General features: G+C 56.5%; 2 protein-coding genes across 2 annotated transcripts; one reads left to right on the top strand and one right to left on the bottom strand.

The window, feature by feature from the left end:
- Window positions 1-14,642: 14,642 nt before the first annotated feature.
- LOC135271289 (GTP-binding protein 4-like) lies at window positions 14,643-59,754 on the top strand. The gene is made up of 7 exons (XM_064368311.1): window positions 14,643-14,695; window positions 30,346-30,516; window positions 33,221-33,324; window positions 33,406-34,662; window positions 40,612-40,827; window positions 41,125-41,213; window positions 59,439-59,754. Exons 2-4 carry the CDS (start codon window positions 30,373-30,375, stop codon window positions 33,584-33,586), a joined length of 429 nt encoding a protein of 142 aa, XP_064224381.1. The 5' UTR covers window positions 14,643-14,695; window positions 30,346-30,372; the 3' UTR covers window positions 33,587-34,662; window positions 40,612-40,827; window positions 41,125-41,213; window positions 59,439-59,754.
- Window positions 20,372-28,917, bottom strand: LOC105705255 (NUT family member 2G-like). Its single transcript, XM_064368310.1, has 7 exons — window positions 28,902-28,917; window positions 25,793-26,489; window positions 23,782-23,910; window positions 22,663-22,802; window positions 21,885-22,174; window positions 21,375-21,491; window positions 20,372-20,410 (listed from the first exon to the last, which is right to left on the bottom strand). The coding sequence occupies exons 1-7, from the start codon at window positions 28,915-28,917 to the stop codon at window positions 20,372-20,374; spliced, it is 1,428 nt and encodes a 475-aa protein (XP_064224380.1).
- Window positions 59,755-68,911: the final 9,157 nt, after the last annotated feature.

Raw genomic sequence — 68,911 nt, 5'->3', positions numbered from 1 at the left:
CGGGGTTCGTGCAGAGGCCAGCGAGGAGGCAGCACGAGGAGTCTGTTCTCCCAGGAGACCTCCCATGGGCTGAGTCACTCAGCCGTGCTCAACCCAGAAAGGTGACGGAGCACTATGGCAACACGACAGGATTTCCTAGACTAAACTCTTGAACCCAAAGAAAAAATCATACACACTGCTAGCTGCAAACTCTGACAAATGCTAGGGCACTTTAGGAAAAGACATGTGACTGAAATCTGTCCCCTGCAACAGTCCAATTAAAGTCAAGTGGGGGCTTTTTGTCTGGGTTTGTGTTGCTACAGCAAAAATGAAAATCCTTGACAATATAATTACAACTGTAAATCTTCCTAAAATAAACTTGGAAACATTCAAGGAGTAACGATATAGGCAGATGAGTTAATTATATCTAATAATCTCATTCCCAATCTATGTGCTGTCCTGGCAGGAGTTATTGTTAGAAGGAAGCTGCAGTCTGTCTGTTATTCAGGCTGTTTTTAATCTTTAGATTCATGAATTTGGTTTTTCAAAAAGGAGTTTGTGGGGGACAGTTTTTATGTAGCCCCTAACAGTCCCAAAACCTAACAGGATTTTACTGGGGATACATTTTCACTTCTACTTTTGCAGCGCTTGGAAGGAGTCACCAGTAAAAACCTTTTTAAGGGGCCTGCTTCCCAGAGTGAGGAAGTAAAAGACTCGCCTGTGAGCCACAGGCTGCCTTCCTGTGATACAGACCCAAAGGTCACTAGGCTATAAACTCTAGCTCATTTACCATAAAATAAATAATATTTAGACGATAGATCTAAGCCTAACAGTTCTGACTTTGGTTTAAATATTTTCTTTAATAAAAGTAATGATATAAATTTGGGGGTCAAAAGTAAACACTTTGCTCAACTCTTCCAGAAGCCCCCACTCCCTGGCCTCAATCACTGCAACCCCACCCCACTCCTACCACACATGGCAGCTTCCTTCAGTCACATCCCAGATAAAGAGCTCCACCCTCAAGCCCTGGTTCCCCTGATTATCTCTGTGTCCCTTCCCCTCCACTCTACACACACACACACAGAGATACACACACACACACACAAACTCACACTCACCCCCTTCCTAGGCCTGGTAACCAGGCATCCTATCCTTTCAGACTCTGCAGCTGCACCACAGGGCTGCCCCCAAGTCTCTCCTGTTCAGCCACACGGGCTTACACTGCATCCCTCAGGGGACACCATTTACAAGGACCAGGCTGAGGCAGGCATGTCCCAGCGGGATCCATCTTGGCCACTGTTGCAGCAACCTGCCCTGCTCAAGACTTAGGATACTAGACCTCTTTCCTTCCCATTCTTCATGGTTGTCAAAATGCAAAAGCTTATCCATAATTGGGATTACTGGTAAAGAAGAGAGACACAGAGGTATGCCAATAAGAGTTTTATCTCTTATTGAGAGACAGGCTCTAAAACTTCTAAAGCGGCTGGTGAATCCTTAGATGAAACAAGGTTACACATGGGTGACGCCTGCTGCCTCCTTACCTAATACAGCACTTGGTTGAAGGAAAGGGCTGTGGAGTCGCCACGGTGGCCAGCTCCATCTTGTACCATCTAGGATCTCACAGGGCACAGAAGAGCACTGGGAACTAACTTCAGGGTGGTTGGAATTTTTCCCATAGGCCAATAGGGCACCATTAGTGGATTTCAAGTCACAGATCAAAGGTTTGAAAAGCTCGCATGGAGAGAATGGAGGAGAAACATCCCAAGGGCTGTACACAAGGAAAACGGGCTGGACTGAGTCTGGTATAGAGAAAACGGGGCCTGGGAGAGGCACATTCTAGAAACTTTAAGGAATAAAAATCACAGAACTTGGGTTGCAGAGGACACAGGGATGGTGGGGTTTCTGGAGCACTGTCCTGGGTGGGTGGTGGTGCCACCAACTGAGATAGAACCAATGGGTGGAGCTGGAGGAAGGGTGAGCTCTGCTTCAGATACACTGTCTGAGGCCTCCAGGCCACCCTCGAGGAGGTCTCCATTAGACAACTGGGTCAATAGGAGCTGCAGCTCCGCAGGGATTCTTGGGCCAGAAATATAGATTTTGGAGACATTCATGTAAACAACTGTCATTGAAGATTTAGATGTAGATGAGATTCCCCAGGATTTCTCGCAGAACAAGGAGAGGAGGAAGATCTCATCCAAGCCCAGGAGACATCAGCATCTGAGACTCAGATGAGGGCCTGGGAATGGAGGAGGGAAGCCACCGAGGTGACTGCTTTCTGCGGCATCTCACAAAGGACAAAATCAGGTGAAAGGTGCTGTTTACAAATTAAACCACTACACTGAATCATGCTTCTAGGCCAAAAGAAAAATCCATTGGAAACTTAAGTTAACACAGAGAAATATACTTTTAAAAAGTAACCAGTCTTAAAATAAATTTCCAATCTGCCTGCAGAACTTGGAGAAGTAGTGGAGGGTAAAGGAGAGAAGGAAGCAAAGCACAGGAGGCGGGTCGAAGCCTGCAGGGGGAAGGGACAGGAGAGGGAGGGTGCTCTGCATGGACAGCCTGCCCCCCAGACTCCTGACTACCCCCAGCTCAAATGCTGGCCCCAGGGAAGCAGACTGGATGACAATCGCTCACTTTCAGCACCACTGTTTCCTAAAATGTGAAAGCTGGAAAGAATAGCTCCTGCCGCCTCTTTTCACTGTGCAGGTGACCTCTGTTAAATCCCTTAACTCCCCAACCTCAGTTTGTGCATCTGTAAAATGAGCGGCAACAAGGAGCTTCCAGGGCTACCGTGAGGGACACAGCGTGGTAACCACTAGGACGCTGTCCAGCACACTAACAAGGAGCTTCCAGGGCTACCGTGAGGGACACAGCATGGTAACCACTAGGACACTGTCCAGCACACTAACAAGGAGCTTCCAGGGCTACCATGAGGGACACAGCGCGGTAACCACTAGGACACTGTCCAGCACACTAACAAGGAGCTTCCAGGGCTACCGTGAGGGACACAGCACAGTAACCACTAGGACACTGTCCAGCGCACTAACAAGGAGCTTCCAGGGCTACCGGGAGGGACACAGAGCAGTAACCACTAGGACACTGTCCAGCACACTTCAGGTGCCAGGTAAGATCCAGCTCTTAGTGGTCATGTCATTTGGGTCTAGTGTATTGTTCTAACAGCCCTTCTCCTTTTCCTAAGTATAAAAGCTCCTCAGGCATAGGCTCCTCTTCATTTCCCTAGCCCACACCTCATAATTATTAAATATGATGGCAGTCATCAATTACCATTGACACAGCAGGGGGCTCTGCTGGGAATATAATTCTTTATGAGAATTTTGAAAGAGTAAACTAAATGTTGCTCACATAGTTCCTGCTTACCAAAGCCTTTCCGGGACTGCAGCAGCATACAGACTGCTTGTGCTGGACTCCCTTCAGTGAGCCCTGCTGATAAACACAGCACAGAGCAAATAAATAGAAACTAATGAATAACCCCAACAGCCATCACCAAAACTCACTTGCTTTCTTTTCCATGTGCTCTCAGATGTTTCCCCGTAGATTTCCCCTCCCCAATAACCTCTATATGGTAATGCGAACAGGGGTGTGTGCTGGGAGCCTCCCTGGTGCTCACCTGTGAGGGGCCCCCAGCGCCTAACATACAAAGCAGAAAGCTGCTGCACTCACCCAGTGCCCCTGAGGGCAGCTCCTGCTCTCTCCCAGCCACCTGCTGGGCCTCCTCTGAGACCTTCTGAACCCAGCCGGACACAAAGGACTGGGCAAGTGCAGGCTCCCTAGCAAGGCGGGGGGAGGTGGGAGAGGCAGGGGCTCAGCCCAGCAGGACGATGACCCTGACTCACTCCACCAGGTCTCAAGGCCACAGTGAGCCTTGCCTGTTCCTTCCTGAGCCACCCTCCAGGACACAAACGTGTTCATCCGCTTCTGGATTCCATAAGCCAAAATTCTCATCTTCTAAATTTCCACATCCTATTTATAATAAAGACACATCACTTAGGATAGCATGACTGAGTTTCTCAGTCTCTTAATAACCAAAATGCATAACGTGAACCATCAACAGGAACTCCCTCTGGGCCAGGCCATGATGGAACCTCAAAGAGGAAAACACTGTGATTTTATAAACTTTATACGCTGAGGCTCTTAACAACATGCTCTGAAGTCTGTGAAAACAAATAAAGCTAAACATTGTTTGAACCACTTTCCCCCGTAAAATACGTAAAGCTTTGAGAGAAATGTGACTCTGATCTGAGTCACACATGGTTACAATTTATGTTTCTCAGATTATAGATTAACTCACTTTCTTCTTTTTCTTGTTCTGTACAATGACTAAAGAGAATTAAACGATGTCAGGGTCAAAAGCCTCCTGCCCTTTGAATTGATGACCCTTGTTGCAGATTAACTCCCCCTTCATTGCCCTGCTTCCTTTAGACCAGATGACAGAAGATCCAGGACTATTACAACCTCTGTTAAGAAAACATTAAATGTCCTCTTTCCAAAAAGAAATACTATCTATAGACAATCAAATTGCTATAACATACACACCAACCTCGTATGAACAACGTTGCAATCCTGCTAAAAACTCCACTGTCTTGGCCCACATAAACGAAGCCTTCACTTCCTACTTCAGAAAACTGACTCCATTTCTTTAGAGTTGGTGTTTCCAGGTGGTCTACCTCACACTTTCCACTTCAATAAGTGCTCTTTAAATCAGATTCTGACCCCTTTCATTATTTTAGGTTGGCAAGTCAATCTGCTGAGGTTTGAATCCTAGGTCCAACTAGTGAAAATCTTGGGAAAGCCCCAGTCTACTACAAAATGGACAGGAGGGCAGCACGGAGCCTGGGGCAGGGGTGAGAGGGCTGCACAGATGAAACATCATGTGCTCAAAACAATGCCTGCCACAAAGCAAGCACCTGCTAAGTGCTGGTTATCACACTGCCACCATCATCTGGAAAAATAAAATAAAGTTGGAAAGTTTAAAACAATACTCAAACATAAGATGTTTCAAGAGAAAAAGGATTTTAAAAACCCCATATGACAGCAAGAGGCCTCCTATGTCTGTTAACATCTCCATCGCTGGCTTGACTTTCCATCTGAAAATAATGACTCTTCAGGACCCATCTAACGACATACCACCCAAAATGAGTGTTGCATTAGGAAATACGAGAACACTGTGGGAATGCGAAAAGGAAGGGCTCAAGAAACGCTGCCTGGCCCTGACAGAACAAAGCACAGACATAAGAAGGACATGCTGGATGCTGACTGTTTGCATTTTGTGAGAAGCTGCTGCAACCTACACGCGACCACAGGGCAGGACCGAACTCGGAGAGCAGAAGAATGGAAGGTGGAGTGAACGCAAGGGTGTGCAGAGCCTCTGACTTACACACGCCCGGGGACTCCAACAGGAGGACGCCTAACCATGCCAGATAATGAACCACCTCCAAGTCTGCACTACACGAACTGGGCTTCCTATCAATGAGGGCCAAAGACATTCTAATCGATGTGCAGTTTAATAAGGACTCTGTGGGGCACTGTAAGTAGAGACAGACAAGAAAATCCTTCAATAGACAGTGGAATGGCAATGCATGGGGTTGGAAGGACAGAAAATGAGGTATTTGTCAAAAAGTACAAAGTTCCAGTTATGCACATCAGTAAGTGCTAGAGAGCTGCTGTGCCACAGAGGGCCTGCAGTTAACACTGCTCTTAAAAATCTGTGTACTTAAAAATCTAAGGGGTAGATCTTATCACACACAATAATAATAATAATTAGAGAGCAGGAGGAAGCTCTTAGAGGTTTATGGCATAAACTGTGGAGGTGGTTTCATGGGTGCAAACTCATCAAGTTGTATACATTAATTATGTGCAGCTTGTTATATGTCAAAAAAATTACACACAAAAGAAAGTTGAATTTTAAGAAAAAAAAAATCTTTCATATTTTTAACATGTTCTTTACACTTCCCCCAGACAACTACATTAAAACTCATACAAATAATATGTTTCCTGCCTGCTAACTTGTTCAGGTGTGCACACCTGCAGGGGTGACAGATGATGCTTTAATCAGAGAGAGGACCCTGCCACTCCAGAAATGCCCTGCTAATGTCAATTCCAACCATCTCTGCTCAGCCTCCAGAGAGCCCAGGCATCCCTGTCCAGGGGCTACTGTGCTGTGTCAGGTGCTGTGAAGTCTCTTCACCTCCCAGATCCACCCACCCATCCATCCCACCCCAGGCTCCTTGTAGACAATGACCCAAAAGACAGAGTAAAAACTTCAGACTCCAGCCTCAAACACAGCATGGCTACAGGGTGAACACCGAACCCTGGTATCATTAGTAAAACTGACTGACAAAGAGCTCTTTGAGTGTTCTGAGACCTGTTCAGCAATAATAATGCAGAGTTGCTAAAAACCAAAAGAGAAACAAAGGAAAGGTCAGTGTTCAGTTAGAGACAAGATGGCCTCCCTGAAAAGTTTAATACCACCCCGTGTTTCCTTCTGAAGACATAATTGCATTAATTTTATTTGTGCTCAAGCTTTGCAAACAACTTAGCTATATATAAGTCAGTAAGTGTCCAGGGGACAAAAAGGGTTTCTTTTTTAGTCTGGTCCCTCATCCTCTGGACTGATGGCTTCAACGGGATCCTGAGCCATCCGTCAAAAGAAGAACCATACATACAAGTGAATTCTGATAAACAGAGTGGGAGCTAAACAAAGTACTGGTTCTAGTGGTGACAATCATCACTAAATAAATCTACCTCCACTCTCAGCAGCTTCTCTGAATACATCACTAGGTCATACTGACACTCAGAAAGGGACCAGAGACTCCTAATCAGGACGCCTACCCTTCCCATCTTATGGAAGAATGTGAGCACTGCCCATTAGCAAGCATCTGAGAGCAGCTGCTGCCCCCAGAGCTGACGGTGCCATTGGACTGACCAACAGGCCCCTACACTGTGAGAACTTCCATGCCTGGCTCAGCTGACCAGGGCCCAGATGTTGTGATTTTGAAATCCAGCTCCTTTTCTGCCAGGAAGCGATAAAAACATCAATTGCGTTGAGTAACCTGTGATCTCAATTTGTTCGAGGCTCTCATTATGAGACAAAGCCTTTTCCCTATCTGCAATTTATCTTCTCTTGCAATTCAGAAAGTCAGAGGTGAATCTCAGCTTCCACTGGGGTCACCAGCTATTAATAAAACCACCACATATTTTTCCTGTGTCGTTCTACCAAGAACTGAAAGCATGAAACAGACATACAACCTACGTTAATGACTCCATCCCAACCCAGGGCACGTGCAGAGGAACCAGCAAGTTCTCACTCACTCCATCGCCTATGTCAGTCCCACAGAATAACCTCAGAACATGGCAATGAGGTACAAAACCCTTTATGGGCCAGGTACAGTGGCTCACACCTGTAATCTCAGAACTTTGGGGGTCCGAGGCAGACGGATTACAAGGTCAGGAGTTCAAGACAAGCCTGGCCAAAACGGTGAAACCCTGTCTCTACTAAAAATACAAAAATTAGCCAGGTGTGGTGATGGGCGCCTGTAGTCCCAGCTACTCAGGAGGCTGAGGCAGGAGAATTGCCTGAACCCGGGAGGAGGGGGTTGCGATGAGCCGAGATCGCGCCATCGCACTCAAGCCCGGGTAAAAAGAGCGAAGCTCCGTGTGAAAAAAAGAAAAAAAAAAAAATTAGCTGGCCGTGGTGGTGTATGCCTGTAGTTCCAGCTACTCAGGAGGCCAAGGCAGGAGAATCGCTTCAACCTGAGAGGCGGGGGTTGCAATGAGCTCAGATGGCACCACTACACTCCAGCCCGGGAGACAGAGTAAGACTCTGTCTAAAAGAAAAAAAAAAAAAAAAGGCCGGGCGTGGTGGCTCAAGCCTGTAATCCCAGCACCTTGGGAGGCCGAGGCGGGTGGATCACGATGTCAAGAGGTAGAGACCATCCTGATCAACGTGGTGAAACCTCCTCTCTACAAAAAATTCAAAAAATTATCTGGGCACCGTGGCGCGTGTCTGTAATCCCACCTACTCAGGAGGCTGAGGCAGAAGAATTGCCTGAACACGGGAGGCGGAGGTTGCGGTGGGCGGAGATCGCGCCATTGCACTCCAGCCTCGGTAACAATAGCAAAACTCCGTCTCAAAAAAAAAAAAAATTAGCTGACCGTGGTGGTGCATGCCTGTGGTTCCAGCTACTCGGGAGGCCAAGGCAGGAGAATCGTTTGAAACTGGGATGCGGGGGTTGCAATGACCTGAGATCGCACCACTGCACTCCAGCCTGAAAAAAAAAAAAAAAAAAAAAAAACAAGAGCGGAGTTTCGCTCTTGTTACCCAGGCTGGAGTGCAATGGCGCGATCTCGGCTCACCGCAACCTCCGCATCCTGGATTCATGCAATTCTCCTGCCTCAGCCTCCTGAGTAGCTGGGATTACAGGCAAGAGCCACCGTGCCCAGCTAATTTTTTGTATTAGTAGAGACGGGGTTTCACCATGTTGACCAGAATGGTCTCGATCTCTTGAACTCGTGATCCACCCGCCTTAGCCTCCAAAAGTGCTGGGATTTCAGGCGTGAACCACTACACCCGGAAGACTTTTTTTTTTTTTTTTGAAACGGTGTTTCACTCTTGTTACCCAAGCTGGAGTGCAATGGCGCGATCTCGGCTCACCGCAACCTCCGCCTACCGGGTTCAGGCAATTCTCCTGCCCCAGCCTCCTGAGTTGCTGGGATTAGAGGTGTGCGCCACCGTGCCCAGCAAATTTTTTGTATTTTTAGTAGAGACAGGGTTTCACCGTGTTGACCAGGATGGTCTCGATATCTTGACCTCGTGATCCACCCGCCTCGGCCTCCCAATGTGCTGGGATTACAGGTGTGAGCCACCATGCCCGGGCTTTCTTTTTTTTTTTTTTTTTGAGTCAGAGTCTTACTCTGTCTCCCAGGCTGGAGTGCAGTGCTGCGATCTCAGCTTATTGCAACCCACACCTACCAGGTTCAAGCGATTCTCCTGCCTTGGCAACCTGAGTAGCTGGAACCACCGGCATACACCACCATGGCCAGCTAATTTTTTTTTTTCTTTGAGACAGGGTTTTGCTCTCATTACCCAGGGTGGAGTACAATGGCGCGATCTCGGCTCACCGCAACCTCCACCTCCCGGGTTCAGGCAATTCTCCTCCCTCAGCCTCCAGAGTAGCTGGGAATACAGGCGGGTGCCACCGTGCCTAGCTAATGTTTTGTATTTATAGTAGAGACGGGGTTTCATCATGTTGACCAGGATGGTCTCGATCTCTTGACCTCGTGATCCACCCGCCTTGACCTCCCAAAGTGCTGGGATTACAGGCGTGAGCCACCACGCCCGACCTTTTTATTTTTTTTCTTTGAGACAGAGTCCTATTCTGTCTCCCAGGCTGGAGTGCAGTGGTGCCATCTCAGATCATTGCAACCCCCGCCTCCCAGGTTCAAGCGATTTTCCTGCCTTGGCCTCCTGAGTAGCTGGAACCACAGGCAGGCACCACTGCGGCCAGCTTTTTTTTTTTTTTTTGGAGACGGAGTCTTACACTGTCTCCCAGGCTGGAGTGCAGTGATGCGATCTAAGCTGAATGCAACCCCCGCCTCCCAGGTTCAAGCGATTCTCCTGCCTTAGCCACCTGAGTAGCTGGAACCACAGGCATGAACCACCATGGCCAGCTAAGTTTTTTTTTTCTGAGACGGAGTTTCGCTCTTGTTACCCAGGCTGGAGTGCAATGGCGTGATCTCGGCTCACCGCAAACTCCGCCTCCCGGGTTCAGGCAATTCTCCTGCCTCAGCCTCCTGAGTAGCTAGGATTACAGGCACGCGTCACCGTGCCCAGCTAATTTTTTGTATTTTTACTAGAGACAGGGTGTCACCATCTTGACCAGGATGGTGTCGGTCTCTTGACCTCCTGATCCACCCGCCTCGGCATCCCAATGTGCTGGGATTACAGGTGTGAGCCACCACGCCCGACCTTTTTTTTTTTTCTTTGAGACAGAGTCTTACTCTGTCTCCCAGGCTGGAGTGCAGTGGTGCTGTCTCAGCTCATTGCAATCCCTGCCTCCCAGGTTGAAGCGATTCTCCTGCCTTGGCCTCCTGAGTAGCTGGAACCACAGGCATGCACCACCATGGCCAGCTAATTTTTTTTTTTTTGAGATGGAGTTTTGCTCTTGTTACCCAGGCTGTAGTGCAATGGCGCGATCTTGGCTCACTGCAACCTCCGCCTCCCGGGTTCAGGCAATTCTCCTGCCTCAGCCTCCTGAGTAGCTGGGATTACAGGCCCGCGACACCATGCCCAGCTAATTTTTTGTATTTTTACTAGAGACAGGGTGTCACCATGTTGACCAGGATGGTGTCGATCTCTTGACCTCGTGATCCACCCGCCTCGGCCTCCCAAAGTGCTGGGTTTACAGGCGTGAATCACCACGCCCAGCCTTTTTCTTAAAAAAAAAAAATTAGCTGGCCATGGTGGTGCATGCCTGTGTTTCCAGATATTCGGGAGGCCAAGGCAGGAGAATCGCTTGAACCTGGGAGACGGGGGTTGCAATGAACTGAGATCGCACCACTGTACTCCAGCCTGGGAGACAGAGTAAGACTCTGTCTCAAAAAAAAAAAAAAAAAAGGCCGGGCGTGGTGGCTCACACCTGTAATCCCAGCACTTTGGGAGGCCCAGGCGCGTGGATCACGAGGTCAAGAGATCGAGACCATCCTGGTCAACGTGGTGAAACCACGTCTCTACTAAAAATATAAAAAATTATCTGGGCACGGTGGCGCATGCCTGTAATCCCAGCTACTCAGGAGGCTGGGGCAGGAGAATTGCCTGAACCTGGGAGGCGGAGGTTCTGGTGAGCCGAGATTTCGTTATTGCACTCCAGCCTTGGTAACAAGAGCGAAAGTCCGTCTCAAAAAAAAAAAAAAAAATGAGCTGGCTGTGGTGGTGCATGCCTGTGGTTCCAACTACTCGGGAGGCCAAGGCAGGAGAACTGTTTCAAACTGGGAGGCAGAGGTTGCAATGAGCTGAGATCGCACCACAGCACTCCAGCCTGAAAGAAAAAAAAAAAAAAAACAAGAGCGGAGTTTCGCTCTTGTTACCCAGGCTGGAGTGCAATGGCACTATATTGGCTCACCGCAAACTCTGCCTCCTGGGTTCAGGCAATTCTCCTGCCTCAGCCTCCTGAGTAGCTGGGATTACAGGCCCGCGCCACCGTGCCCAGCTAATTTTTTGTATTTTTAATAGAGACAGGGTGTCACCATGCTGAGCAGGATGGTCTCGATCCCTTGACCTCGTGATCCACCCGCCTCGGCCTCCGAAAGTGCTGGGATTACAGGCGTCAGCCACCTCCCCCGGCCTGTGTTGTTTTTGTTTTTTTTTTTGAGACAGAGACTTATTCTGTCTCCCAGGCTGGAGTGCAGTGGTGCGATATCAGCTCATTGCAACCACCACCTCCCAGGTTCAAGCGATTCTCCTGCCTTGGCCTCTTGAGTAGCTGGAACCACAGGCATGCACCACCATGGCCAGCTAATTTTTTTTTGTTTTGTTTTTGAGACGGAGTTTCGCTCTCATTACCCAGGCTGGAGTATAATAGCGCGATTTCGGCTAACCGCAACCTCTGCCTCCTGGGTTCAGGCAATTCTGCCTCAGCCTCCTGAGTAGCTGGGATTACAGGCGTGAACCACCGTGCCCAGCTAATGTTTTGTATTCATAGTAGAGACGGGGTTTCACCATGTTGACCAGGATGGTCTCGAACTCTATACCTCGTGATCCACCTGCCTAGGCCTCCCAAAGTGCTGGGATTACAGGCGTGAGCCACCATGGCCAGGTAATTTTGTTTCGTTTTGTTTTTGCGATGGAGTTTCGCTCTTGTTACCCAGGCTGCAGTGCAATGACGCGATCTCGGCTCACCGCAACCTCCGCCTCCCGGGTTCAGGCAATTCTTCTGCCTCAGCCTCCTGAGTAGCTGGGATTAGAGGCACGCGCCACCGTGCCCAGCTAATTTTCTGTATTTTTAGTAGAGACGGGGTTTCACCGTGTTGACCAGGACGGTCTCGATCTCTTGACCTCGTGATCCACCCGCCTCGGCCTCCCAATGTGCTGGGAATACAAGCGTGAGCCACCACGCCTGGCCTTTCTTTTTTTTTTTTTTTTTTGAGACAGAGTCTTACTCTGTCTCCCAGGATGGAGAGCAGTGGTGCCATCTAAGCTCATTGCAACCCCCGCCTCCCAGGTTCAAGCGATTCTCCTGCCTTAGCCACCTGAGTAGCTGGAACCACAGGCTTGCACCACCATGGCCCGCTAATTTTTTTTTTTTGAGATGGAGTTTCGCTCTTGTTACCCAGGCTGGAGTGCAATGGCACGATCTCGGCTCACCACAACCTCCGCCTCCCGGTTTCAGGCAATTCTCCTGCCTCAGCGTCCTGAGTAGCTGTGATTACAGGCCCACGCAACCGTGCCCAGCTAATTTTTTGTATTTTTACTAGAGACAGGGTGTCACCATGTTGACCAGGATGGTGTCGATCTCTTGACCTCGTGATGCACCTGCCTCGGCCTCCCAATGTACTGGGATTACAGGCGTGAGCCACCACGCCTGGCCTTTCATTTCTTTTTTTTTGAGACAGAGTCTTACTCTGTCTCCCAGGCTGGAGTGCAGTAGTGCGATCTCAGCTCATTGCAACCCCCGCCTCCCAGGTTCAAGCGATTCTCCTGCCTTGGCAACCTGAGTAGCTGGAACCACAGGCATGCACCACCATGGCCAGCTAATTTTTTTTTTTTTTTTTTGAGACGGAGTTTCGCTCTCGTTACCCAGGCTGTAGTGCAATGGCGCGATCTCAGCTCACTGCAACCTCCGCCTTCCGGGTTCAGGCAATTCTCCTCCCTCAGCTTCCTGAGTAGCTGGGATTACAGGCCCGCGCCACCGTTCCTAGCTAATTTTTTGTATTTTTACTAGAGACAGGGTGTCACCATGTTCACCAGGATGGTCTCGATCTCTTGACCTCGTGATCCACCCGCCTCGGCCTCCCAACGTGCTGGGATTACAGGTGTAAGTCACCACGCCCAACCTTTTTAAAAAAAAAAAAAAAATTAGCTGGCCATGGTGGTGCATGCCTGTGGTTCCAGCTACTCGGGAGGCCAAGGCAGGAGAATCGCTTGAACCTGGGAGGCGGGGGTTGCAATGAGCTGAGATCGCACCACTGTACTCCAGCCTGGGAGACAGAGTAAGACTCTGTCTCAAAAAAAAAAAAAAAAAAAAAAAAAAAAGGCCGGGCGTGGTGGCTCTCGCCTGTAATCCCAGCACTTTCGGAGGCCGAGGCGCGTGGATCACGAGGTCAAGAGATCGAGACCATCCTTGTCAACGTCGTGAAAGCGCATCTCTACTAAAAATATAAAAACTTAGCTGGGCACGGTGGCGCGTGCCTGTAATCCCAGCTACTCAGGAGGCTAAGGCAGGAGAATTGCCTGAACCCGGGAGGCGGAGGTTGTGGTGAGCCGAGATTTCGTTATTGCACTCTATCCTCGGTAATAAGAGCGAAAGTCCGTCTCAAAAAAAAAAAAAAAAAAAAAGTAGCTGGCCGTGGTGGTGCATGCCTGTGGTTCCAGCTACTCAGGAGGCCAAGGCAGGAGAATCGCTTGAACCTGGGAGGCGGGGGTTGCAATGAGCTGAGATCGCACCACTGCACTCCAGCCTGGGAGACAGCGTAAGACTCTGTCTAAAAAAAAAAAAAAAAAAAAAAAAAGGCCGGGTATGGTGGCTCATGCCTGTAATCCCAGTACTTTGGGAGGCCGAATCGGGTGGATCACGAGGTCAAGAGATAGAGACCATCCTGGTCAACATGGTGAAACCCCATGTCTACTAAAAATACAAAAAATTAGCTGGGCATGGTGGCGAGTGCCTGTAATCCCAGGTACTCAGGAGGCTGAGGCAGGAGAATTGCCTGAACCCGGGAGGCGGAGGTTGTGGTGAGCCGAGATCGCGCCATTGCACTCCAGCGTGAGTAAGAAGAGCGAAACTCGGTCTGCAAAAAAAAAAAAAAAAAAAGGGAAAAAAAACAAGAAAGTCCTACTGCGCAAAAACGAAGCCCTTGTCTGACTGCCTGCCCTTGGGGAAAAGCTGCGCCCCCTCAGGCTCCAGGGTTCCTGGGACCTGCTGCCTCCCATTCCCCCCCCCGCACCTGGATTTCCCCAGCTCGGGCCCCGCCTTAGCCGCCTCTTCCAAAGCCCCGCCCCGTTCCGCTCCACCGGGCCTGCGGAGCCCTCCACCGCCACGCCCCGCTCCACGGCTCCTGTGCATTGCTGCACAGCCTCGCCCTGCTCCACCGCGCCTGCGCCTAGCTCCACGGTGTCCCTGCGGAGCTCCACCGCTCTGTCCTGCTGCACCGCGCCTGCGCCGCACTCCACCGCCCCGCCCCGCTCCACCGCCCCGCCCCTCTCTGCTCCACCGCGCCTGCGCTTCGCTCCATAGCCCCGCCCTAGTGCACGACGCCTGCGCCCCGCTCCACTACGTCTGCGTAGCAAGCGCCAAGGCTGCAGTTGCAGTCTGTCGGGAGCAGTGCGCGGGTTTTCTGGCGGTTCGGGAGCCGTTGGCGTCCGCCGCGAGGGACCGCCGGCGGGGGTGGCGCCTTCTGGCTCGGGCTGGGGCCGGCTGGAGCGTGAACGAGCAGCGGCGGCAACTGCGGGCATGTGGACGGCGGCCTCGGCGGCCAGCAGGTAAGGTCCGCGCCGGGGAGGGTGGGTCGTGCAGGCCCGTGACGGGGTGCGGTTTGCGGGCGGGCCAGGGGTGTGGCGGCCTGGCCGGGGTTGCAGGTGAGCGCGGCCCGCGCGGGGCCCGGTGGGGAATTGTCCTTCCGGCGGCGCCCGCACCGCGCCCACTGCCGGCCGGTCCTCGGCGGGGACCCGGGCGGGGCGGGCCTCGGCCTCAGGGCGGGCGCGCGCTCCTTCGCCGGCCCGTACTCCTCCGTCATCCCCTTTCCTCTGCCCCCAGCCAACATGGCCGCCACTCTCCTGTCACCACTTCCCTGGCCGCTGCCGGCTCCTTAGCGCGTACTTTGTTTGAAGAAGAACTGGGAGGCCGGCGGGCTGGGGGATGGCGGCGCTGTGCAGGCGGACGCGGGGACGGGGGAGGGGCGGGTTGGGTCACCCCGCGGACGCGGGCCTGCCCTCGGGCCACCCTTCCTAGGCCCGGGGGATGGCCGTGGTCCTTGCCAGCTGTAGGTTGCCGGAACGCCCACCGGCCAGTCCTCGCGCCGGCGCAGCCCACTTCCTGATGTGCGCGGCGAAACTTGCATGCTCTTGAGAGCCACGCACTTTTCTTCTCCTTAGTGAGTGGCCTTGGATGTATTCGTCTAGGAGTGAGTGTGTTGAAATTTGCAATGCGGGACTGCGCAGCCCCTCTGGTTTGGCTTTCTCCAGCGTCGATTGTGCATTCTTGGTTTTACAGAGGTTTCTTTTGAGTAATGGCTTCAGTATTGTCAACCCCATACGCATTTCGAAGTTTGTTTATGCAGTTGTTTTTACATTTCTCTTGTTATTTATAATGTTTGAATTAGATTTTGTGTTTTTGGAGAGATTTTCCGTACGTGGTGGAAGCGTTTTTAATCTTGGCAAATATGGATTGTCTATTTTATCATGTTGATTGGAAAGCAATACCAGGAACATTGAAACGTTTTAAAGGCTTTCACTCTCAACTGACTTGTGCGAAAGACGATGTACATACGAAAACGGGAATACCTGTCTTTTTTCTATTGGAGTTTTCTGGAAGAAATTCTGTGCAATCTGAAAAGATTGATGGAGGATACAGTAGTTGCTGTCTACATCGCTTTTGTTAAGCAGTGTAAATTAGACAAACTTGGAGATTTATACCTGGACATACTGAGTTTTTGAACGCTCTTGAAGTGAAATTTTGGAAAGGGCAGGTGAAATGAGGCTTCTTCCAACCTCCCCCTCCCCCCCTCAGCTTGGTTAACAGGCAAACACCAAAATATTGTAATATCTGGTAATTTACAGAACGTTGGTTATCAGATTTGATAATTATATTTGAAGGTTGTACAATATGTGTATGTCAGAGTTACGGGGAGTAGGTCTTAGGTCGTAGAGTCTTATGAAAAATATGATTTTTTTATAATCTTCTGAGTAGCGAAATGGTAACTGTTACAATGGTTATGAATTGTCAAGGCAATAGGGCCGGTATATGTCTTCAGTCATGTTTTTATGCCTGAAATCCAGGAAACTGTGTGAATGGACGTTTCCTGAAACAGCCATTGCAATGCCATATGTATTGGTGTCCTTACGGTAGATCTCAGATAATGGTGTGTCTCCCTTACTTGTGAACTGAGGGGTCGTGATATTGCTGTGGCTTGTCTGTGCCCCTCTGCATTTTGTGGGTAGTGTCTCACATTTGGCTATCATATTTATAAGACGAGAGTTATTAATTTGGTTTTAACTGGAGGAAATTTAGGTGGTTTTCACTTCCCAGTGACTTACCTGATTGCACGTAGTTACAACGTTAATGGTTGCACTCCTTAATTGCTAGCATCTTTTTTCTAGTGTGTTAGATATATATTCTTTTGGTTTATCATTTAAAAGAATATTGCTGAGAAAGCATTTAAATGTTAATACTGTATTTGTTTATATTTATTGGATGCTTAATTAAATGTGTTTTCTTTCCCTTTTCCTGAATGAAAAGAAACTGGGAGAAGAGAATCAACCATTTTGTGCAAGTACTTTGTTCAGTTTAGAAGACATGGTATTGTGAAAACAGTGTAGTCTCTGGAGTTAGACCTGGAGTCAGAATGTATATCTAACATACTAGAAAAAAGATGCTTGGAAGAATGGCTTTCCAAGTCAGAAGCGTCTGGGTTGAAATTGAGCTCCACTCCATACTGGGCCAAAGCCATGTAACTGATTCATCATGCAACCTTTTTTTTTTTTTTTTAAAAGAAAAAAAAGGTTTTTAATGTTACTTGAATATGTCAGTTTTATTGTTTCTGTATACACACATTTGTTACTGAAAATTGCAAAAATAGCACATTGAAAGTCCTTTTATTGGAGTTCAAACTTTTGAAAACAAGAAAATTTAATTATACTGTAGCCAGACTACCCAGTGTTTTCTTTACATTGTTGCCCCACAAGTTGGTTTCCTCCGATTCTTGATGTTGGGCTTCATCTCACTGATTTCAGGCTTCTGACACACATGGGAATCTTAGGACCTACTGGCTCCTTGGGTCACGTCAGAGAGGAGAGCTTATTGAAAAGGATGTATTGAGCATGGTGGCTCACACCTGTAATCCCAGCACTTTGGGAAGCTGAGGCGGGTGGATTGCCTGAGATCAGGAGTTGTGAGACCAGCCTGGCCAACGTAGTGAAACCCCATATTTACAAATAATACAGAAAAATGAGCTGGGTGGGATGGTGCGTGTCTCCCGGGTTCAAGCGATTCTCCTGCCTCAGCCTCCCAAGTAGCTGGGACTACAGGAGCATGCCACTATGGCTGGCTAGTTCTTTGTTTCTTTTTTTTTTTTTTTGGTAGGAGTTTTGCTCTTGCTGCTCAGGCTGGAGTGCAATGGCGCCATTATGGCTCACCGCAACCTCTGCCTCCCACGTTCAAGTGATTATCCTGCCTCAGCCTCTGGAGCAGCTGGGATTAGCCCAGCTAATTCATTTTTATTTTTATTTTTATTTTTGAGGTGGAGTTTTGCTGTTGTTGCCCGGAGTGCAGTGGTGCTGTCCTGGCTCACTGCAACATCCACCTCTTGGGTTCAAGCGATTCTCCTGCCTCAGCCCCCTAAGTAGCTGGGATTACAGGCACGCACTAGCACACCTGGCTAATTTTGTATTTTGAGTAGAAACAGGGTTTCTCTATGTTGGTCAGGCTGGTCTTGAACTCCTGGCCTCAGGTTATCCGTCCGCCTCGGCCTCCCAAAGTGCTGGGATTACAGGTGTGAGCCACTGTGCCCTGCCCGTGTCAGTTTTTAACATGAGTGTGCATGTAGTTGTTAGTATGTTCTTTTATTACCTGTTTAGTGACTACAGGATCTGTGGTTATATGTTCTCTTTCAGTGCTGGCATTCTTAATTTGAATCTCGTCTATTATTTTAGCATCGGCAGATTGTGAAGTTTACTGATTGTATTAAAAGAACAATTTTAAGCTTTGTGCTGACCATCGTAAAGGACTGAGCCTTTCTTCATTCTTTCCCATGGCTCTGATGCACAGTTTCCAGATACCAGTTAGGAAAGAAGTTCCTGAGATGATGGAACTTGTACTAGTCACATGGGGCTGCTAGGACAAAGTGACCATAGACTTGGGGGAGCATATTAAAAACAGAAATGCATTAGTCACAGTCTGGGGGCTGGAAGTCCAAGGTTAGGGTCCCAGTGTGGTGAGGTTCTGGTGAGGGCTGTCTTCCTGGCTTGCAGATAGCTGCCTTCTCACTGTGTCCTCGTGTCAGGGAGAGAGAGCTCTGAGATCTCTGCTTCTTACCAGGGCCCTAATCCCAACATTAGGTCCCCACTCTCATGATCTCCTCTAACCCTGAAGAACTCCCAAAGGCCCCATCTCGAAATACCATCATCTATCCTGGATTAGGGCTTCAACACAGCAATTGGGCGGGAGGGGGGAACGAACATTCAGTCTGTCAGAGCCCCCCAGTCGCCCCCACTGTCCCCGTTTAGGGGCAGATTTTAGGCCTCAGGCGGGACACAGAGGTGGAGGAAGCACAGGTTCTGCCTCCTGGGAGTGGTTCAGCCAAAACAAGGACAGGGACGTGGGGCAGACAACAGCCAGTGGGGTAACCAGCTGGAGTCCTGAGGTGTCACTAAGCTGAGGTGTCATTTTGCCGAGGTGTCACTTTCATCCTTAGCTGAGGAAGTGGACTGAGCACCCACACACACCAGAGTACAGACCACGTTCCCTTCAAACACGGCTCACTTACCATTCCTCAACCCTGCAAAGGGGAGGTGCTACCTCATCTCCTGAGGATGGCCCTGGAGGTAGAGGAGTCACGGGAGCTGCGCACATCACCCACCAGTGACTCTTCACTCCCCACATTTTCCCCGATGGGCTGATGTGCGCTGAGCTGGGGAAGCCCTGCCAAGATAAACTTTTTCCCAAAGGCCACAGAGGGCAGGCCACTGACAGTGCCCACATGGAGCAGAAGGGATGGGGCAGAGGGGCATCTGTCCAGCTGACTGGTGTGTTCTGGGGGAGGATGGGGCTGAAGAGGACCCAAACATGGCTCCCTTTGTCACTCGGCAGAGGGGCCAGACCGCCGTGTGCCAGACAGCTGTGCCCCACCAGCCTCTGCTGCTGGGCCAGCCCCTGGCACCTTGACCACAGCTCTGCATACAGGCAGTGCTGGGACCAGTGCTCTGGCAGTCACCATGGTCCTGAGCCAACAGGGGCCCAGGGGAGGAATCGGAAGTCAGACAGTGAAGAAGGTATTGGCCAGAAGGGAACCGGGGCGGGTGCCAGGTCCTGTCTGTGCTGGGATCTGAGATTCTGAGAGGTGGGTTAGGGGTAAGGGGGTAGAGGTCGGCCACATGGGGTGAGGGGAGTTCAGCAGAGATGAGGAGGACCGGACAATGTGGGAAAGAGCAGAGCATCCTCCCCAGCCTCAGTCCCTCTCCTGATGCAGTCGTCATCTCACTCTTAGACTCCGGAAGTCTCCCTTCAGCCAACAGTTGGCCCCCGAATCCCAGGGCACTTCCCAGACAGCCAGTGCCACATCCCAGGCATCCCCTGCTCTGCCCTTGAGGTCTGTGCCTGGCAGAAGGGTGGCTGACCCTCGGCCCCTCTCGGCCTGGGTCCCAGCTCTCCCTGGCCCTGGGACCAGCAGACACAGCCACCCTGCGCCTGGCAGGCTGGCCATGCTTGTACCCGTTTGTGATGGTGGATTGGGAGGGAACTGTTTGAGATACCAGTGTAAATCTGTGTCTGCATCAATTCCACACAAGAGTTGAGTTATCATATGGGAAGGGAATCATAGCTGTGGGGGGCTCCATGCAGTACCCCGAGGGCCCCTGAGGCCAGTCCCTGTGGCCACGGCAAGGAGCATCTGCTTCTGCCAATTGGACAAGATTCTTTCCTGCCCAGAAACCAGCAGAAGGACTTTCTCTGCTCCCCACCCACCGTCGTATCCCAAACACACCCGTGTGGATGGATGCCTCGACATCTCCCCTCAGCCCAGGGCCTGAGCTCTTCCTGATGAGGGTTAAGCAGGTGCGGCCGCCTCTCCCCGTGTCCATGTTGCAGGCAGTTGCCTTCTCCTCAGCTCCCACGGGGCAGAACAAGAGCCAGCCAGCTCTCAACATCCCAGGATTTTCCAGGGATGCTGATAACTAAAGCAGACGGGGCCTTGTGAGTGGGTGGTGGGAGGGATCAGGGTTTCCTCAGCATCCGTCAGTCCCTGGAGCATCTGAAGGGGCAGCCTACACCTGGAGGAACGAGTGGGGCTGGCCCTCATGGGTCCCCAGTGCCTGGCATCTCCCGGTCCCTCTGCTCTCCCTCCCAGACCCCCTCCACTGAGCAGCACAGCCCTGAGGACAGAGACAGCAGCCCAGAGAGCATTTCCAACACCACTATATTTATTCCTATTTACATATGAGACCCCCAAGGCATTGCTCCCACCCCCTCCCCCTCCCCCCAGGCCCTCCCTTCCGGTTCAGCCACCCTCTCCCTCCTCTCCCTCCCTCCCCTACCCTTCCCTATCAAGCTAAGGCCCAGCAAATCCGCACTGGGGGAGAAGCTTTTGTCTGCTTTGGGGCATCAGATGTCAGATCCCCACCTCGGGGATTGGCACCAGAGAGCCTGCCCTGTCCCCCTACTGGCTGCAAGCCCGCTTCTTCTTCTTCTTCCTGGAGACCACGGGGTCACCCTTTCTCTTTTGAGGCTGCGAGGGGCCAGCCAGCCCCCAAGCCAGGGATTGCGCCCCAGAGACTCTGAGCCCAGGCGCTAGGTGGGGCATCTGTTGAGCAGAGGATGGGCCTCCGAAGAGAGCTCGCTTCTGGGACTTGGTGGTGGGAGCCGCTGCTGGGCTGAGGCCTCCTCTCTGAGCAGAGGGAGACTGACGAGCTCCCTGGGGACCCTGTCCTTCTGGGCTGAGAAGGCCTTGGGTGGCAGGCAGGGAAGCCTGAGGCAGCTGGGCTTCCTGTCAAAGAGAGAGGGTGTGGCTGTGCCAGGCATCCCGCTGGGCCTCACTCCAGTTTGCATCCTGACTCCCCTCCCTGGCTCCTCTCCATCCTGCTTCATCTGAACCTGCATCTCCTCACCTCGGAGTGGCTCCCCAAGAAGCCGAGCATGCCCCGCAGGGTGGGGTAGACAATCAGGTGGGGCTTGTGTGCCGGGTCCCTCCTGCCCCCGGGGTACCTGGGTTCCCCTCCCTCCCTGCTCTACCTGGGCAAGGGTGAGTCCTTCCTTCTGCTCCAGCTCCTGGCTTAGGGCCAAGAGATCCATCTGTGGATCTGGGGAAAGCAGTTCTTCCAGGAATTGGGGGTGAATGATGGCCTCCACCTGGAAACGGAAGAGGGTGTGAGCTACCTGGGCAGGGAGTAACGTGGAGCCAGGGACACCTGGAGGGGATGCAGAAAGCAGTGAGCGCCAGGTCCCCACCCTTCTGGAGCTGTCTCATATCATGGCGACCACCAGCTCCACACACAGACCACAGACCTGGTAGCATACACACATGCAGACAGAGACACACAAACAGACCCACATATGACACAGGAAAAGACACAGACACAAGTAACGTCCACACTCCACACTCACACCCACACAGACACACAAAGAAACACAGTAAGAAATGACAGGCACAAACATACAGCAGAGCTTAATTCCAAGGACCTGCGAGTGACCCCCTTACCCACCCCGGAATCCTGCAGACCCCAGCACTTCAGGCCAGCCCACCTTGGTGAGGAAGTCTTCCTGTGAGCACAGCTTGTCAATGTAGCTCAGGAGGCCTGGCTCTTCCCATTGTGCCTCGAGCTCCCCTGTGGCCCCAGCGGGAGGCCCCAGCAGCTCCTCCATGATCTCCATATGCTCCTGCACCACTTCAGGGGGGATCTCCTCAGGGGCCTTGGTGTTCACTGGCCACTGGGGCGGTAGTAGGTTGGTCTTGGTCTTTGCTGGCCGCTGGGGCCTGGGTGGCGGCAGGCAGGCAGGTGGGGTCTTGGGGCCAGCCTTTCTCGGAAGGTACACTGAGGCAGGGAGGGAGGAGGATAGGCGTGGTGAGGGCTGCTCCTCCTGCCCGCACCACACAGGGGAGGGCAGGGCTCGGGGACATGAAGTGGGACCCAGCTGGGTCAGGACCACCTGAACCACAGCACCCCAGAGGAGATGCCGCAGGAGGGGCATATCTGAGACAGCATCGTTTGGGAGGAAGTTTGGAGCCACCGATATGCCGTGTACTCTACCCGCTCATCCCTGTTCCTGGGTGGATTGTATGTTGAGTTTTGGACAGGCAAGGGGAGAGTAGCTAGGAAACCTGACCAGGTCAATACCCTCCTTGGTGACCATGGTCCGCCCACGAAGTGACCTGGTCAGTACCCAACATATGCCTTTGGGAGCTGTCCTGTTGGAGGAGCACATCCCTCTCTTGAAGGGAGGCATGGGGTGTGGGGACAGTGGCCTCCCTTGGCCCCTCTGGCCTTTGCCGTGGCTCCTATGGGAATGTGGGAAGCCGTACCTGGCTGCTTGACCACCTCAGGGGCCAACGGTTTCTGAGGTTCAAGCCTCGGCAGGGCTGGAGGAGGCAGGCACTGGGGCCCCTTCGTCCACTGTGACTTCTGAAACTGCATCTCCTCCTCAGCCTCAAACTCCAGGAACCTGGGGTGAAAAAGGTTACAGGCCGTGTTGAGAGGGTCCAGGCCCCCTGCCCCCAGGACCAGGCAGCAGCCGATGGCAGGGATGGGAAGGCGTGCCTTGGACGGGCTGTGCAGGCCCTGCCTGGGGCCCGTCCCCCAGTCCCAGAGGGAGCTGCTCCCAGAGTTCTGGGCTCTCCCTCCCTCACCCGGCCCCCGCAGAGCCCATGGCATCAACAGGGCTTCCTGACTCAAGTCAGGGCCACGAGGCGCAGGAGGGCACCAGGGGGACCCCTCCTCCTGGCTTCAGCTGGCCAGGGGTGCGGTTTATGGCAGAAGGTGTCAGGAATGTTGCCCAGATGCAGGAGTCCTGAGGTTGGGACTGTGGGTCCCTGAAGTATAACCCAGGAGCACGAGGCCTGGGAGACCCCTGGTCAGGAGGGGGTAAAAGCTGGGCCCAAAAGACAGGGCCCCTTTCCCCCAAGGCTGCTGTCTTTCTGTCTTAACGGAGGGGACTTCCCAGGAGCAAAGGCAGGGAGGCCAGAGATGGGTCTCATGGTGTCCTGGACGCAGGTCGCCCCTTACCCAGCGCAGGTTTCTCCAATCCTGGCCAGGCCGGGATGGGTGAAAACCGACTTCTGGCCACTGCTGTGAGGAGAGTGCATCCCGCTCTGTCTACAGTCGCCAGCCCCCCTTCTCCCCATCCCCACAACTGGCGGTGATCTCCTTTGGGCTGTGATGCTGGCTGCTCCCTCCATGACCCCCAGTGTCAAGGCAGGGGTTGGCCCCAGGCCAAGCAGGGCATGGCTTCCCACCAGGGCAGTATAGAGACCCCAGAGCACTCTAGGAGGGAGGAGCAGTTTCTTGAGGGAGGCAGGGGCCCAGGAGGGCCTGTGTTTGTCCACACCCTCATGCTCCATGCTGAGAAGCCACCATGGCCACCGGGCCTCTGTCACCCTCTCTTACCCTGCCATGCGGGCTCTGCCCCTGCATCCCAGACTCACTTTGCTGCCATCTGGTAATAGATGATTCGCTCAGAATTGGTTGTGTGCTGCCATTCCCGCATGGCCCACCACAGTTGCTCCTCCAGGGTCATGCTGGGCTTTCGCCGGGCCAGGGATCTGAGAACTGGGCTGTAAGGCGGTGCTGTCAGTCCCAGTCCGTAAGCCTACCCTCCCTCCCAAGCCCACCTGGTCCCAACACCCGGCCCCTGTCCTCCCCACACCTGTCCTGCCATGTGTCCCTGTCCTGTTTTCCCCCACGTGGGCTCCTCAGCCTCCAGGACACTCCCCCAAGATCAAACATTAACACAAGCCACTGGGTGGCCTCTCCTACTGCCCCTCGAGTCCTCAGTGTTGACAAGTGAACTCAGTACTATGGGTGGAACGTGTGTGTCCCCAGCATTCCTGTGCTGAAGCCCTGAGTCCCAGTGTGTCGGCTCTTGGAGTCAATCAGGGTTAGAGCAGGTCATGAGGGTGGGTTCCTGTCATGGCATCCGAGCCCCGATAAGGGCAGGAGGAGACACCAGGGCTGTCCCTCTCAGCCCCAAGAGGACACGGCCAGAGGCAGCCCTCTCCAGCCAGGACACCAGTCTGCTGTTGCCTTGATCTGGGACTTCTGGCCTCTGGAACCGGGAGACGTGACTGTGTCCTGATGAAGCACCCAGTCTGTAGGATTTGTTATGACAGAGCCCGAACTGACTGAGACAGCGCACACATGGAATGACTGGGGAGCGAGGGTTAACGTGCAGGTTCCAGGGCCCCAGGACTGAGCATTTAAGCAGCTTCCTGGGGACTCTGGAGTAAGGTAGCCCCTGGGGACATAGCCTCAGGGTCCTGGATAGGAGTAGAAACTAGAACCAAAGCAGAGCGGCATCGAAGCCCACTCCACGCCAAGCCTGTGAGCCTGGGGTGACTCCACTCCGAGAATCAGGGTCCCCAGTGCACCGGGACTCAGCTCCAAGGGAGAATGCAACCAGTTTCAGGATGCAGGGGCGGCAAGATTTTTGGGAACAATGATGGGGCCTCCTTACACCTATACCCTGGGCAGGGGACTTGCCTAGGGAGTGGCCAGTGTGTTGCCTGGTGGTTGTGCTCAAGCTTCCATGGAGTGCGGGTTTGCTCATCAGCGGGGGACACAGGGTCACAGAGGCCCTGCAGGATGGAGAGAGGCAGGGCTGGGACTGAACTGACAAACTCTCAGATCTGAGGCGTTGCTGCCTCAGTCACCACAGTCCACAGTCCTGAACTGCTGGGCTCGTGGGCTCGTGGTGCACTGAGAGCCATCACTGGAGCCCGTGGCTTTGGGGAGCGCTGTCCTAGATGGCCTAGTTCTGATAATGATAGCAATAGGGACAGTAATCCTAACAGCTATCATGTAATGTGTCCCAGCATGTGCCGGGCACTGTGCTATGTGCCTCATACGTGAGCTCAAGTCACCTCCTCACCATCCTCTGAATGAAGCATCATTGTCCCTTCTTCTAGAAGGGATCAAGGGCGAAGCTGCAAATACCTGCCCAGCATCGACCCTAGTGCGGGGCCCAAGACCATCCCCTGTGCAAGCTCCACCACCGCTGTGCCAGCTGTACCTCGGCAGAACAGTGGGCGTGTGCCGGTTTCCTGCAGCTCCCACCCCCAGCTCCATGTGATGTGCCCCTGGCCTTTGCCACTCAGGTCAAGGGGAGGCACTGGGGTGCACTAAACCCAACCCGTGGCTCATGTTGGACCGGGAACCCTCTCTGACCTGGGTCTTCTGTAAACATTGTCATGAAAATGTTTGAAAGTAAGGATTGGCTGGACTCACAGGACAGTGAGGGGCAGGTGAGATGAGGCCCCTGAGAGTCTGTCCTGAGCGGCAGCCAGATTAATGTTGCTGAAAATGTGCCCTTCCATAGCTCCACCCGTCACCTTCAAGACCACCCTGCAAGCTTTCCTCAACGGCGTGACCTCCCGTCCATCCAGCAGCCTCTTTATGGGTGAGCTTCGGGATGAAGTTCAGTGCCCCGAGGACACTCACATAAAGAAGCAGGAAAGCACTTCCATGTCCGGACTCTGGGGAAGGTGCCTCCGGGCCAGGGTCTTGTAGTGCTGCCAGAGTCGGAAGTTCTCATACACGCTCTTGGGCTTGCAGGAGTCGTCCGGTTGGGCCTTGGCCCGGGAGGGAGCCTGACTGCCCTCTCCATGAGCCCCTTGTGGCCATGGACAAGCGTTCCCTGGGGCCATGATGGGGGCTGGCTGGGGAGCCGGTGGTGGTGCTGGAGGAGGAAGGCTCTGGGACCAGCCTCCCTCGCAGGCCTGGGTACCCCCAACGACGTGGGCAGCCCTAGCGGGCACCACAGGGACAGCTGCTAGGGGTCGGGGAGGTGGACGGGTGACACCCCCGCAGAGGGTGCCTGGAGCCTGCCAGATGAGGGGCGCCTGAGTTAGGACCAAGGTCTGTGCCTGAGGGGCCTTCACAGGCCCCACTTCTGTCTTTATCTGTACAAGGGCGTTGGAAGCCCCAGCCCAATTCAGGCCTTGGCCATCCTGTCCTGCTACCAGAGGGGTGCTGGGGAAGGCAGACAGCACCAGAGAGCTGCCTGGAGGAACCACTGTAATCACGAGGGTCGGCCCATGTGCTGGGCTGGGAGCAGGTGTGGTGAAGGGCAGAGCCATGAACACTGGCATGGAGGCGCCAGGGTTCTTGGTCACACTTGACTCCAGCACTGGGCATGCTGTGGAGACAAAGGAAAGAGGTGAATGAGCTGGGGTCTCCAGGTCCGCACTAGTCACTGGGAATCAGAGGGGTGTCCCAACAGCTGAGGGTGTGGGACAAGGAAACTGCAGCTTGTAAGTGTCCGTGAGTGTGCATCGCATGCTCTGTTCCTCTACGGGAGGGTCACTTCACTAGAGAGCCTGGCCCTGGCTCCACTAGACTCCCTGACCCCTGTCTGCCAAGAAGCAACAGCCAAGCCTTCGCTGCCTCTGAGGGTCTCCCTCAGGCGTCCCTGGCAGACCCTGCCAGCCTTACAGGCATCTCCCAAGCCATGGGTCAGGGATGAATCTCTCGCCGGCTTGGTGACCCTCAGCATGCTCAGCAGCGGGTGAGGGGCCTCCCCCAGGGCAGTGCTATGCACTCAGAAGGCCTATAGGAAGCCAGAAGATTCCTAATATTATGGTCCTATCTCCTCTTCAGTCTTCCTTTTCCTGAAGCTCTTGAAAACCCCTTTCTTTCCTAGCTCAGCACAACAAAATAAAACCACTGAATATGTGGTGATTCATGCCTGTAATCCCAGCACTTTGGGAGGCCAAGGTGGGCAGATAACCTGAGGTCAGGAGTTCAAGACCAGCTTGGTCAATGTGGTGAAACCATGTCTCTACTAAAATACAAAACTCAGCTGAGTGTGGTAGTGCATGCCTGTAATCCCAGCTACTCAGGAGGCTGAGGCAGGAATATTGCTTGAACCCAGGAGGCAGAGACTGCAGTGAGCCAAGATTGCACCACTGCATTCTGACCTGGGTGACAGAGCAAGACTCTGTTAAAAAAAAAAAGGAAAACAGAAAAAGAAAGAAAAAAAGAAAGAAGAAAGAGAGGAAGGAAGGAAGAAGGAAAGAAGGAAGGAAGGAAATCATTGGAAAGAAATCTGTTCCAAGCCAGCACCCTGTGAACCCTGAAGATAACCCATATGTGTTATGGCCAGTGTGCAAGTGATTGTCCTGGCACCATGCACAGCAAGTGCTAAACAGGGGTCAGATTTGGGCCACCCTTTACTCAGTGCTCAGTGGTTCTGGCTGCAACGCAGCAAGCTCTATTCCCAGGGGACAGGTTTGAGAAGCAGTGGTGTGGAGTTCCCTGAGATACTTTGATTGCTCAGCCAGCAGCAGCTGCACACAATTAGAGCACAGACAGCAAGCAGTGAGCAGTGGGGCTGTCAGGGGAGGTGTCCAGGGATTTCCACAGCTGCTGGTCATGTTACAATAGGTCGTGGGACAACGAGCCCATCTCTGGTCCTTTTCCTTTGAGCTCCCAATAACTGAATCTAGTGACCAACCAAGAACCAGAGGTTCTTGGACCACAGGCCAGGTGTGGCAAAGTTGTCTGGAGCTCATCCCTGTTCACTAGGACCTCATGCAGTCTCCAGTCAAGGGGAATAGGGATACAGCACATGCACCTCATCAGTCAGGACACACATCCTGACTTGAATAATAATAAGAGGACCATCTTCCTATTTGTGCGCTAGTCTCCTTCCTCTACTGAATAGGAAACCAGTCTTTCCAGACCCTTCCACTGAGAACCAGCAAGAGTCCACACCTGTCCCCTGTTCATGAGGTAGTAGACATGGAAAAGAGACAAATTCTTCCTGTCCACAGTAACACAAAGTGCAGAGGACAGGCTATGAGCTAGCAGGCAAGAGGAAGTGGGTCTGAAGACCTGAGCTTCCACAAAAGGACGAAGAATTCAGAACAAGCTGGGAAGCCCAGGCCGTGTTGCCTGAACTTCCCCAACTGCCCCCACCCTTGTTAAATCAGAGCCAACAGCCACCTGAACTGACGGAGAAGCCACCTCTGGGGAGGGAGCTGAGAGGCTGCGGCAGTTACAGTAGCCCCAGCCTCGCCCACCCAGAGGCTGTCACTGCGTGCTCTGTCACAGACAACCCACCCAACAGTTTTCTGGCTGAGCCCACTTCTCCCCACTCTTCCCTAAGATCTAGAAACGTCCAGTCCAAATCCCTCTGAACAATATGGAAGGGCACCTTCCAGGTGCCTGAAGACACAACACAGGGCTCAGACTTGCCTGTCATCCTCCTTGGGCCACCAGCACAACACGATCCCACCACTCCCTACAAAGACACGGTGATGTGACCTGTCCCCCTCTAGAAAGAATCAATACATCCACTCCATCCTTTCCCCTACATGGTGTATTCCCCTGGGCACCTTGGTCCACCTCTAAGGAGCCGTCCTCCCTAACCACAGACTCAGGGTGCCATGGCCCTCCCCAGGTGTGATGTCTCTGGGGACATCCAGTGCTCCCTCCCTCCTCGACATCAGCCCTATCAACTGTCCCCTGGGGCACTGTGAAATTTGAATTCCCAAGGATTTGAAACATGGCAGAGAATTGAATAATGCCCCTGTCCCTACAGACTCACCTCCATTTGAAGCCATCGCCTCAGGCTGGGTGCTGATCACCTCCGTCTGGCAGTTTCTGTGATGAGAAAAGTCAAGGGCAGGATCCAGAGAGTGACCTGCCTCAACAGATTCTCCTGAGTTCAGGTAGGTCAGGTAAAATTTGAAAGTAAAGCAGTTAGAACATAGGACCCGGACATTCTGCAGAGGGGGAGGGGCGCTGCAGCAAGTACCGGTCGGGGCAGGGGACATTCTGTGAAGGGCTCCAGCCAATAGGCAAGAGCTGAGCTTCCCTTCCAGCTGGAGGGCAGCAGCACAGACTGTGTGCACCTCTTTAGGCAACTTTTAAATTGTCCTTCTGACTCACAGCACAAAGCTTCCAGCTGATGTCCCCTTTACTTTCATTCTTTATCAACAGACCTACTTTTGTGCCCCTCAACCCATGCTCTTTCCCATTTGGGCTCTTCCCTTCTCTTGATGAATTTCAACAGGGGCTGCACTTCCTAAACACAATTTAGGACACTTCCTAAGAAGCCCTGTGTTTGTCAGATGATCCACGTCTGGATCCTCTGCTTGGTTCAGACAATCCAGTCTGTTAGGTGGCTATGTGCTCATCATTGTTATGGAAGCCGTCCTTGTGCTCCCAGGTCCTGTATGTTGCTGGAATCTGTCCACACCAGCAGGCCAGCCTTACTTCCCATCTCCTTTGCTGGAAAGCCTCAGTCTGGGAAAGAGTGGCTATGAGGCCAGAAAGCCTTTGATTTTGTTTCCCAGCGTAATGTGCTGGTATTAAATGTTTATTTTTTATCTTTTAAATGATTTTAATTTAACCAAGCAATATTTTTGCATGGTTCAAAATTCAAATTGTACACAGTGTAATAGGCAGTGACCAGTCTTCCTCCCACCTCTTTCCCTGTCCACAACATTTTCTTTCCTGGAGCAAACGGGTGTTTGCTCCAGGAAAAGATGAGAATGGTGTTTTGAGAGATGAGAATCTTGGCCATTGATTTTAGAAGAAAATGCAAACAAAAGAAAAATGAAGGCCGGGCGCAGTGGCTCACGCCTATCATCCCAGCACTTTGGGAGGCCGAGGCGGGTGGATCACGAGGTCAAGAGATGGAGACCATCCTGGTCAACAAGGTGAAACCCCGTCTCTACTAAAAATAGAAAAATTAGCTGGGCATGGTGGTGCACGCCTGTATTCCCAGCTACTCGGGAGGCTGAGGTAGGAGAATTGCTTGAACCCAGGAGACAGAGGTTGCGGTGAGCCGAGATCGCGCCATTGCACTCCAGCCTGGGTAACGTGCGAAACTCCGTCTCAAAAAAAAAAAAAATTTAATTAGAGTAAAATTTTGTGATTTAAAATACGTAGTACCGTAAGGTGTTAGTGTTTTAAGATGGTTTCAAATAAATGGATCGGAAGTAGATACTTTTGACTTAATTATGTGTTATTTTCTTTAATCGTAGGACTTTATTGACCTGACGTTGTCGAAGATGCAACGGAAGACTCCAACTGTTACTCATAAACATTACCAAATTCATCGTATTAGACATTTTTACATGAGAAAAGTCAAATTTGCTCAACAGAATTACCATGATAGACTTTCACAAATTCTAACAGATTTCCCTAAGTTGGCCGTAAGTGACTTGGGGACTTCTCTGTTTATGTAAATATGAGCCTTCAGAGAACCAGTGTTTAACCAGTTTTGTGTACTCATTTGACGGAAAGGGAGACAAGATAATTGACTTAGACTGCTCAGTAAGTTAATGGCAAAGAACCATCTTGTTGAATTAATAGAAGTGGGAACAGAATGTGGGTTTTTTGATTCTCTAATATTCTCCCTTTTCTCCAACCAAACCCTGTCTAAGGAGGCCCAAAGCTACTTCGCAGGCTTTCTGTGTAATCCCTGGGCTTGTCTAAGGAGGCCCAAAGCTACATCGCTGGCTTTCTGTGTAATCCCTGCGCTTGCAGGGGCGAACCCAAGTGGTAATGGCAGCTGTGGCTTAGGAACACAGAAGCTGGCAGCTCACTGGTGCATCTCCTCCACCCTCTTTTCAAGGGTTTTTTCCCCTCTGGGCTCAGCTTGGATCAGTGGCGTAAAGTCCACCAGTTTGTGAGCTTGTTGCTTCATTAGCGGATGACAGTCAGTTCAGTACTGACTTTTCTTCTCGGGCAAGAAGAGATCACGTGGGGAGCTGTGCCTTTTTCATTAAGCCAGAAACCTTGAGCTCCCTTCTCTGCCACACATTGCGTTTGCCTGTTTCTTTTTTTTCTTTGAGACCGAGCCTCACTTTCTTGCCCAGGCTGGAGTGTAGTGGTGCGATGTCGGCTCGCTGCAGCCTCCACCTCCTGGGTTCGGGTGATTCATGTGCCTCAGCCTCCTGCGTAGCTGGGATTACAGGTGCACACCACCACGCCTGGCTAATTTTGGGTAATTTTAGTAGAGACAGGGTTTCACCATGTTGGCCAGTGTGGTCTTAAACTCCTGACTTCAAGTGATCCTCCTGTATCTGCCTCTCAAAGTTCTGAGATTACAGGCATGAGCCACCATGCCCAGCCTGCCTGTTTAGCTATAGAAAAGCAAGAGCAGAAACTGCTTGGCAGGCACTGCTGACAAAGCCTTGACTCCGCGTATAGGGCAGTGCGGTTGCGAGGTTACTTGAGGTTGTGAAGGGTGTGAGGATCAGCAGGACAGTCTTAAAGCCTCAATCTGCCATTGCCCTGGAACAGTCCCTGAAGGGAGGTGTAGGCAGAGAGAAACACTTGGCTTCTGTGACAGTACTTTTTATTTAAACAAGCAAAAATAATGGCTTACTAAAAGACACGTGCTTAAAATAAACAGTAAAAATTCCTGCTAGAGGACAGACACTTAGGTTGTATCTCTCCAGGGTTTGACGCAGTTGTTCCGTAGATGCTGCTCGAATGGCTGGACGGTTTCTTGGGAAGGGTAGAGAGTCCTGGGGGTAAAGAAAGTGATTAAGAAAGAGATGATTTAAACTGATCTGGTATTAGGAAACACTTGATCTTAGCAAACAACATATTTTGATCTACTTAGTATCAGATGTTTGTGGTTCCTTTTAAGAAGTTTTGTCGTTTTCATCCTCAGTATTATATACATCAGAGGTAGGAGAGTTCGGATGTATTAACATTCTATTATCTCTTTTAAAGCCAGGACTAGTTATCTGAGGACAGTTTCGGAGTGGAGAGTTAGATTAACTTGTCATTCATTGAATGCTTATTATCTGTCTGGTACGTTCTGAGCACTGGGCATAAAAAAGTGGTAAAGGCTCCTGTTCTGATTCTGTGGGGGAAAAGATAGTGAACGTGAAAATACATAGCATGTCGGTTGGATGCAGGGAAGCCCTGGAAGGGGACTGGGGAATATCTGCTCTGGGAGAGGGAATCAGGCCTGTGGTCAAAGCAGCAGCAGGTGCAGGGGCCTGAGGTCCCAGAGACCCTAGAGGGCAGGGGGAGGTGGAGAACATGGGGAGATGGGATTGGAGGAAGTGGTAGTCGGGTTGAGTTTATATGCGCTGGTGAGATACGAGACGCTGCTGGCCTGGTGATGTAAAATGCACTAGTCAAATACAGGTACCATTTAAATCTCTCTGAGATGACCTTGGAAGGGAATGTAGGAAGAAGGGTGCTGTGGGGAGCATGGATGTTTCGGGTGGAGCTGTGAGCAGGAGCCAGCACAGGACTTAGAGAGGGCAGACCATCTACCTGGAAGATGCTGCAGGCAGGATGCAGGGCCAGCCCCCATCGCTTCAAGAGGTCTGTGAGATACAGTGTGAGAGCTGGTCATTGGGAGGTCCTTGTGAGCTTGTAGCCTGTTTAGACGGAGTGGTGGACACAGAATTCTGGTGAGATTGGCTTCAAGATAGGGAGGAGAGGAGAGACACAGTGCCTCTTGGGAACAAAGAGAAGGAATTGGAAGGATTTGGGGGTCAAGGGAGTTTAAATTTTTTTTCCTATAGTTTGGGAAATAACAGCAGATTTTTAGGCTGATGGTAAGAGTCAGGCGGAGGGAAGGATTTCTGGTGCAGAGTTCCTGAGCAGCAGGAAGGGTGCCTGCAGGGTGGGGGCTGGTCATGCTGGGTCCCACAGCTGCACTGCCATACTGGGAGGCAGGTGGGTGGCAGCAGCCACCACTGGTGCCTGCATCCCTTCTGATGCTTGTTTTCCCAGAGGGCTAAATAGAGCCCCTGGCCAGGAGAGTGAACTGGGGAGGAGACGCTGCAGGCTTGAAGAGAGAGGGCAGGAAATTGTTCAAGTGTTGCTTCTATGAGGATGAGAAACTGCCGGCCCAGACTGACCATGGTATGCTTTTGTTTGTTACAGGACATTCATCCGTTCTACGCCGATTTGATGAATATTCTGTACGGCAAAGATCACTACAAGTTGGCTCTGGGGCAAATAAATATTGCCAAAAATTTAGTGGCCAAGTAAGGTACTTCTTTTACTGTGATGTCTTTTAAGTTATTAGCAAAAGTGAAAAGAAACCTAACATTTCTTCCTTTTTTAAGTGTTGCTAAAGATTACGTGCGGTTGATGAAGTACGGTGACTCTCTGTACCGCTGCAAGCAGCTGAAGCGTGTGGCCCTGGGGCGGATGTGCACCGTGATCAAGAGGCAGAGGCAGAGTCTGGAGTATTTGGAGCAAGGTGCTTGTCACGCATGCGCAGGAACCGTGTTAGTGTCCTGCTGACAGGATGCGTCCTTGTTGGGGAGTTACTCTTGAGATGTCTGTTTTGTCATAGTTTGGAGATGACATGGTCAGTTATTTCTCCTAGCTTTACCTGTGAGAAACAGTGCTATAGGCTTGTTTTTATTGAAAAAGTGCTAGCACTTACAATACGTACAAATTAATAGCACCCATAAGAAAGTTTATGTATTTCATATTTAATAGGTAAGGGATAGACAAATCATGAGAAAATGATGAAAAGTGTAAAAAATAAGATGGCTTAGAAACAATAAAACAAGCAAAAATAAGATGGCTTGTAGTTTATTGTTGACACTTTTATTTCAGAAGATACTTTTATTCAGTAGGACTTCTCTGAATTACTCTAGTAGGGTTCTATTGAAAGCACCACTTGCCTGCTTATTTGCGTGTCTTCTTACATGACAAATCATTTGGACTCATTTGGTTTTGTTCTCCCTCCTGCATCTTGCAAGTAATTTTTAACAAAATATGATATTTGGATGCTTTGCAGGTTCTTTCCTACAGATCTCTGTGGCCTTCATGATGGTCCAGGGGTGCCACCTTGGAGCTGTGTTTGTTACAGATGAGGTGGCTGAATGGCAGTAACCCATGCTTCAGCCAGAACATCATGGCATGCAGGCTTCAAAATACACTGTTTCCCTAATGTCGTCTTGCTGATGAGAATCGTCTGGACACTTCCAGACATGCGGTTGGACACCTTTGGCCTAATGAGTTAAAATATGGGCTTGGAAGGGCTGCGGACCAGGATTCTTAGTACAGCCAAACTTGGGAAATAACTATTGAACGTACTGTGTATGTATTATACCGTCTGCAACTATTTTCTCCATCACTGTTGCGTTATAGAAATTGGAGTAAGATTAATATCACCACAGGCCTCGACTGGAACTAAATTGAAAAGAAAATTTAAAGCAAATCTTAAACTTTCAGTGTCTTAATTTTTCCATTTGAACTCTTTCATAGTACGTCAGCATTGATCCCGTTTGCCAACCATTGATCCGAATACCAGGACTCTGCTTTTGTGTGGGTACCCAAATGTTGGCAAGTCCAGCTTCATCAATAAGGTTGGTCTGCTTTTTATTGTAAAGCAAATCCTCTGGCCATTTTACATCATTGCTACTATATTCTGACTGCGTGGGATTCAGAATGGCCTTGGTCATAATTTTGGCCTCCGAGTTGGTCCTTTAGTAAATACTCCCCTGGTCTGCAGGAGGCCCCAGTGCCTGAGTACATCTGAGTTCCCTTGGAGAGGATTGTCTTTGTCTGTATCTAGATTTATGTTACAATTACAGAAACCATTGCTTTTGGTTCTTGCGTGCCCTATAATTTCTAAGGAATTTGAGATGTGTAAGTGCATTTTTGTTGACAACTGGAGAGTTTTCGTGGGTGTTGTTGACCTGCCCTGGAATGGCGACGTCAGATGGGCTCCAGCGGCAGAGGACACTCCGAGCTGGGGTCTGCCCATCTGCAGCTGCCTCTGGGTGATCTTGACACACCTTGGTTGCTGTGTCAACTTTCACGTGAAATAGTATGTGGTCCAGCAGAGGGGCAAGGTGCCTTGTCTCTTTTTCCTTGGGTGTACTCACTGACTAGGATTCAAGTGTCACATTTAAGGGACTCAGTCATTTAGTGCTTCAGGACAATTTGGCTGAATTTGAGGGACCCAGGAAGAGGCAAAGCAACTTTAAAATGTGAATTTACAACCAGCCACAGCTCATGTGCCAAGAAAATTGTCAAATTTTATGGCCTACTCAGTGCCAAGATCCCTATATTTTTAATTAAAAAAAAATTTTATCTTTTTTTTTTTGGAGACGGAGTTTCGCTCTTGTCACCCAGGCTGGAGTGCAATGGCACGATCTCGGCTCACTGCAACCTCCACCTCCTGGGTTCAGGCAATTCTCCTGCATCAGCCTCCTGAGTAGCTGGGATTACAGGCACGTGCCACCATGCCCAGCTAATTTTTTGTATTTTTAGTAGAGATGGGGTTTCACTCCCATGGGGGAGTCCAGGGTCAAAAGGTGCCGGGGTGGCAACAGGAAACCAGGGTCTGCGAGCCGGTCCCGGTGGGGGAGTCCAGGGGCAAATGGTGCGGCGTGGGTCAGAAGGAGACCAGGCATGGTGAGCCGGTCCCGGCAGGGGAGTCCAGGGGCAAACGGTGCGGGGGTGGGGGCAGCAGGAAACCAGGGAGGGCGAGCGGGTCCCGGCGGGGGAGTCCAAGGGCAATCTGTGTGGACGGGGCAGAAGGAGACCAGGGTTGGCGAGCCATTCCTGGTGGAGGAGTCCAGGGGCAAACCGTGCGTGGAGGGGGCAGAAGGAGACCAGGCACGGGAGCCGGTCCCGGCGGGGGAGTCCAGGGGTGAAAGGAGCGGGCGGTGGTGCAGGAGGAGACCAGGGACGGCGAGCCGGTCCCGGCGGGGCCGTCCAGGGGCAAACGGTGCAGGGGGGTCAGGAGGAGACCAGGGACGGCGAGACGTTCCCCCGGCAGAGTCCAGGGGCAATCGGTGTGAGGGTGCAGGAGGAGACCAGGGTGGGCGAACCGGACCTGGCGGGGGAGTCCAGGGGCAAACTGTGTGACTGGGAGCAGGAGGAGACCAGGGAAGGCAAGCCGGTCCCGGCGGGGGAGTCCAGGGGCAAATGGTGCGGGGTGGGTCAAGAGGGAGACCAGGCACGGTGAGCCGGTACCGCCGGGGGAGTCCAGGGGCAAACGGTGCGGAGGGGCAGCAGGAAACCAGGGGAGTCCAGGGGCAAATGGTGCGGGGGTGGTGCAGGAGGAGACCAGGGATGGCTAGCTGGTCCCGGCGGGGCCGCCCAGGGGCAAACGGTGCGGGGGGGTCAGGAGGAGACCAGGGTGGGCGAGCCGGTCCCAACGGGGGAGTCCAGGGGCAAACTGTGCGACTGGGAGCAGGAGGAGACCAGGGAAGGCAAGCCTGTCCCGGCGGGGGAATCCAAGGGCAAATGGCGTGGGGTGGGTCAGAAGGAGACCAGGCACGTTGAGCCGGTCCTGCCAGGGGAGTCCAGGGGCAAACGGTGCCGGAGTGCCAGGAGGAGACCAGGGACAGCAAGCCGGTCCCGGTGGGGTACTTCACGGGCAAACGGTGCGTGAGGGGGCAGGAGGAGACCAGGCACGGCGAGCCGGTCCAGGCACGGGAGTCCAGGGGCAAATGGTGCAGGGGCGGGCCAGGAGGAGACCAGAGAAGGCGAGCTAGTCCCGGCGGGGGAGTCCAGGGGCAAACGGTGCAGGGGGGGCAGCAGGAAACCAGGGGAGTCCAGGGGCAAATGGTGCGGGGTGGGTCAGAAGGAGACCAGGCACGGTGAGCTGGTCCTGGCGGGTGAGTCCAGGGGCAAACGCTGCGGGGGGAGCAGAAGGAGACCAGGGTCGGCGAGCCGTTCCCGGCGGGGCAGTCCAGGGGCAAATGGTGCGGGGGTGGCAGGAGGAGACCAGGGACAGTGAACCGGTCCCAGCGGGAGAGTCCAGGGGCAAACGGTGTCGGGGGGGGCAGGAGGAGACCTGGGACGGTGAGCCGGACCGGGCGGCGCAGTCCAGGGGCAAACGGTGCACGAGGGGCAGGAGGAGATCAGGGACAGGGAGCCGGTCCCAGCAGGGGAGTCCAGGGGCAAATGGTCCGGGGGGGGCAGGAGAAGACCAGGGACTGCGAGCCGGTTCCTGCCCGGGAGTCCAGGGGCAAATGGTGCGTGGTTGGCAGGAGGAGACCATGCACAGCAAACTGGTCCTGGCGGGGGAGTCCAGGGTCAAACGGTGCGGTGGGGGCAGGAGGAGACCAGGGACTGTGAGCCGGTTCCTGCACGGGAGTACAAGGGCAAATGGTGCGGGGGTGGGGGGCGCAGGAGGAGACTAGGGACTGCAAGCCGGTTCCTGCCCGGGAGTCCAGGGGCAAATGGTGCGGGGTTGGCAGGAGGAGACCAGGGATGGTGAACCGGTCCCGGCGGGGGAGTCCAGGGGCAAACGGTGCGGGGGGATCAGGAGGAGACCAGGGACTGCGAGCTGGTGCCTGCCCTGGAGACCAGGGGCAAATGATGTGGGGTTGGCAGGAGGAGACCAGGGATGGTGAACCAGTCCCGGCGGGGGAGTCCAGGGGCAAACGGTGCGGGAGTGGCAGGAGGAGACCAGTGAACCCTAGCGGATCCCCTCGGGGGAGTCCAGGGGCAAAAGGTCCCGGGGTGTCAGGAGGAGACCAGGGATGGTGAACCGGTCCCGGTGGGGGAGTCCAGGGGCAAATGGTGCAGGGGGCCAGGAGGAGACCAGGGACGGTGAACCGGTCCCGGCGGGGGAGTCCAGGGGCAAATGGTGCGTGGTGGGGCAGGAGGAGTCCAGGCATGGCGAGCCGGTCCCGGTGGGGGAGTCCAGGGGCAAACGGTGCAGGGGGCCAGGAGGAGACCAGGGAGTGCGAACCGGTCCCGGCGAGGGAGTCCAGGGGCAAACATTGCAGGAGTGGCAGGAGGAGACAGGGGAACCCTAGCGGATCCCCACGGGGGAGTCCAGGGGCAAAAGGTGCCCAGGTGGCAGCGGGAGAGAAGAGAAGGTGAGCCGATTCCGCCTAGGGAGTCCAGGGGCAAACGTTGTGGGGGGGGGCAGGACGAGACCAGGGACGGTGAGCCGGTCCCCGAGGGGGAGTCCAGGGGCAAACGGTGCGGGGGGGAGGCCAGGAGGAGACCAGGGACAGGGAGGCGGTCCCGGCAGGGGAGTCCAGGGGCAAACATTGCGGGGCGGGGGCAGGAGGAGACAAGGGACAGTGAGCCGGTGGTCCCAGCAGGGGAGTCCAGGGGCAAACGGTGCGTGGTGGGGCAGGAGGAGACCAGGGATGGCGAGCCTGTCCCGGCGGGGGAGTCCAGGGGCAAACGGTGCGGGAGTGGCAGGAGGAGACCAGGGAACCCTACCGGATCCCCACGGGGGAGTCCAGGGGCAAAAGGTGCCCAGGTGGCAGCAGGAGAGAAGGCGAGCCGATTCCGCCTAGGGAGTCCAGGGGCAAACGGTGCGTGGGTGGGGGCAGGAGGAGAACAGGGACCGCGAGCCCGTCCCTTCCCTTGCCGGGAGCTCGGACAACGCGCAAGTGCCCGCTCTGCAGCGTGCATGCGCGCTCCTGGAAGAACCAGCAGCCCCGCCTCTACTTCCGGTTGGCTACGCGTGAGGGGCCGGCCTCTGAAAAGGTCATGGCGGTGGACCTCCGGCGACCTCACGCGGAGGTGTGTCGTCTAGGAGCTGCGTTGTCTTCTCCACAGAGCAGAGCCCGGTAACCTCCACCTCCCACTGCGTACTGTGTGCTGCTGGCTGGAGAAGCGTAGGTAACAAACTCCGACCCAGCACCGCATTTATGTGGGTCAAAAATAGAAAAAGTGTGTCCGGACCCTGAGGAGGTGGGAAGTTTCCTTCAGGCCAGGAGTTCAAGGGCAGTCTGGCAAAGTGGTGTGACCCCATTTCTGTAGTCCCACCTCAGCCTCCCAGCTACTTGAACCCCAAGGTTCAAGGCTGCAGTGAGCTGTGATCCTACCACAGCACTCCAGCCTGTGAGACTGAGGTAAACCCTGTCTTCAAAACTAAAAAAGAAAACTGTCCAAGCGAGTGACATTGTGGGACTGCTTAAAGAAAAATTGAGGCTGCCTGGGCCCTGTAATCCCAGCACTTTGGGAGGCCGAGGCGGGAGGATGGCTTGGAATCAGGAGTGTGAGACCGGCCTGAGCAACATGACAAAACCCCGTCTCTACAAAAGATATAAAAATTAGCCAGGCACAGTCCATGCCTGCCCTAATATTTTGTATTTTTTTGTAGAGATGGGGGGAGTCTTGCCCCCGTGTTGCCCAGGCCGGTCTCGAACTCCTGAGTACAAGCCGTCTTCTCACCTTGGCCTTCAGAGTTGTTGGGATTAAAGGTATGAGCCACGGCGCCCCACTTGGGTTAGGCTATTTAATAACGAAGTCCATGGCTCGGCTTGGTGGCTCACACCTGTAATCCCAGCACTTTGGGAAGCTGAGACAGATCACTTGAGGCCAGGAGTTTGAGCAGAGCCTGGGCAATATGGCAAAAGCGTGTCTCTACTAGAAACACAAAAATTAGCCAGGTGTGGTGGCACTTGCCTCTAATCCCAGCTACTCAGGGGGCTGAGACAGGAGAATGGCTTGATCCAGGCAGGCAGAGGTTGCAGGGAGCCGAGATCACGCCACTGCACTCTAGCTTGGGCAACAGAGTGAGACTCCATCTCAAAAAAAAAAAAAAAAAAAAACCCCTAAAGAAGAAATGTCTACTTCTGGGGGTTGTGCGGGGGACTGCTGACAGAACTGGAAAAGCTTTCTTCAGGTGGGGTGGGTTGTTTGTTTTGAGATGGAGTCTGGCTCTCTCACCCAGGCTGGAGTGCAGTGGCACAATTTTGGCTCACTACAACCTCCTCCTCCCCCTCTTCAGGTTCAAACAGTTCCCATGTCTTAGCCTCCTAAGTAGCTGAGATTACAGGCATGTGCCACCACACCAGCTAGTCTTTTTTCAGAGACGGGGTTTCACCATGTTGACCAGGCTGGTCTCAAACTTCTGACCTCAAGTGATCTACCCACTTTGACCTCCCAAAATGCTGAGATTACAGGCATGAACCACTGCATCCAGCCCCTTCAGGTGGATTTTGAGGCTTCACTACGATACTAGTTTCCTGTTTCTGCTGCAACAAATTACCACACAATTAGGGCTTAATTACCACACAATTAGGGCTCACGCCTGTAATCCAGCACTTTGGGAGAGTGAGGTGGGCGGATCACCTGAGGTCGGGAGTTCGAGACCAGCCTGACCAACATGGAGAGACTCCATCTGTACTAAAAATACAAAAATAGCTGGGCGTGGTAGTGCATGCCTGTAATCCCAGCTACTCAGGAGGCCGAGGCAGGAGAATTGCTTCAACCTGGAAGGCAGAGGTTGCAGTGAGCCGAGATCGTGCCATCGCATTCCAGCCTGGGTAAAAAGAGTGGAACTCTGTCTCAAAAAAAAAAAGCAACACAGATGTATTCCCTTACAGCTCTGAAGGCCAGAATTCTAAAGTCAGTCCCACTGACTCAAGGTGGGAGCAGGGCAGGTACCTTCTGAGGCTCTGTAGGAGAATGAGTTTCCTGGCCCTGGAGGCGTCCTGCACTCCTCAGCTGTGCTGCCCTTCTTGAACGACTCGAGGTTCCTGCTTCCATCACTACACTTCCCATCGCTCTCCATCACCTGCTCTGCTCTGATAAGGATCTGGGTGAGTACATCAACCCCACTGTGACAAGCCAGAATAATCTTTCTTGCCAAAAATCCTTAACTTCATTATATCTGCAAAGTCCCTTTTACCATATGAGGTCATGATCACCAGTTCCTGGGATTAGGTTATGAGCATCTTGTGGGGTCACTGTCAGCCTATTACAGGTATGCTGCAAAACTATTACACCTTCCTTGTGTTTCAGTGATTGGGAGAAAAAGGGTTGGGATTTTTGCTTTGGGGTTCCTCTTAAACCTTGTTTTTTTCTTTTTTGAGATGGAGTCTTGCTCTTTTGCACAGGCTGGCTGTGGTCTCCGTTCCCTGCAACGTTTGTCTCCTGGATTCAAGTGATTCTTCTACCTCAACCTTCTGAGTAGCTGGGACTACAGGTGCCTGCCACCATGGCTGGCTAAGTTTTGTATTTTTGGAGGAGATGGGGAAAGGGAGGGGGTAGTGCAAGGTGGGGGAGGGGACAGAAGTTTCTGCTATGTTGCCCTCAGCTCAAAGCGATCCTCTGGACGGGGTAGGTGCCGGGGTCTTGGGTATCTGGACATGGGTAGGTGCCGGGGTCCTGGGTCTCTGGACAGGGTAGGTGTCGGGGGGCCTGGGTCTCTGGAGAGGGGTAGGTGCCGGGGTGCCTGGGTCACTGGACAGGGGTAGGTGCTGGGGGGTCAGCGTCTCTGGACAGGTGTAGCTGCGGGGGGCCTGAGCCTGGTTGGTGCCGGGGTCCAGGGCCTTTGGACAGCGGCAGGTGCTGGGGGGCCTGGATCTCCAGACTTGAGTAGGTGACAGGGGGCCTCGGTCTCCGGACCGGGATAGTTGCCAGGGGCCTGGATCTCTGAACGGGGGAAGGTGTTGGGGGCCTGGGTCTCTGGACGGGGGTAGGTGCCGGGGTCCAGGGCCTCTGGACAGGGTAGGTGCCAGGGGCCTGGGTCTCTGAACAGGGGTAGGTGCCACAGGTCCTGGGTCTATGGACGGCGGTAGGTGCCGGGTGGCCTGGGCCTGGGTAGGTACCGGGGTCCAGGGCCTCTGGACAGGGCACATTGCTGGGAGGCCTGGGTCTCTGGACAAGGGTAGGTGCCGGGGGACCTAAGCCTTGGTAGGTGTGGCGGTCCAGGGCCTCTGAACAGGGGCAGGTGCCGGGGTCCAGGTCCTCTGGACAGGGGCAGGTGCTGTGTGCCTGGGTCTGAACGGAGGTAGGTGCCAGGGTCCTGGGTCTCTGGACGTGGGTAGGTGCAGGTGGGCCTGGGTCTCTGGAGGGGGGTATGTGCCATGGGGCCTGGGTCTCTGGAAGGGTCAGGTGCCAGGGGCCTGGGTCTCTGAATGGGGGTAGGTGCCAGGGGTCCTGGGTCTCTGGATAGGGTAGGTGCTGGGAGACTAGGTCTCTGGACAGGGGTCAGTGCCGACGAGCCTGGGTCTCTGTACAGGGGTAGGTGCCGGGGGACCTGGGTCTCTGGATAGGGGTAGGTGCCAGGGCTTGGACCTGGGTATGTACCGAGGTCCAGGGCCTCTTGATTGGATCAGGTGCCGGGGGGCCTGGGTCTCTGGACAGGGTCAGGTGCCGGGGGGCCTGGGTGTCTGGACAGGGTTAGGTGCCGGGGGTTCAGGGACTCTGGACAGGTTAGGTTCCGGGGGCCTGGGTCTCTGGACGTGGTAGGTGCCGGGGGCCTGGGTCTCTGGACGGGGAGGTGACGGGGGCCTGTGCCTCTGGACAGGGGCAGGTGCCGGAGGCCTGTGTCTCTGGACAGGGGCAGGTGCGGGGGGGCCTGAGTCTCTGTACAAGGGTAGGTGCCGGGTTCTGGTCAGGGGTAGGTGTTGGGGGACCTGGGCCTCTGGACAGGTGTAGATGTTGGGGGACCTGGGTTTCTGGACAGGTGTAGGTGCGGCATCCTGGTCCTCTGGACAGGGGCAGGTGCCGGGAAACCCGGGTCTCTGGAAAGGGGCAGGTGCCGTGGCCGCCTGGGTCTCTGGATGGGGATAGGTGCCGTGGGGCCTGGGTCTCTGTACAGGGGCAGGTGCCGGGGGCCCTGGGTCTCTGGACAGGGACAGGTGCCTGGGGTCCTGGGTCTCTGGAAGGGGTAGGTGCTGGAGGCCTGAGTCTCTGGACAGGGTAGGTGCCTGGTGGCCTGTGTCTCTGGACAGGGTTAGGTGCCGGGCGGGGGCTGTGTCTCTGGACAGGGTAGGTGCCGGGGGCCTGGGTCTCTGGACGGGGTAGGTGCCGGGGGCCTGTGTTTCTGGACAGGGTAGGTGCCTGGTGGCCTGTGTCTCTGGACAGGGGTAGGTGCCGGGGGGGGGGCTGTGTCTCTGGACAGGGTAGGTGCCGGGGGCCTGGGTCTCTGGACGGGGTAGGTGCCGGGGGCCTGTGTCTCTGGACAGGGTAGGTGCCTGGTGGCCTGTGTCTCTGGACAGGGGTAGGTGCTGGGGGGGCTGTGTCTCTGGACAGGGTAGGTGCCGGGGGACTGGGTCTCTGGACAGGGTAGGTGCCGGAGGGCCTGGGTCTCTGGACAGGGGCAGGTGTCGGGGTCTAGGGCCTCTGGAAAGGTGCAGGTTCCCGGGGACCTCGGTCTCTTGACAGGGGCAGATGCGGGGGCGCCTGGGTCTCTGGACAGGGATAGGTGCCGGGGGTCCTGGGTTTTGGACAGGGATAGGTGCCGGGGGGCCTGGGTCTCTGGACGGGGTAGCTGCCGGGGTCCTGGGTCTCTGGACGGGGTAGGTGCCAGGCGTCCTGAGTCTCTGGACATAGGTAGGTGCTGAGGGCCTGGTTCTCTGTACAGGGGTAGGTGCCGGGGGGCCTAGGTCTGTGGGCAGGTGTAGGTGCCGGGGTCCAGGGCCTCTGTACAGTGCTACGTGCCAGGGGGGCCTGGGTCTCTGGACAGAGGTAGGTGCTGGGGGCCCTGTGGCTGGGTAGGTGCTGGAATCCAGGACCTCTGTACAGGGTACAGGGGTAGATGCCCGGGGCCTGGGTCTCTGGACAGGGGTAGGTGCCATGGGTCTTGGGTCTCTGGACGGGGTAGGACCTGGGGGACCTGGGTCTCTGGAAGAGGCAGGTGCCGTGGGTCTGAGTGCCTGGACAGGGGTAGGTGACAGGGGTCCTCAGTCTCTGGACGGGGTAGGTGCCGAGGGCCTGGGTCTCTGGACAGGGGTAGGTGCCGGGTGCCTGTGTCACTGGACAGGGGTAGGTGCCGGGGGGCCTGGATCTCTGGACAGGGGTAGCTGTTGGGGCCTGGGTCTCTGGTCAGGGGTAGGTGTCGCGGTCTTGTGTGTCTTGACAGGGGTACGTGCCAGGGTCCTCGGTCTCGTGGTGGGACCCGGTGGCCTGGGTCTCTGGACAGCGGTAGGTTCCAGGGGTCCTGGGTCTCTGGACAGGGGTAGGTGCCGGGGGGACTGAGTCACTGGACAGTGGTAGCTGCCGGGGCACTGGGTCTCTGGACAGTAGTAGGTGCCGGGGGCCTGGGTCTCTGGACACGTGTAGGTGCTGGGGGCTTGGGTCTCTGGACAGGGGTAGGTGCCGGGGGCCTGGGGGTCTGGAAAGGGGTAGGTGCCGGGGTCCTGGGTCTCTGGACAGGGGTGGATGCCGGGGGGCCTGGGTCTCTGGACACGGGTAGGTGCTAGGGGGCCTGGGTCTGGGTTGGTGCCAGGGTCCAGGGCCTGTGGACATGGACAGGTGTCGAGGGGCTTGGGTCTCTGGATAGGGGTAGGTGCCGGGGTCCAGGGCGTCTGGACAGGGGCAAGTGCCTGGGTCCTGTGTCTCTGCAAAGAGGTAGGTGCTGGGGGGCCTGGGTCTCTGGACAAGGGTATGTGCCGGGGGGCCTGGGCCTGGGTAGGTGCCGGAGTCCAGGGCCTCTGGAGAGGGGCAGGTTTCGGAGACCTGGTTCTCTGGACAGGGGCAGGTGCCGGGGGCCTGGATCTCCGAACAGGGATAGGTGCCGGGGGGTCTGGGTCTCTGGACAGAGATAGGTGCCGGGGTCCAGGGCCGCTGGACAGGGGTAGGTGCCGGGGGCCTGGGTCTCTGGACAGGGGTAGATGCCGGGATCCTGGGTTTCTGGATGGGGTAGGTGCTGGGGGCCTGGGTCTCTAGACAGGGATAGGTGACGGGGGCCTAGGTCTCTGGACAGTGGTAGGTGTCGGGGGTCTGGGTCTCTGGAAGGGGCAGATGCCGGGATCCTGGGTAACTGTATATGGTAGGTGCGGGGGGCCTGGATCTCTCGAAAGGGGTAGGTGCCGGGGGGCCTGGGTCTCCGGATGGTGGTAGGTGCCAGTGGACCTGCACCTCTGGACAGGCGTAGGTCCCGGGTGGCCTGGGCCTGGGTAGCTTCTGGGTTCCAGGTCCTCTGGACAGGGGCAGGTGCCGGGGGGCCTGGGTCTCTGGACAGGGGTAGGTGCCGGGCAGCCTGGGTCTCTGGACAGGGCCAGGTGCCGGGGGTCTGGTTTTCTGGACAGTGGCAGGTGCCGGGGGCCTGGATCTCTGAACGGGGGTAGGTGCCGGGGGGCCTGGGTTTCTGGACGGGGATAGGTGCTGGGTCCTGTGTCTCTGGAAGGGACAGATGCCGGGGGCCTGGGTCTCTGTACGTGGTAGGTGCCGGGGGGCCTGGGTCTCTGGAAGGGACAGGTGCTGGGGGCCTGGGTCTCTGTACATGGTAGGTGCCAGGGGGCCTGGGTCTCTCGAAAGGGGTAAGTGCCGGGGGGCCTGGGTCTCTCGAAAGGGGTAAGTGCCGGGGGGCCTGGGTCTCTGGACAGGGATAGTTGCAGGGGGGCCTGGGTCTCTGGACAGGGGTAGGTGCAGGTGGGCCTGGGTCTCTGGAGGGGGGTATGTGCCATGGGGCCTGGGTCTCTGGAAGGGTCAGGTGCCAGGGGCCTGGGTCTCTGAATGGGGGTAGGTGCCAGGGGTCCTGGGTCTCTGGATAGGGTAGGTGCTGGGAGACTAGGTCTCTGGACAGGGGTCAGTGCCGACGAGCCTGGGTCTCTGTACAGGGGTAGGTGCCGGGGGACCTGGGTCTCTGGATAGGGGTAGGTGCCAGGGCTTGGACCTGGGTATGTACCGAGGTCCAGGGCCTCTTGATTGGATCAGGTGCCGGGGGGCCTGGGTCTCTGGACAGGGTCAGGTGCCGGGGGGCCTGGGTGTCTGGACAGGGTTAGGTGCCGGGGGTTCAGGGACTCTGGACAGGTTAGGTTCCGGGGGCCTGGGTCTCTGGACGTGGTAGGTGCCGGGGGCCTGGGTCTCTGGACGGGGAGGTGACGGGGGCCTGTGCCTCTGGACAGGGGCAGGTGCCGGAGGCCTGTGTCTCTGGACAGGGGCAGGTGCGGGGGGGCCTGAGTCTCTGTACAAGGGTAGGTGCCGGGTTCTGGTCAGGGGTAGGTGTTGGGGGACCTGGGCCTCTGGACAGGTGTAGATGTTGGGGGACCTGGGTTTCTGGACAGGTGTAGGTGCGGCATCCTGGTCCTCTGGACAGGGGCAAGTGCCGGGAAACCCGGGTCTCTGGAAAGGGGCAGGTGCCGTGGCCGCCTGGGTCTCTGGATGGGGATAGGTGCCGTGGGGCCTGGGTCTCTGTACAGGGGCAGGTGCCGGGGGCCCTGGGTCTCTGGACAGGGACAGGTGCCTGGGGTCCTGGGTCTCTGGAAGGGGTAGGTGCTGGAGGCCTGAGTCTCTGGACAGGGTAGGTGCCTGATGGCCTGTGTCTCTGGACAGGGTTAGGTGCCGGGCGGGGGCTGTGTCTCTGGACAGGGTAGGTGCCGGGGGCCTGGGTCTCTGGACGGGGTAGGTGCCGGGGGCCTGTGTTTCTGGACAGGGTAGGTGCCTGGTGGCCTGTGTCTCTGGACAGGGGTAGGTGCCGGGGGGGGGGCTGTGTCTCTGGACAGGGTAGGTGCCGGGGGCCTGGGTCTCTGGACGGGGTAGGTGCCGGGGGCCTGTGTCTCTGGACAGGGTAGGTGCCTGGTGGCCTGTGTCTCTGGACAGGGGTAGGTGCTGGGGGGGCTGTGTCTCTGGACAGGGTAGGTGCCGGGGGACTGGGTCTCTGGACAGGGTAGGTGCCGGGGGGCCTGGGTCTCTGGACAGGGGCAGGTGTCAGGGTCTAGGGCCTCTGGAAAGGTGCAGGTTCCCGGGGACCTCGGTCTCTTGACAGGGGCAGATGCGGGGGCGCCTGGGTCTCTGGACAGGGATAGGTGCCGGGGGTCCTGGGTTTTGGACAGGGATAGGTGCCGGGGGGCCTGGGTCTCTGGACGGGGTAGCTGCCGGGGTCCTGGGTCTCTGGACGGGGTAGGTGCCAGGCGTCCTGAGTCTCTGGACATAGGTAGGTGCTGAGGGCCTGGTTCTCTGTACAGGGGTAGGTGCCGGGGGGCCTAGGTCTGTGGGCAGGTGTAGGTGCCGGGGTCCAGGGCCTCTGTACAGTGCTACGTGCCAGGGGGGCCTGGGTCTCTGGACAGAGGTAGGTGCTGGGGGCCCTGTGGCTGGGTAGGTGCTGGAATCCAGGACCTCTGTACAGGGTACAGGGGTAGATGCCCGGGGCCTGGGTCTCTGGACAGGGGTAGGTGCCATGGGTCTTGGGTCTCTGGATGGGGTAGGACCTGGGGGACCTGGGTCTCTGGAAGAGGCAGGTGCCGTGGGTCTGAGTGCCTGGACAGGGGTAGGTGACAGGGGTCCTCAGTCTCTGGATGGGGTAGGTGCCGGGTGCCTGTGTCACTGGACAGGGGTAGGTGCCGGGGGGCCTGGATCTCTGGACAGGGGTAGCTGTTGGGGCCTGGGTCTCTGGTCAGGGGTAGGTGTCGCGGTCTTGTGTGTCTTGACAGGGGTACGTGCCAGGGTCCTCGGTCTCGTGGTGGGACCCGGTGGCCTGGGTCTCTGGACAGCGGTAGGTTCCAGGGGTCCTGGGTCTCTGGACAGGGGTAGGTGCCGGGGGGACTGAGTCACTGGACAGTGGTAGCTGCCGGGGCACTGGGTCTCTGGACAGTAGTAGGTGCCGGGGGCCTGGGTCTCTGGACACGTGTAGGTGCTGGGGGCTTGGGTCTCTGGACAGGGGTAGGTGCCGGGGGCCTGGGGGTCTGGAAAGGGGTAGGTGCCGGGGTCCTGGGTCTCTGGACAGGGGTGGATGCCGGGGGGCCTGGGTCTCTGGACACGGGTAGGTGCCGGGGGGACTGAGTCACTGGACAGTGGTAGCTGCCGGGGCACTGGGTCTCTGGACAGTAGTAGGTGCCGGGGGCCTGGGTCTCTGGACACGTGTAGGTGCTGGGGGCTTGGGTCTCTGGACAGGGGTAGGTGCCGGGGGCCTGGGGGTCTGGAAAGGGGTAGGTGCCGGGGTCCTGGGTCTCTGGACAGGGGTGGATGCCGGGGGGCCTGGGTCTCTGGACACGGGTAGGTGCTAGGGGGCCTGGGTCTGAGTTGGTGCCAGGGTCCAGGGCCTGTGGACATGGACAGGTGTCGAGGGGCTTGGGTCTCTGGATAGGGGTAGGTGCCGGGGTCCAGGGCGTCTGGACAGGGGCAAGTGCCTGGGTCCTGTGTCTCTGCAAAGAGGTAGGTGCTGGGGGGCCTGGGTCTCTGGACAAGGGTATGTGCCGGGGGGCCTGGGCCTGGGTAGGTGCCGGAGTCCAGGGCCTCTGGAGAGGGGCAGGTTTCGGGGACCTGGTTCTCTGGACAGGGGCAGGTGCCGGGGGCCTGGATCTCCGAACAGGGATAGGTGCCGGGGGGTCTGGGTCTCTGGACAGAGATAGGTGCCGGGGTCCAGGGCCGCTGGACAGGGGTAGGTGCCGGGGGCCTGGGTCTCTGGACAGGGGTAGATGCCGGGATCCTGGGTTTCTGGATGGGGTAGGTGCTGGGGGCCTGGGTCTCTAGACAGGGATAGGTGACGGGGGCCTAGGTCTCTGGACAGTGGTAGGTGTCGGGGGTCTGGGTCTCTGGAAGGGGCAGATGCCGGGATCCTGGGTAACTGTATATGGTAGGTGCGGGGGGCCTGGATCTCTCGAAAGGGGTAGGTGCCGGGGGGCCTGGGTCTCCGGATGGTGGTAGGTGCCAGTGGACCTGCACCTCTGGACAGGCGTAGGTCCCGGGTGGCCTGGGCCTGGGTAGCTTCTGGGTTCCAGGTCCTCTGGACAGGGGCAGGTGCCGGGGGGCCTGGGTCTCTGGACAGGGGTAGGTGCCGGGCAGCCTGGGTCTCTGGACAGGGCCAGGTGCCGGGGGTCTGGTTTTCTGGACAGTGGCAGGTGCCGGGGGCCTGGATCTCTGAACGGGGGTAGGTGCCGGGGGGCCTGGGTTTCTGGACGGGGATAGGTGCTGGGTCCTGTGTCTCTGGAAGGGACAGATGCCGGGGGCCTGGGTCTCTGTACGTGGTAGGTGCCGGGGGGCCTGGGTCTCTGGAAGGGACAGGTGCTGGGGGCCTGGGTCTCTGTACATGGTAGGTGCCAGGGGGCCTGGGTCTCTCGAAAGGGGTAAGTGCCGGGGGGCCTGGGTCTCTGGACAGGGATAGTTGCAGGGGGGCCTGGGTCTCTGGACAGGGGTAGGTGCCGGGGGGCCTGGGTCTCTGGACAGGGGTAGATGCCGGGGGGCCTGGGTCTTTGGACAGGCGTAGGTGCCCGGCGGCCTGGGTCTCTGGACAGGGCTAGGTGCCAGGGGCCTGGGTCTCTGGACAGGGGTAGGTGCCTGGGGGCCTGGGTCTCTGGACAGGGGTATGTGCCAGGGTCCAGGGCCTCTGGGCAGGGGTAGGTGCCTGGGGGCCTGGGTCCCTGGACGGGGTGGGTGCCGGGGGCCTGAGTCTCTGGACATGGGTAGGTGCTGGGGGGCCTGGGTCTCTGGACAGGGATAGGTGCGGGGTCCTGGAAAGGGGTAGGGGTTAGGGGTCCTCGGCCTCTGGACAAGGGCAGGTGCGGGGGTCCAGGGCCTCTGGACAGGCCCAGGTGCTGGGGGTCTGGGCCACTGGACAGGCGCAGGTGCTAGGGCGCATAGGTCTCTGAACAGGGGCAGTGCCAGGGGGCCTGAGTCTCTAGACACGGGTAGGTGCCGGGGCCTGGGTCTCTGAACAGGGGTAAGTGCCAGGGGCCTGGGTCTCTGGACAGGGGCAGGTGCCGGGGAGCCTGGGTCTCTGGACAGGGGCAGGTGCCGAAGTCCAAGGTGTCTGGACAGGGCTAGGTGCCGAAGGCCCTGGGTCTCTGGACCGGGGTAGGTGTCGAGGGGCCTGGGAAATAGTAGGTGCTGGGCTCTAGGGCCTCTGGACAGAGGCAGGTGCCGGGGGGCCTGGGTCTCTAGACAGGGGTAGGTGCTGGGGGCCTGGGTCTCTGGACAGGGGTAGGTGCCGGGGGCCTGGGTCTCTGGACAGGGGTAGGTGCCGGGGTCCAGGGCCTCTGGACAGGGGCAGGTGCTGGGAGCCTGGGTCTCTGAACGGAGATATGTGCCTGGGTCCTGGGTTTCTGGACGGCTGTAGGTGCAGGTCAGCCTGGGTCTCTGGACGGGGGTATGTGCCGTGGGGCCTGGGTCTCTGGAAGGGTCAGGTGCCAGGGGCCTGGGTCTCTGAACGGAGGTAGGTACCAGGGGTCCTGGGTCTCTGGACGGGGTAGGTGCCGGGAGCTTGGGTCTCTGGACAGGGGTCGGTGCTGACGAGCCTGAGTCTCTGGACAGGGATCGGTGCCGGGGGCCTGGGTCTCGGGACAGGGGTAGAGGCCGGGGGGCCTGGGACTGGGTAGGTGCCAGGGTCGAGGGCCTCTGAACAGGGGCAGGTGCCGGGGGGCCTCGATGTCTGGACAGCGGTAGGTGCCGGGGGGCCTGGGTCTCTGGACAGGTGTCGGTGCCGGGGTCCAGGGCGTTTGGACACAAGCAGGTGCCGGGGGTCTGGGTCTCGGGACCTGTGTAGGTGCCGGGGGGACTGGACCTGGGTAGGTGCCGCGGTCGAGGGCCTCTGGACAGGGGCAGGTGCGCAGGGGCCTGGTTCTCTGGACAGGGGTAGGTGCCGGGGGCCTGGGTCTCTGGACACGGCCAGGTGCCGGGGTCCAGGGTGTATGGACAGGGGTATGTGCCAGGGGTCCTGGGTCTCTGGACAGGGGTAGGTGTCGGGGGTCTGGGTCTCTGGGAGGGGCAGATGACGGGGGCCTGGGTAACTGTACATGGTAGGTGCGGGGGGCCTGGGTCTCTCGAAAGGGGTAGGTGCTGGGGGGCCTGGGTCTCTGGATGGTGGTAGGTGCCGGGGGGCCTGCATCTCTGGACAGGCGTACGTGCCGAGTGGCCTGGGCCTGGGTAGATTCCGGGTTCCAGGTCCTCTGGACAGGGGCAGGTGCTGGGCGTCCTGGGTCTCTGGACAGGGGTAGGTGCCGGGCAGCCTGGGTCTCTGGACAGGGGTAGGTGCCAGTGTCCAGGGCCTCTGGACAGGGCTAGTTGCCAGGGGGCCTGGGTCTCTGGACTGGAGTAGGTGCCGGGGGGCCTGTGCCTGGATAGGTGCTGGGGTCCAGGGCCTCTGGACAGAGGCAGGTGCCGGGGGGCCTGGGTCTCTGGACAGGGGTAGGTGTCGGGGGGCCTGGGTCTCTCGACAGGTGTAGGTGCCTGGGGGCCTGGGCCTGGGTAGATGCTGGGGTCCACGGACTCTGGACAGGCACTGGTGCCGGTGGGCCTCGGTCTCTGAACAGGGTAGTTTCCGGGAGGACTGGGTCTGCGTAGGTGCCGGGGTCGAGGGCCTCCGCATAGGGGGAGGGCCTTGGGGGCCTGGGTCTCTGGACAGGGGTAGGTGCCGGGTGGCCTGGGCCTTGGTAGATGCGGGGGTCCAGGATCTCTGGAGAGGGGTAGGTGCGGGGGGGCCTGGGTCTCTCAAAAGGGGCAGGTTCCGGGGGCCTGGGTCTCTAAATGTAGGTAGGTGCCAGGGTCCAGGGCCTCTGGACGGGGTAGGTGCCGGGGTCCTAGGTTTCTGGACACGGATAGGTGCCGGGGTCCTGGGTCTCTGAACAGGTTAGGTGCCCGGGGCCTGGGTCTCTGTACAGGGGTAGGTTCTGGGGGGCCTGGGTCTCTGGACTGGGGTAGTTGCCGGGGGCCTGGGTCTCTGGAGAGACGTAGGTGCCGATGGGCCTGGGTCTCTGGACAGGGGCAGGTGCCGGGATTCAGGGTCTCTGGACAGGGATAGGTGCCGGGGGGCATAGGTCTCTGGACAGGGGTAGTTGCTGGGGACCAGGGCCTCTGGACAGGGTTAGGTGCCGGGGAGCCTGGGTATCTGGACAGGGGTAGTTGCCGGGGTGCCTGGGCCTGGGTAAGTGCTGGGGTCCAGGGCGTCTGGACAGGGGTAGGTGCCTGGGGACCTGGCTGTCTGGACAGGGGTAGGTGCTGGGGGGCCGGGGCCTGGGTAGGTGCCGGTGTCCAGGGCCTCTGGTCAGCGGCAGGTGCCGGGGGACCTAGGTCTCTGAACAGAGGTAGGTGCCGGGGGCCCTGGGTCTCTGGGAGGGGCAGGTGCCGGGGGCCTGGGTCTCTGAATGGGGGTAGGTGCCGGGGGGCCTGGGTCTCTGGATAGGGGTAGGTGTCGGGGGCCAAGGCCTCTGGACAGGGTAGGTGCCAGGGGTCCTGGGTTTGTGGACGGGAGTAGGTGCTGGGCGGCTGGTGCCTGGGTAGGTGCCGGGGTCCAGGGCCTCTGGTCCGCGTCAGGTGCCGGTCGGCCTGGGTGTCTGAATAGGGGTAGGTGTTCTGGTCCAGGGCCTCTGGACAGGGGCAGGTACCGGGGGGCCTGGGTCTCTGGACAGCGGTAGGTGCCGGGGTACCTGGATCTCTGGACAGGGTTAGGAGCCAGGAGTCCTGTGTCTCCGGAGAAGGGTCGGTGACGGGGTCCTGCGTCTCTGGACAGGGTTAGATGTCGGGGGCCTGGGTCTCTGGACGGTGTAGGTGCCGGGGGGCCTGGGTCTCTCTTGAGAGGGGCAGGTGCCGGGGGTTTTGGGTCTCTGGAGAGGGTCAGGTGACAGGGGTCCTAGGTCTCTGGACAGGGGTAGGTGCCGGGGGGACTGGGTCTCTGGACAGGGGTAGGTGCCGGGGACCTGGCTCTCTTGAAGGGGCATGTGCCGGGGGCCTAGGTCTCCAGACAGGGGCAGGTGTGGGGGGGCCTGGGTCTCTGGACAGGGTTATTTGCCGGGGGGCCTGGGTCTCTGGACAGCGGTAGGTGCCGGGGAGCATGGGTCTCTGGACAGGGGCAGGTGCCGAAGTCCAAGGCCTCTGGACAGGGCTAGGTGCCGGTGGCCCTGGGTCTCTGGACCGGGGTAGGTGCCGGGGGGGCCTCAACCTGGGTAGGTGCCGGAGTCCAGGTCCTCTGCAAAGGGCAGGTCCCATGGGGCCTGGGTCTCTGGACAGGGGTATGTGCCGGGGGCCTGGGTCTCTGGACAGGGGTAGGTGCCAGGGGTCCTGACTCTGTGGACAGGGGTAAGTGACGGGGTCCTGGGTCTCTGGACAGGGGTAGATGTCAGGGGGCCTGGGTCTCTTGACATGGGTAGGTCCCGGGGGGCCTAGGTCTCTGGACAGGGGTAGGTTCCGGGGTCCATGGCCTCTGGACAGGGATAGGTGCCCGGGTACAGGGCCTCTGGACACGGTACGTGCTTGAGGCCTGGGTCTCTGGACAGGAGTAGGTACTGAGGGTCCTGAGTCTCTGGTCAGGCGTAGGTGCCAGGGGGCCTGGGCCTGGGTAGGTGCCGTGGTCCAGGGTGTGTGGACAGGGGAAGGTGCTGGGGAGCCTGGATCTCTGGACAAGGCCAGGTGCTGCTGGACTGGGTCTCTGAACGGGGGTAACTACTGGGTTACAGGGAATCTGGACAGGAGTTGGTGTCTGTGGCCTGGATCTCTGGACAGGGGTAGGTGCCAGGGTCCTGGGTCTCTGGACAGGGTAGGTGCCGAGGACCTGGGTCTCTGAACAGGGGTAGGTGCCGGGGGTCTGGTTCTCTGGACAGGGGTAGGTCCTCGGGGGGTGCCCGGGGTCCTTCGTCTGTGGACGTGGAAAAGTGCCAGGGGGCCTGGGCTTGGGTGGATGATGGGTCCAGGGCCTCTGGTGAGGGGCAGGTCCCAGGGGACCTGGGTCTCTGGACAGGTGTGTGTTCCAAGGGGCCTGGGTCTCTGGAAGGATCAGGTGCCGGGGGCCTGGTTCTCTGAATGGGGGTAGGTGCCAGGGGGCCTGGGTCTTTGGACAGGGGTACGTGCCAGGGTTCCTATGTCTCTGGACGGGGGTAGGTCCTCGGGGGCCTGGGCCTGGGTAGGTGCCGGGGGCCAGGGCCTCTGGACGGGCAGGTACCGGGTGGCCTGTGTCTCTGGACAGGGGCAGGTGCCAGGGGCCTGAGTCTCTGGACAGGGGTAGGAGCTGGCGGCCTTGGTCTCTGGAAAGGGGTAGGTGCCGGGGGGCCTGTGTCTCTGGACAGGGGTAGGTGCCGGGGGGCCTGGGTCTCTGGACAGGGTTATGTGCTGGGGGGCCTGGACCTCTGGACAGGCGTAGGTACCTGGGGGCCTGTGCCTGGGTATATGCTGGGGTCCAGGGCCTCTGGGCAGGGTTAGGTGCCAGGGGAACTGGGTCTCTGGACGGGGTAGGTTCCGGGATCCTGGGTCTCTGGACAGGGGTAGGTGCTGCGGGGCCTGGGTGTCTGGACAAGAGTAGGTGCCAGGGGCCTGGGTCTCTGAACGGGGGTAGGTGCCAGGGGGCCTGGGTCTCTGGACAGGGAGGTGACGGGGGCCTGTGCCTCTGGACAGGGGCAGGTGCCGGGGGGCCTGGGTCTCTGGATAGGGGTAGGTGCCGGTGGGCCTGGGCCTGGGTAGGTGCTGGGGCCCAGGATCTCTGGACAGGTGTAGATGTTGGGGGACCTGGGTCTCTGGACAGGTGTAGGTGCGGGGTCCTGGTCCTCTGGACAGGGGCAGGTGCCGGGAAACCCGGGTCTCTGGAAAGGGGCAGGTGCCGTGGCGCCTGGTTCTCTGGATAGGGATAGGTGCCATGGGGCCTGGGTCTCTGGACAGGGACAGGTCATGGGTGCCTGGGTCTCTGAACGGGCGTAGGTGCCGTGTGGCCTGGGTCTCTGGACAGGGCCAGGTGCCAGGGGTCCTGGGTCTCTGGAAGGGGTAGGTGCTGGGGGCCTGAGTCTCTGGACAGGGTAGGTGCCGGGGGGGCTGTGTCTCTGGACAGGGTAGGTGCCGGGGGGGCTGTGTCTCTGGACAGGGTAGGTGCCGGGGGCCTGGGTCTCTGGATGGTGTATGTGCGGGGGGCCTGTGTCTCTGGACAGGGGCAGGTACCGGGTGGGCTGTTTCTCTGGACAGGGGTAGGTGCCGGGGTCCTGGGTCTGTGGACAGGGGTAGGTTCTGGGGGGCCTGGGTCTCTGGACGGGGCAGGTGCCGGGGTCCAGGGCCTCTGGAAAGGTGCAGGTTCCCGGGGGCCTGGGTCTCTTGACAGGGACAGATGCGGGGGCACCTGGGTCTCTGGACAGGGATAGGTGCCGGGGGGCCTGGGTCTCTGTACAGGGGTAGCTGCCAGGGTCCTGGGTCTCTGAATGGGGTAGGTACCAGGCATCCTGAGTCTCTGGACATGAGTAGGTGCCGGGAGCCTGGGTCTCTGTACAGGGGTAGGTGTCGGGGGGCGTGGGTCACTCGATAGGGCTAGTTGCCGGGGGGCCTGGGTCTCTGGATAGGGGTAGGTGCCGGGGGGCCTGGGTCCATGGGCAGGTGTAGGTGCCGGGGTCCAGGGCCTCTGTACAGTGCTACGTGCCGGGGGGCCTGTGTCTCTGGACAGAGGTAGGTGCTGGGGGGCCTGTGCCTGGGTAGGTGCTGGAGTCCAGGGCCTCTGGACAGGGTAGGTGCCGGGGGCCTGGGTCTCTGGACAGGGGTAGGTGCCACGGATCTTGGGTCTCTGGACGGGGTAGGTCCTGGGGGGCCTGGGTCTCTGGAAGAGGCAGGTGCCATGGGTCTGAGTGCCTGGATAGGGGTTGGTGCCAGGGGTCCTCGGTCTCTGGACGGGGTAGGTGCCGGTGGCCTGGGTCTCTGGACAGGGGTAGGTGCCTGGGGGCCTCGGACTCTGGACAGGGGTAGGTGCGGGGTTTTGGACAGTGGTAGGAGTAGGGGGACCTCGGACTCTGGACAGAGATAGGTGTTGGGGGACCTGGGTCTCTGGACAGGTGTAGGTGCGGGGTCCTGGGCCTCTGGACAGGAGCAGGTGCTGGGGGACCTGCTTCACTGTACAACGGTAGGTTCCGCGGCACCTGGGTCTCTGGACAGGGGTAGCTGTCGGGGGGCCTGGGTCTCTGAACAGGGGTAGATGCCGGGGGGCCTGGGTCTCCGGAAAGTGGTAGGTGCCGGGGGGCCTGGGTCTCTAGACAGGGGTTGGTGCCTGGGGCCTGGGCCTGGGTAGGTGCCGGGATCCAGGGTCTCTGGACAGGGGCAGGTGCCGGGGAGCCTGGGTCTCTGGACAGGGGCAGGTGCCGGGGTCCTGGGTCTCTGGACAGGGGTAGGTGCCAGGGGGACTGGGTCTCTCGACGGTGGTAGCTGCTGGAGGACTGGGTCTCTGGACGGTGGTAGGTGCCGGGGGCCTGGGTCTCTGGACAGGGGTAGATGTCGGGGCGGCTGTGTCTCTGGACAGGGTAGGTGCCAGGGGCCTGGGTTTCTGGACGGGGTAGGTGCCTGGGGCCTGTGTCTCTGGACAGGGGCAGGTGCCCGGTGGCCTGTGTCTCTGGACTGGGGTAGGTGCCAGGGTCCTGGGGCTGTGGACAGGGGTAGGTTCCGGGGGGCCTGGATCTCTGGACAGGGGCAGGTGTCGGGGTCCAGGGCCTCTGGAAAGGTGCAGGTTCCCGGGGACCTCGGTCTCTTGACAGAGGCAGATGCGGGGGCGCCTGGGTCTCTGGACAGGGATAGGTGTCAAGGGGCCTGGGTCTCTGGACAGGGGTAGCTACCGGGGTCCTGGGTCTCTGGACGGGGTAGGTGCCAGGCGTCCTGAGTCTCTGGACATGGGTAGGTGCCGGGGTCCTGGGTCTCTGTACAGGGGTAGGTGCCGGGGGGCCTGGGTCTCTCGACAGGGCTAGTTGCCGGGGGGCCTGGGTCTCTGGACATGGGTAGGTGCTGGGGGGCCTGTGTCTGTGGGCAGGTGTAGGTGTCGGGGTCCAGTGCCTCTGTACCGTGCTACATGCCAGGGGGGCCTGGGTCTCTGGACAGAGGTAGGTGCTGAGGGGCCTGTGCCTGGGTAGGTGCTGGAGTCCAGGACCTCTGTACAGGGTACGGGGATAGATGCCGGGGGCCTGGGTCTCTCGACAGGGGTAGGTGCCACGGGTCTTGGGTCTCTGGACAGGGTAGGACCTGGGGTCCTGAGTCTCTGGAAGAGGCAGGTGCCGTAGGTCTGAGTGCCTGGACAGGGGTAGGTGCTGAGGGGCCTGTGCCTGGGTAGGTGCTGGAGTCCAGGACCTCTGTACAGGGTACGGGGATAGATGCCGGGGGCCTGGGTCTCTCGACAGGGGTAGGTGCCACGGGTCTTGGGTCTCTGGACAGGGTAGGACCTGGGGTCCTGAGTCTCTGGAAGAGGCAGGTGCCGTGGGTCTGAGTGCCTGGACAGGGGTAGGTGCCAGGGGTCCTCGGTCTCTGGACAGGGTAGGTGCCGGGGGCCTGGGTCTCTGGACAGCGGTAGGTTCCAGGGGTCCTGGGTCTCTGGACAGGGGTAGGTGCCAGGAGGACTGAGTCTCTGGACGGTGGTAGCTGCCGGGGGACTGGGTCTCTGAACAGTAGTAGGTGCCGGGGGCCTGGGTCTCTGGACATGGGTAGGTGCCGAGGGCCTGGGGGTCTGGAAAGGGGTAGGTGCCAGGGTCCTGGGTCTCTGGACAGGGGTGGATGCCGGGGGGCCTGGGTGTCTGGACACGGGTAGGTGCTAGGGGGCCTGGGTCTGGGTTGGTGCCAGGGTCCAGGGCCTCTGGACATGGGCAGGTGTCGAGGGGCCTGGGTCTCTGGATAGGGGTAGGTGCCGGGGGGCCTGGGCCTGGGTAGGTGCCAGGGTCCAGGGCCTCTGGACAGGGGCAAGTGCCTGGGTCCTGTGTCTCTGCAAAGAGGTAGGTGCTGGGTGGCCTGGGTCCCTGGACAAGGGTATGTGCCAGGGGGCCTGGGCCTGGGTAGGTGCCAGAGTCCAGGGCCTCTGGAGAGGGGCAGGTTTCGGGGACCTGGTTCTCTGGACAGGGGCAGGTGCCGGGGGCCTGGATCTCCGAACAGGAATACGTGCCGGGGGGCCTGAGTCTCCGGACAGAGATAGGTGCCGGGGTCCAGGGCCTCTAGACAGGGGTAGGTGCCGGGGGCCTGTGTCTCTGGACAGGGGTAGGTGCCGGGGGGCTGTATCTCTGGACAGGGTAGGTGCCGGGGGCCTGTGTCTCTGGACAGGGGTATGTGCCAGCTGGCCTGGGTCTCTGGACAGGGGTAGCTCTCGGGGGGCCTGGGTCTCTGGACAGCAGTAGGTGCCGGGGGTCCTGGGTCTCTGGACAGAGTTATGTGCCGGGGGGACTGGGTCTCTGGACGGTGGTAGCTGCCGGGGGACTGGGTCTCTGGACGGTGGTAGCTGCCGGGGGACTGGGTCTCTGGACGGTGGTAGGTGCCGGGGGCCTGGGTCTCTGGACAGGGGTAGGTGCCAGGGGCCTGGGGGTCTGGAAAGGGGTAGGTGCTGGGGTCCTGGGTCTGTCGACAGGGGTAGATGCCTTGGTGCCTGGGTCTCTGGAATGGGCAGGTGCCAGGGGCCTGGGTCTCTGAACGGGGGTAGGTGCCAGGGGGCATAGCAGTCTTAACAGGGGTGGGTACCGTGGTCCAGGGCCTCTGGACAGGATAGGTGTTGGGGGCCTAGGTCTCTGGACAGGTGCAAGTGCCAGGGGTCCTGGGTCTCTGGACAGGGGTAGGTGCTGGGGTGCCTGGGCCTGGGTAACTGGGCCTGGGTATCTGCCGGGGTCCAGGGCATATGGACAGGGGAATGTGCCGGGGGACCTGGGTCTCAGGACAGAGGTTGGTTCCGGGGGCCTGGGACTCTGGGAGGGACAGGTGCCAGGGGCCTGGGTCTCTGGATGGAGGTAGGTCCCGGGGTCCAGGGCCTCTGGATGGAGGTAGGTGCTGGGGTCCTGGGTCTCTGGACAGGGGTAGGTACCAGGGATCCTGGGCTTCTGGATGGGGTAAGTGCCTGGGTCCTGGGTGTCTCGACAGGTGTAGATGCCTGGGGGCCTGGGTCTCTGGATGGAATACGTGCCGGGGGCCTGGGTCTCTGGACAGGAGTAGGTGCCTGGGGGCCTGGGTCTCTGGACAGGGGTAGGTGACGGGGGGCCTCGGACTGGGTAGGTGCCGGGGGTCCTGGGCCTCTCGACAGGGGCAGGTGCCGGGGTTTTGGGTCTCTGGACAGGGGCAGAGACTAGCTGAGCAGAAACTCTTTCGTTAGAGCCCATTTATCAATTTTGGCTTTTGTTGCAATTGGTTTTGCTGTTTTAGTTATGAAGTCTTTGCCCTTGCCTATGTCCTGGATGATATTGCTTAGGTTTTCTTCTAGGGTGTTTACAGTTTTAGTTTTTATGTTTGAGTCTTTAATCCATCTTAATTTTTGTATGAGAGGTAAGGAATGGGTCTAGTTTCTGTTTTCTGCATATGGCTAGCCAGTTTTCCCAGCAGCATATATTAAATTGGGAACCCTTTCCCCATTGCTTGTTTTTGACAGGTTTGTGGAAGATCAGATGGTTGTGGACACGTGGTGTTATTTCTGAGGTCTTTAAGGTGTATTCTGCTCCTTTTGGGTGGAGTGTCTGTTTGGTCCAACTGGCTTATATATTTAAGTCCTCTATTTTTTTAAAATTCTGTTATTTTAGCCATTTTTGAGAGTGAAGTATTTGAGTTTTTAGCATTTATTATACACCTATCAATTTCTTCTTTTAATTTCTCTCACTTTATCTTTGCATATTTTGGAGTTCTGATGTTTAGTAAATGTATGTTTATAACTTCTATAATTTCCTGCTGAATAAATCTCTTTAACAATATATATGTCCTTTGTAGTCTTTTATAACAGTTCTCAAAGTTAATTGTGTCTGTTAGTGTATCCACCTAAGCCCATATCCTTATCCGCACCCTTCACCAGTAATGACTCCTGTATCAGTTTTGATGCCCAACTAGACTGTACTCTAATCTAATGAGGACACAGCCGAGGATTGTGAGAGGTACAAGAGTCAGGGTATTAGATATTTAGGGCTGGAAGAGAATTTGTCACTGGAATCCAACACTGAATGCCGGGAGACAGAGGTGATATGGCTACAGTCTTGGTGATGTGGCTGTGTCTGTGGGATGTGGATGGGTGATGACAGTGAGGAACTGGCTGGGCCTGAGGGAACCCTCCTGCTTATATTTGGCTTTTAAAGTACTGAAGCTCATTGAGGGCAGCTCATGAGACCTCTTGACTCAGGGCCCACTAGCTCGCGTGCATGTGTGTGTGTGTGGAAGGAAGAGGCAAGATCGGGGTCCGGGGGTGGGAGGGCTCCCTCTGGTTCCTACTATCCAATCCTAACCAGGCTTACAGAGAACAAACACTGTGTCTTTTATCACAGCGATTCCAAGAAACACACACACCACCATTGAATATTTAACTTTTTTAAAAAAAAATCTTGGGTGGGCGCGGTGGCTCACGCCTGTAATCCCAGCACTTTGGGAGGCCGAGGAGGGTGGATCACGAGGTCAAGAGATCAAGACCATTCTGGTCAACATGGTGAAACTCCATCTCTACTAAAAATACAAAAAATTAGCTGGGCATGGTGGTGCATGCCTGTAATCCCAGCTACTCAGGAGGCTGAGGCAGGAGAATTGCCTGAACCCAGGAGGCAGAGGTTGCAGTGAGCCGAGATCGCGCCATTGCACTCCAGCCTGGGTAACAAGAGCGAAACTCCGTCTCAAAAAAAAAAAAAAATCTTAACCATGAAAGGAAGAAAATAAAAGAGTATACATCATCTTAACAGTATAACAGTCATTTCCATATCTATGTTTTATATATTATATATATATTTATGTGTGTGTGTGTGTGTGTATATATATATATATGTATATATACACCTAGCACAGTGTGTATATTCTATTCATCAGGGAGAATTGGTGAGGATGTGGTGATGGGGCTGATGCTGCGGCAGCCCCTCGGATGGTCCTGGGTGAATTCAGGGACCTAGCATTCAGACCTCCTCTCCCCACCTCCTGGGGCCCAGTCTTCAGCTCCGTACCTGCTTCACTGGTTTTCTACAGGGACAGGGTGGGGAAGAGGGAACATAGGTGGGGCGAGAAACTCCCATGGTCTGATCTTGCAAAGATGAGGAGTCCAGGGAGGGAGGGAGCAGCTCAGCAGCAAGCTGTGGAGGGCAGGCTCCGGAGCCACATGGGACGGGGAGCCAGGTGGGACGGGGAGCCAGGTGCGTTGGGGAGCCAGACCTTCTCACTCACAGAGACAGGGACACTCAGGCCTGGCTCCCCGTTTAGGCCTGATCCTGGGGCTGGGTTAACTAGGAGATACAAGTGAACCCCCTCTTCCCTTAGCAGCTCCTTCCGTAACTGTTTCCAGCACTCCAGGAACAGGAACAAAAAAGGTCAGTTATTTACAACAGCAAAGATGCACATACAATAAATACATATTTATAGGACCAAAGTGACAACGGGGAGGGGAGGCACCCACCTCCGCCTGGGGTCTTGTGGAGAAAGAGGGGAGGAAGAAAGTGCATTTACACAGAAGTCTCCTCCTCTCACTTGCATGTCTGAGGGCAGCGCACGTCCAGGCATGCACGCGTACATGCGTGTGTGGGGTGAGGGCAGCCGTGGTGATTGGGGGCCTTTCAGATGCAGTCAGCATCCTTAGGAGACACCAGGTCTTAGAGGGTTGGGCTGAGGGAGGGAAAAGACACTGAAACTTGACTCCGATCTGAGCAGACCAAGCAACATGCCGGCGGTCTCCCCCAAGGCCTTGGCTGGATCCTAGTTTCCCCAACTGCCTCCTCCACAGTGAGGACAGTTAGGATCCCCCCCACCCTGGGTCCGGTCTCAGGCCAGTCCCTGAAGGAGGAGTGGGGACGCAGGGGATTTGGTGATTTGCACGGTTATGGTCCTGGTGATGCGGCTGCGTCTGCTGTGCTCTCTTCCAGGGGGTGTCAGAGCCTGCAGGAGGAGGATGAAGGTGAGGAACTGGCCAGCCTGAGGCCACTGCTTCCACGTTTTGTCTAGAAAGTGTTCAGGCTCATGAGAGGAGCTCCTTCAGCACCTTCCCTCTCCTCCAGAAACCCTAGTTTCTTGTAGGGCTTGAAAAGGGCCATCTACCGAACTCCACTTGCATCAGCCCCGAAAGCCCTTAGGTCAAGTAGGTATGTGCCAAGTCTTCCTGAGTTACAACATAGCCTGGCCCACCCAGTATGGTTCTGCGCCATTTAATAAGCACGAGTCTTAGGCCAGCACTGCGGTGTGCACCTGCAAGCCCTTATCTCAAATATAATATATATAAACACACACACACACACACACACACACACAAATAATGAAAATAATTTAAAAAAGGAAAAAAGGTCTCAGATGTGAGACCAGGCTTCTCCTGGTTTGTTACCTCCATAGCACAAGGAATAAGAGGGCTCAATTCTAAGCTCCCCATTTTGCGGGGAAGCATCTGTGGGGTCCCTCTCTGAAGCTGAGGGAATGAATTTGTTTCACTCAAGGGGAAACCAGACTCTCAGAAGTCCTTCTATTTCATGGAAGTCCTTCTATTTCTAGCTAAGGCCCCTGGGGAAGGGGTCACACTCTGATCTGTGCTGGACCTTAGGGAAGGGGGTGTGATTTAAGGGTGGCTGGGTGAGCTGGGGGAAGATCCCTGGGCCAGGACAGGATCTAGGGCTCATAGGGAATGGTTTTGGGGTGACGGACTGGAGTCTTGCAGGGAAAAGCCCTGTTTCCCTCACCTTGAGCCTGCTGAGCTTGAGGGTGAGCTGCTTGATGGTACGGAAGATCTTGCCCTCGTCCCTGAGGGCCAGGCTTTGGGGAGAGCGGCTGGGGTGTCTTGGATCTCCATTGCCTCCCTGCAGCTGAGGCTGAGGCTCTATCTGTTCTGCAGGGAGGCTGTCAGGCAGAGGGGGGCTCGTGGGTGCCCCTGAAAGGTCAGTGCTTGAGTCCAGGGGTCCTGCTGGCATGCTGACATAAAAGCAGTTCCCTGTCCCCACAAGAAGAGAAAAGCGATCAGGAGGCAAACAGAGAAGTTGGAGCTATCCTCCCGCTCCCGTGGGGTTCCCCAGCTGCTTGATAGTGCAGGCCAGGCAGCCCTCTCCAGGCAAAGTCTGAGCACGTGGGCCTTGCTCACTATCTGCCAGCCCCCTAAAAGCCCTGCTCCCCAGCCTTTCTAGACGGTACGTTGCTCAGTCTGGCCCCAACCTGGGGGAGATACTGAACAGTGAACTCAAGGGAGAAGTGTCAGGCTGCAGTGTTTCATTTGGGGAAATGGAAGTGGCTCCCCCTCCTTGAGTAAACAGATCAGGGGCTGGTTTCAGGCTCTTCTTCTAAAAGGAGCGGGCAGCAGCCCTCTCGCCCTGCCTGACTCCAGCTCTGGATGAACTGCAGTCCTGCCCTGCTCCTCTGCCATCCATGCCACGAGCCTGTGGAGGTCCCTCGAACCAACCAAGGGGCATCAGAGACAGCTGGAGGAAAGATTTGGAGGGTTCCTGACAGGCAGGAAGCTCAGAGAACCACTGCGGAGCCTGGGAGGCCCTTTCAGCTGCTTTCCACAGTGACACTGGAGTGGCGTTTGGGGTGGGGAAGCAGCTGCTCACGAGCATCAGGTGAAGGACACTGGGCTCCCGGCACCAGGCCAGGCTTCCCTGCCCCTCTCACAACTGCATGCAGGTGTCTATCCCTGCTGCTCTAAACAGGAGCCTGGACAGGTGGCTTCTTAAGGCTGGTCGGACAGCACAGGGCCCGTCCATGTCCTTAGGTCCACATCTTCCTCCTCCCCTTTCCGGGCAGCTGAGGGAGCTGGTGGGTGTGTGTGTGACCATGGGCAGGGGTCTGGCTCTGCCCTCAGGTCCCACACGCCAGTCCTGGCCTGTCTTTGGCTCCGAGGAGAAAGTTATTACCCATAGCCTTTGTTCCGCTTTCCACTTCAGGCGGCTCGGGCTCTGACTGGCCACTCTCTGGTAGTGCAGGGACAACCTTGCTGCCTGCCACCTCAGCTGCACCAACACCACCACCACCAGGAAGAAGAGAGACCGAAAGACAAGGAAAGGGAAGGGAGAGTGAGCAGGAAGGAGAGAGGGCAGGAGGTGGGGGCAGGGGAGGAGAAAACGGGAAGAACAAGGTGAACACAAGATCATACACGATGACATCCCAGGCAGCGTGGAGAACTTTCCACCAATTCACCGAGAGAGAGAAGGAAGGTCAGTTCCCAGAAACCCAGGAGACAGGCAGGCCTCAGCCAGATGGAATGAAAAATGCTACTGGAAGGGAGGCAGAGCGGAGCCCCAGGGGAGGGCAGGAAGCCCCTGCCGCGAGACCCCCAGTGCAGAACCCCACCCCGTGCATGTCCCAAGCTTTGTTCTTTCTTGCCACCCTCTCAGACTAGCCCACTCTTCCCGGGGTGGGGACCTTCCTCCCTGGGCTCACTGCTTGGGCTGGGAAAACCTGTCTGCCTCCATGCGAGCTTGTCTCCACTTTTCTTGTCTCATGGCCGCCCATGGTGCTCCCCAACCTGGGCTGCCTTCCTGTCACCTTGCTCACTCCCCAGATCCCTCACTCGCCAGGTGTCTTCCCAGCCTTGTCCTCCACGCCCTCTAGTCCCAGCTGCCACCTCTGCTACCGTTGTCACTGGGCACTTCCTTTGGCCGGCACTGTCCCAGGCTCTAAGCATACAACAGTAAGCAAAACAAAAAGATCCCTGCCCATGCTGAGCGTACATTCTAGTGCAAGGACACACAAAAATAGACACTTCAGTCAGTTATGCAGTTTGTTAGAAGGCGGTAACTTCCACGGGAAAGAAGAAAACAACAGAATAGGGTGTGAGGGCTGGGCAGTGCTGGCGTTAAACAGATTGGGTGAAGGGGACACAGGAACAGATGCGGAGGTGCGGCGTTAGGAGGAAAAGCATTCTAAGAAGGAAACAACAGCGACCCAGCCAGGAAGCCTGAGATTTCTCCTGAAACCCAAGACCCCAGGTTACTCCACACACAAGCTCTCAATGAGAACGCCGTCCCCTCTACCAATCCCATCACGGTAAGTGCATCTGAAGCCCTTTGAGTGCCCCGGCCCCCCATGTTTCCCATTCCTTTAGCTGCGGCACGCATCTCTCTCCCCAACAGTAATCCCTGGCTGGAGGATGTAGGGGACCCCACCAGGCTGCTCCTTTTCCTCCACAGCTGATGCCATCACCCAGAGAGGCTGGGTGGGAATCTCTGGTCAGGTGAGTGAGCTCACACTTGCCTAAGTCTATTCAGTCTGCTCTCCTTCCTCCTCCAGACTCTCTCTCCCATCCTGTTTCTTCTATTCTCTTCATCAAAACCTCACACCCTGGGCCCTGATGGCCTCTCCCATCACCCCCATACTCACACCCAACCTGTGCTGGCTCCCACTGCACAGTTCAGGGCCCTTACCTCCCGGCAGCTCCCCAGGTTCAGGTTCACCATGGAACACGTCTGAGTCATCCATTTCTACCCTGAAGGAGGAAACCAACCCAGGGTGAGATGTCATGAGATTCCATCATGGACTTCTGTGTTAGAATGGGCGATGGAGTAGGATCTGAGGATGGTGTGGGGCCTCCTCACCTGGCTGGTTTGCATGGCAACCCGGTGAGGGGGGCTGCTGGCTGAGCTTCCTGGTCCCCTGCTCTACACCCCCATCACCCTACTTCAGGCTCAGGCTCTATTACAGCCAGGTGGCAGGCTGTGGGGGAGCAGACAGGGACAGGAAGCAGAAACAGGGGGCATGTTCTTCCATCTGCCAGCGCTTGAAGCTGTCTGCTCCCTGCTAGCATTTCCCTGTTGTGGCTGTCCACCCCTGGGGTGAAGGACTTAGAAGCAGCAGGAAACAGGAGGTTTGGAGTGGAGAGAGTGCGGGGTCTGGAGGGCTAAGCGCTGTACCTGCTGGGTGTAGATCCCTGGTGGGCTGGCTCCTGGGGCCCTGGGGGTGGAGGATGGACAGGCATTGGGGCAGCTCTGGGGTGCCTGGTGGCATGCCGCACAGCCTCTTCTAAGCGCTCCATCCATCTGTTGCTCCGCAAGAACAGAGAGGACTGTAGTGAGAGCAAGACCACGGCACACACCACCCCCGTGCTGATCCCACTGCTTCAGGGCTTCCAGGTCCTTCTCCAGGCCCTAAGGACCCTCTGCCTGGCAGGTTCCCACCTCCCTGTACAGTCCGCCATGGCTGCTCCCTTGGGGTTATATTACTTGCAGCGACCAAATCCTAGACACCAACCCTCTGTTACGCTCTGTGCAAAGCATTCTGTTTTCTCTCTAAAGTAATTCTTAACAGGGAGCATTAGCCACATTTTACAAATGAAAACCCTGGAGGTGGGAAACGTGTTGACTCGACCCGCCTCCTTCCACTGTACCATGCCACCTCTGGCAGCTGCTGTCAGAAAACATGGGCTGGGTGGGAGGCAAAGGCCTGAGAAGGATGCATGAATCTAATTCGCCTGATGGTGAAGGGAGTAGGGCAGGAAGCTAGAAGCAGCAGCAGCGGCTGTGGCTGGAAGACCGCCAGGAGCTCATTCTCCCAGAGGTGGGCCTGGTGACCAGGTCAGGGGTTATGACCCCTCCCAGCTTCTCTTCTTCTGTCCTACCTCCCACTTCCCTTCCCAACTCCCTGTCCAGGGACTGCTCTGGGGCCCAGCCCTGGCCTTGCTGTCCACCGTCCTCATACACACCACCCTGGTCCCAAGGGGACCGCAGTTACGGATGACCCCTCAATCAAGTCTCATGTGTTCTTGTCTGATGGCGTCAGTGCAACCAGCTCATAGATCTGGGGTGGGCCCAGATTGGAGGTGCAGATGATGAAGAAGGCCCGTTTATCTGCGTGAGGAAAGGAAGGTAGAAGGACCTGTATTAGGGACGGCAGGTGTGACTGCAGCCTGGGCCAGGGTGACAGAGTGGGCCCCAAAGCCCTGACCCTCAATGAGGATGAAGAGTGCAGCATGAGACAGAGGTGGGTCATCGGGACCACGTGGAACCCACTTACACAAGGGACAGGAAATTCCAGAACCCCTAATGTCACCTTTCACAGCCACCGCCATTCCTTTCATGCTCTAATAATAGTGATGGCTGACGTGTGTATGGTGCTTAGGACTGACCAAATGGTTTTTTTTTCTTAAGACAGAGTCTTGCTCTGTCGCCCAAGCTGGAGTGCAGTGGTGAGATCTTGGATCACTGCAACCTCCACCTCCTGGGTTCAAGTCATTCTCCTGCCTCAGCCTCCTGAGTAGCTGGAATTACAGGCACCTGCTACCACGCCTGGTTAATTTTTGTTGTTTTAAAAGAGATGGGGTTTCACTATGTTGGCTAGGCTGGTCTTGAACTCATGACCTCAAGTGATCTGCCTGCCTCGGCCTCCCAAAGTGCTGGGTTTGCAGGCGTGAGCCGCTGAGCCTGGCCAGGAGTTTATAAAACTTTTTCATACCTGTCATCCCTTTTGATTTCCCCGAGAGGTAGGGTAGGTGTCACTCCTATCTCACAGATGAAGGAAGTGAGCCCAGAGAATTTGGTTGCCTGACTTGCTTCAGAGCCCTTTCTCACACACATGGCACTTCTCACTGAAATGCCTTTGTCCAGTGGACCCAGCTCTGTACCACAGGTAGTAGCATCTAACATCTTTTGGAACCAAGCTCTGCTCAAGTCACTCTTGTAGCGGAAAGCTGTGTCCTACTCATCCTGCCTAATCCCATTCTTCCCAGTCCTGCTCGGACACTCTTGCCCCATCCTCGGTGTGTACATCCCAACCAAACCAGCACTGTGCTGGAGGACAGCTGACCACGCCTGCGCACGACTGTCTAGTTTCCTCTTGGTCCCCCCAACCCTCATCCTACCCCACTCTGTCCTCTGCTTAGGCTGGGTCAGGACAGGAGGAAAGGAACACAGGTGGACTGCTAGGTCCTGTAAAGGCCCCAAACTGGTCTTGCCTCATCCAGCTGGACACGAGTAACAGAGATCACGGTCCCCGAGCCCGAGGCCAGCCTGGACCATCTCCCCAGGTACCTGTGGCCACAGAGCAGATGAGCACGGCATTGAGCTTGAGCACGGGGCTGAAGGTCTGCTTGCTGTCTGAGGAGCCCACGGCAGTCTTGCTGTGGCACTTCAGTTGTAGCTGCTGCTTCTTTTTCTGCAGCAGCACTAGGAGGTCTGGAGGGGTATGGTCAGTGGGAGGCGTTACCTGGTCCCACTCATCCCTCACGAGCACAATGCGGAGCCTCAGGCTCTTGGAGGCTCTAGGAAGCCCTGGGAGTCTGGTGACCCCATTTCTCTTTCTGGTTACTCCTTTCCCATGCCCCAAGATGTCACCTCCAATCATGTTTCAATGCTTGGGAAACACACAGAGAAGAGCCCAGGGAGGCCCACACACTGCAGGTTCCCGCTCAGTCCCAGTGCCCTGGCACATACCCAAAGTCTTATCCTTGCTGATCCTCCAGGTCAGGGGCCCTTCATGAATCATTTTTCTGGTTGTAAGATCCAGGCTCTGTTAAGGAGACACCATTCATTCATTCATTCATTGATTCAAGTATTTGAGAACCTACTGTGTGCCAGACATTGTGCTAAGGTGCTGGGAATTGGTGAATAAGAAACAGTCCTTGCCCTTACTCTCTTGTAGGGGATGAAGACAAGCAAAAAGGTAACTATGAAGTCATGTGCCACGTGCCAGCTGGGAGATATACTGATGGTTCTGATTTTGGGTCTCCCACCCGCCCCTACCATGTGCCAGCTACAGTCCTAAAAAGACCACACACTGCTTTTCCCGGCCATGCCTCCAGCTCTGCTCCCTCCCAGAGGACCTCCACCTTTCCTCCAGTTCTACCCCATGCCCTGCTCTCTCAGGCTGAGTCCCAACATCTACTCTTTCCTGGGTGGGGCTGTCTGCCTTGTCCATCTAGGGACAGGGTGACAGTAACAGGGTATGTGTCTTCTGGGGCTCCATCGTGCCACCCTATCTGGTCTG

Source organism: Aotus nancymaae, unplaced genomic scaffold (genome assembly GCF_030222135.1).
Source record: "Aotus nancymaae isolate 86718 unplaced genomic scaffold, 86718_ANA_hifiasm-v0.15.2.pri h1tg000076l, whole genome shotgun sequence".
NCBI lineage: Eukaryota > Metazoa > Chordata > Mammalia > Primates > Aotidae > Aotus > Aotus nancymaae.
Note: the sequence above shows the minus strand (reverse complement) of the source record. Positions and strands in the feature narration are given on the sequence as shown.

Excerpts from the sequence above, each read along its gene's own strand:
- LOC105705255 (XM_064368310.1), bottom strand. Across the intron at positions 22,175-22,662 it reads TGAGGTGGTCAAGCAGCCAG|TGTACCTTCCGAGAAAGGCT; the intron begins GTACGGCTTCCC and ends TCCCTGCCTCAG. Across the intron at positions 21,492-21,884 it reads AGGAAGACTTCCTCACCAAG|GTGGAGGCCATCATTCACCC; the intron begins GTGGGCTGGCCT and ends TTCCGTTTCCAG.
- LOC135271289 (XM_064368311.1), top strand. The coding sequence starts at position 30,373 with ATGCAACGGAAGACTCCAACTGTTACTCATAAACATTACCAAATTCAT. Across the intron at positions 30,517-33,220 it reads CAGATTTCCCTAAGTTGGCC|GACATTCATCCGTTCTACGC; the intron begins GTAAGTGACTTG and ends TGTTTGTTACAG. Across the intron at positions 33,325-33,405 it reads GCCAAAAATTTAGTGGCCAA|TGTTGCTAAAGATTACGTGC; the intron begins GTAAGGTACTTC and ends TCCTTTTTTAAG.